The sequence below is a fragment of the Anopheles bellator genome, chromosome 2, assembly GCF_943735745.2.
Source record: "Anopheles bellator chromosome 2, idAnoBellAS_SP24_06.2, whole genome shotgun sequence".
NCBI classification, from domain to species: Eukaryota; Metazoa; Arthropoda; class Insecta; order Diptera; family Culicidae; genus Anopheles; species Anopheles bellator.
This window is the reverse complement of record NC_071286.1, coordinates 42924206-42996294: the sequence shown is the minus strand read 5'-3', so window position 1 is coordinate 42996294 and position 72089 is coordinate 42924206. Positions and strand designations below refer to the sequence as shown.

At 49.9% G+C, this 72089-nt stretch overlaps 2 protein-coding genes across 2 annotated transcripts; both read right to left on the bottom strand.

Annotated features, from left to right (window-relative positions):
- Nucleotides 1–49400: 49400 nt before the first annotated feature.
- LOC131212454 (BCL2/adenovirus E1B 19 kDa protein-interacting protein 3) lies at nt 49401–58879 on the bottom strand. Its single transcript, XM_058206322.1, has 5 exons — nt 57606–58879; nt 51099–51472; nt 50684–50754; nt 50432–50608; nt 49401–50346 (listed from the first exon to the last, which is right to left on the bottom strand). The coding sequence occupies exons 1-5, from the start codon at nt 57718–57720 to the stop codon at nt 50295–50297; spliced, it is 789 nt and encodes a 262-aa protein (XP_058062305.1). The 5' UTR covers nt 57721–58879; the 3' UTR covers nt 49401–50294.
- A 2295-nt stretch (nt 58880–61174) lies between these two features.
- LOC131208260 (ATP-binding cassette sub-family G member 5) lies at nt 61175–71584 on the bottom strand. The gene is made up of 8 exons (XM_058200916.1): nt 71354–71584; nt 70888–71187; nt 70521–70819; nt 70309–70452; nt 62269–62436; nt 61985–62196; nt 61575–61905; nt 61175–61512 (listed from the first exon to the last, which is right to left on the bottom strand). Exons 1-8 carry the CDS (start codon nt 71405–71407, stop codon nt 61212–61214), a joined length of 1809 nt encoding a protein of 602 aa, XP_058056899.1. The 5' UTR covers nt 71408–71584; the 3' UTR covers nt 61175–61211.
- Nucleotides 71585–72089: the final 505 nt, after the last annotated feature.

Here is a 72089-nt window from a genome sequence, read left to right as displayed (position 1 = left end):
GTCGTTCGCACACATTCATCCTACAATTTGATTACAGTTAAATTAGTCGAGTTCTGCTGGTAGCCGGGGCGCCACCACCGTTGCCGCCACCGTGCGAAACCGGAATCAAGGTCGACCGCCATTCGGGGCCGATTCCCGACCGTGGGTCCGTGGCCAGTCGAGGGCTCCGTGCTCCGTCAATCAATGCTCCACGCAAACGTCTTCCATGATTGCAGTTTTCCGGTCCTCCTCTTTTCGTTTCGCCCCTTTTTGCAACAATTTCCGGTGTTTGCCGTTCGGCGGACCAGCGTCCACGGTGCCCGGCGCGCGCTGATGGTGTGCTTAATTAAATTCATTTTAACAATACCTCCCCGGGAGGCAAACGAGCAAACGATGTTGACGAAAAAATGAAGCTCAAACCGGTCGGTGTATGTGAGGGAGAGAGACGGAGGAAATGGCCCACAATCAACCCGGAACCGGACGCAGAAAGGAGGGCAGACTCGAGTGGGAACCTTAAGCTTCAGACCAGGATCGGGACGCCAGGCCACGTTTCAAGAAATTAACCATTCGCGTAGCGGGTGCTTCCGAGAAGGAGCACCAGCTGCTGCACCACCACCGGTTCGCAAATGGCCGGCCGGCCCGAAACCTTAGCCCAGGCCAGGCGAGGTCAGTTCGATCGAAGGGTGGCCAGCCTTGACAGGGGAAGCACCAATCCCGGCGTGGCGTGTCAACGGCCACCACGGATGGACGGACACTTTCATATTCCGACTGGCAAAATAATTAGCCAATTTTCCGCCCGGCCGGGTTTCTTCCATTCAGCATAAAACTCGGACAATTTTAACAACAAAAGAAAAGTTTTCCGTTTCCATTGCGCTCCCCGTGGTGCCTGATCCGTCCGGTGTCAAGCGTGTTTCGCGGGGTCAAACCGCGTCCGACCGAGCCGATCCGCAACAATTTTGGCGCGTTTGGCGCGCCACCTTTTCCGGCCAGCCGCCAGCGTTGACTAGCGAAATTCCTCAACTTTTCCACCACAAAAATGGGCGGGCCGGTTGAAAAAATGTGCCAAACACTCACCACCACCACCACGGTTGACAGCGGGCGCCGGCTAGGACATGAAATTTAATTTCGGCTTAACGATCGGGCCGAGATAAATTTTCTGCGCTAATGGCGAAGAATGTTCATCACGGCCTTTCGGCGGCGGCAGCCACCATGTGCGTTCTCGCGCCAGCCCGACCGCCCACTTCATGGGCGGCCTAAACATGGCGCTTTGGAGGGTGGCGCAAAGTGGCGCCCGACACCGCGGCCACCATTCGGCATGCGAAATATGTTTGGCCACCCTTTATTTTGGTGTACTTTCGGGGGGAGGCGTACGATTATTTGCCCCGACAGTCGGTTTGCTCTCGGGCTGCGTCTATTGTGCTGTTTGCATTGTGGAAAATTAGCTGCGCAGCCGGGCGTGATATTAAAAATTCCAAATTCATCGATAAGCGCAGCGGCCGTCGATGAGCTTTGGGAGTGCATTTTTGAAGCACTCACGACAGGCATTGCGTTCGGCAAACCTTTTTGCAATCGTTCGGTCCCGAGCGGGATCGATTGGATCGATGTCCCCCGCTGCGTCACTTTTCGTTTTGTAGTTCGTGAGCTGTACAATTCTGGTAAATTCTGGACCGGACTGGTAAAAGGCTGAATGAACCTGAACACAGTTAGGGAATCTGAACAGTCAGCAGGAATTATAATAGCCGTAATGAAGCTATTGCCGATCAGCCCAATCAGTTCTTCAGTGGAAATTCTAATTGTGGAAGCTAATGCTAACTTTCGCACGAATCGAATCTTTTCCTAATCAGTACAGTACTCATCTACCTTCCTCTAGTCTAGACCCACTAAGTAATATTGCTAAAACTTCCATTACTCGTGATTGATAATTTCTCCTAAGGAAGATTGTATGTTTCTCCTCTGCTTAATATTGAGTTTAATATAAAATGTCACATAGGCCCTGTAACACGTTGACTGTACGCGTATGCAATAAATAAATAAATTTGTCTCTTTGCAGGTATTTGAGATCGGAATCTGTTTTGTGGTCTATTTTCTTCCAACAGAATGGAATCTGCTGCCCACGAAACAAACGGTAGTCAGACAATACATTGCTCAACGTTTACGGAAAATGTCATTCAACATTAAACAACATTCCATCAGCATTTCGCAGGCAAACTATCGTTCATTTGTGCTGAGTCAATAACGCCTTTGTGGTATTCTCACCAAGCGTTCCAAACGTTAGTTTAGTGACTTCCCAGTACCGAGGAGTTTGCTTAGCCCCCGGTTTTTCCTACGAATTCAAACTATCACACTCTCAATTATGAAATTATTTAACATTGCACACTAGCTTAACAGGTTACTAAAATCGATGAAACTACCTTTCCATACTTGAACAGCCAGATAGAATCTGTGAAGCAGGAATTTCCAGAACTCTACTGATCTCCACAACTCCTGTGAGACCAGCGGTCAGCAGCGGTATTTGCGTCACAAACTTCATAACAGTTTCCGGCGAGTGTGTGCAGTTTGTTTATCATTCCAAATCAAACAACCACAATCCGATTGAGGAATTCGATGCGGCTTTATGATTCATACGACTGATACGATTGATTAATTGTAATCCTTTGTTAATGAAAATTACAGCATGCATAGCCGGCATCATGAAAAGGTGACATTACTCTAAGCCAAACATGAACAACATCAAAGTGGATTACAGCGATCGACACTATCCAATGAGCGGAAATAGTGCACAAGCAAATTGCAAAGAACAGTAAAGTTTTTCTCCCACAGCTGTCAGATAATAATTAATATGAGGCAATAATTACGTCGATGTTGTGAGAAGTTTTTCTTTTCTAAAAAAATATTAGAACTGGCGCCCAACGAACCGATACGCCTTTAACCATTCGAATTATTTTACATCATTTTTTTAACCCCTATAGGAATTTAGTTTCTAAAAAATACAACGACAGGTTTTCAAAAAGGTTTTCCTGTATAATTTCTTTAATTTCACAAAATGCCAACACTTAATGCTCCTTAAAAATCAAATGCATCGCATGAGAAACTCTGCTGTACACGTGACATTAAGTTATGATGTAAATTATGTTACGAACACATAAAATACTACTATTTTTAGTGCTCAAATGTTACCAAACAGGGAAAAATTTGCCGTTTGGTTTAGCACATTTTAAACAAACATCCCTATATAGTGTAAGCATTTTTCACCTCAAATTTACGACAGTTTTCTTGTGCCAAATATAAAATAAAACATCTATACGCTAAGAAAATGTTTTAACCTTTCTTCATTTCAAGATTTTACAAAATGAAAGGCCCATTCCGCTATACTAAGGACACATACAGTACGAAAGGACATACTTTCGGAAATATTTGCACCGATCGACGTGCCATGTTTGGATTACCCCACTGAAGTGGCCATTTCTCTGTAGCCCTACTCTTCTCAGGTACTATATGTTCTGCGTGTCTCTTAAAGACAACAACGCACAACAACAACATACAACAACGTAGATCATTTCCACTCCATGTTACCCCTGCAGGTTGCACGCAGTAAAGCCGATTAACATTCACCAAATGCAATCCCATTACTTCGATTCCCATTTGAATTGCCAACTTAACGAATTTATCCGAAGCACTTATCGAAACAGCACTTCAGAATCCCGGCAACCCGCAGCTTTGGCCGGTGGCCATTTTAAACTCCACGTTCCCGGGTGATTGTTCATTCGGCGGACGGGCGGATGGGCAGACGGGCGGACGGGCCGCACCCCCCATATCGATGATTGTGAATCGATTTTTGATAAAAAATTAATTTAACGAAAGCCATAAAAATGGTGGGAGAAATACGCCATAACTCGAAACCCCAAACAGACGCCACATTTAAAAAGCACATCACGTATCGGCGAGCATGCGACCCCCAAAGAAGTGTGTTCCATCCCAGCCCCCGGATCGGATCCTTGTCGCCACCGCCGCGATGGCCACCATCTGGCGCCGGGGCGGGAACCCCAAGGACCGAGGGTGGCCCAACATGATTTGACCAACTCATCGACCCTCCGCACGGTCGATCGGGGGGCCACGACCACGACCACTTCAAACGACCAAATGGACCGACTTCGACGGCGCCGTCGGTGGCGTCGATGGCGGCGGCGGCGGCGGTGGCGATGGTGTGATGATAACGTTATTATAATGTCATTATTTCGCCGGACGCCGCCATCGAACCGGACCGGGAACCAATTGGTCCGCGCTCGGTGAACACTTTTCCGTGTCACGCCACCCAGTTCCTGATGCCCCTCTAACCCACAAACCCCGCCATCGGACGGGTGCCGCAAATTTACATAACGAATTGGTTCACTTCGGAACTTGTCAGCGGGCAGGACGGGTGATAGGGAGTCACTGCGCGCCTCACCACCCACCGGTTATACCACAAAATTGATTCCCAACGAGGTGCCGGGCGATTGGCTGCCGCCGATCGGTCCTTGATTCGCCGGAAAAAGAGTTGCGCTCGCCGTCAACGAGGAAATCACGGCCCGGCGAGTATCGCCACGGATTGCTGTTTTCGGTTTCTTCGGCCATTTCTTCATTCGGGCTTTTCCCAAGTTCTCCCTCGGTGGCCCAATAATTGCCCAATCACCCCGCTGCTTAGCGGTGCGATTGAAATGCTAATGAGCTGATTATGAAAATGCTTTAACCTGGGGTCCCCGGCAACACTAAACGGGAACCGCCGGCGTTTGGTTGGATGTTAAATTATCTTTCACCTGACGCAAAAGACCCGACGACATGTCCATGTCCTGGGAGTGGCCCGGCTAGCGTTACGTTGAATCGGGGCCTGAATCCACCGATCGATTGCCGCTTTAAAGTGGGAACGCAGCAAAAAAAAACGCAAACACAGCCCCACGGCGGCATGCATATTTAAACGGGCCCCCTTAATCCGACCGGTCCGCTACACCGGCCAGGGAATCATAAATCCTCTGGCTTCCAAATCCACCGTCCACCGCTCCATTTTCCGGACGATGGCGGGCGATGGCCCCGGCAGTCCGGGACCTGCTAATTCTCTGAATCAACCGACCACTTTTTCTTCGCCTTCCTGCTCTCTCTCTCGCTCTCTTGCTGCGGTCTCGCCGGCGCGTCGAACGGTGCCACCTAAAATACCCATAAACCACCCATCGTTTACAGCAAAGCCGGTGCCGCGCGAAGGGTTGCGCGTGGCTGTGGCCGGTCTCCGTTCCGCTATCGCTATTCGCAGGTGCAGGCCCGGCTCGTGTGGCCCGGGGTCGGGACACGGACCGCCAGGCCAGACCGGATTGGCCGTAGACCGGGGCTCCCGGTGACCGAAAGATCGGTTAGATTCCGTCCGCCGGCCCGAACTCGGGTCGGAACTCGGGGTCTACCAAGAAACCCACCCAGAGTCCCGTCCGTGTGTGTGTGTTTTTAGGATTTAGTGGCGGGTTGGGAAGGGGTTGGTGCGAAGGATGAGTACCGCACCGGATGCCTCCGGAACCGCTCGAGAACCGCAAATAGAAATAATTGTATTTTTCTTGTCCAACAAACTTTCGAACCGTGGCGGCGTTGGCTGCGGAAAAGAAGCGAACGGAAAAGCCCTTCTTGCGTTCCGGGCGGCTAGGCACACGGACACCACCCTCCCACCCACACGGTGCACATACGCGCACACATCGACACGGAAACCGGAAACCGTGTTTCTGTAAATACACGGTGGCGGTCGTGCAAAGCCTGGCCCGTACATCGTCGTATCGCGGGTTCCGATTCGATGGGTTGGTGGCCAAGCGGGGGAAGGAGCGGGGGAAGAAACAACAAACGCCGGACAGGAACTTCATTCCGTGCCAGCGCGAGCAGGAGTTCCCGGCCGGTCCCAGGAAGGATGTGTGAACGGATCGGGAGCGCTTTATCACATTGCCAATATTTGCTGACGGAATGAATGAAACCGACGAGCTCCGGCGATATTACGTTCGGTTCCCCACCCGGGACCAGGCGGAAGGCGGAAGGCGCTCGCTGAAAGGACCGGAAAGACGATGTGCTTGTAAGTCTCGGCCGCCGGGCCTCGAGCGTCGAGATTGGCCCGTTCCGTGGGGCCGTGCCGTGACGGCGCTTGACCACCACCGAACTCAGTCCGGTCCGATGGTCCGGTGCAAAAACCGGACACAACCATATTGGATCACGGCGGGCACCCGTTGGTCGTTGATCGATTTTTGTGAGGTTTAACGAGATTTTGAATGATTTTTCACTTCCGCCAAGGATTTAGCACCGTTAGATTGCGTCCCCGTTACACGTGTTTCAACCCACCATACGCCAAATATTGGAAGCGTGCACAACTCCTTCCGCCCGGCAATCGAAGGCTGAATGCGGCGGCTGGGTGGACGACAAAACGTGACAGCGGTTTCTGGTTTGCACCAACCAATTATCGGTCTGATGTTAACAGGCTCCGAGGTTTTTCCTGACCCACTTCGCTGAATGTTCATTGAACACATTTTGGACCTCAAAAGTGGATGATTTTCGTGGTAAATAGTCAAATAAAAATATCCTGCACCGACTGGATTTGCGACTGGTGTCGGATTTGATCATCAGTGACTGTTCTCGTGCAACACAAATTTCGCGTAAAAAGGATACTCCTGGTACTGATACTTGACAACGCACCAAAATCTGTGCACTTTCAGGAAACTGTCCCAGTTCGTTTACATTAAATAGCCTCAAGGAATCGTGGTTTTTAAAGTACGAATCCACCGAGTTGAGCTCCAAAAAGTTATGGGTGTATGAGTAGATCAAGAGATTTTGTGGGGTATAAATGACTTCAAGAGCATCGTGAGGACTTGGAAGATGATGAGTGGCCGGGGCGTCCATAAGACTGATATTTCACTGTAAGAATGTTGATTGAACAGTGCTGAACAACTCAAGACACAATTTGGAAAAAAAAATCGTAGTAATTTGAGGAAAAGAAAAGTGTGTGCTTGTTTTGATCCGCATGAATTGACAAACGACCAACAGGATGCTCGTGTAACACATTCGAAAGACTGTTGACTGTTTCCTATTCCCTGAGCTCAAATTGGCTTTGAGAGAATCATTTTATGACAACATCCAGCGATTTAAGCAACTGCAACACGGTCCTAAGTGTACTGCATACCGAAATCGAACATACCTTGCAAATAATGTTACTTACGTTATGTTACTAAATACCGAACTTATTAGCGTTGATTTTAACAAGAAACATTCTAGACAAATACACCAAATATACTTCCTTCCTTTCGAGCATCAGTTACTTAATATAGCGACCAGATAATAGCAAGTTGTTTTGTCTCTTAATATTAGTCAGTGTAGTGTCATTTTATTTCCATTTCTATTGTTTACATAACGCGTCAGATCTTCTGTTAACGTGATGTATGACTTAGGTGTGATCTTGGACGCAAACTTGAAGCTTATGAAGTGGCTTCCGCAATGCCTTTGTTGGAACGATCTCATTGAGGCCTTACAGAGCAAGTTCACTAAGGGTTTTAGTTTGACGCAAGTTTGAGACAACGACCTGGAACTAAAAATTGCTGGCCAGTTGTTCCACACCGAATACACTGACTCGCCATTGTCGTACGTATAAACATTGCTCGTCACTGATTTACTTTCATAAGTCCCTTCGCCAGTGGCGCAATGTGTTTACTTTTATGCTTTTGTTGTACTCGCATGTGTTTTCGTTTCATAAGCTGCGATTACTATTGTTCGATGTTAGTTAGTCCTGTAAGTGGTGAATCAGGATGAAATCGTTGATCCGAACTCCTTATATAAATATAAAATAAATAATTAATTAATAAATATATAAGTAAGTATAGACTGCTAAACTGGGAGGCATTCTCTACCGCACTAAAATAATAATAACTAATTATAATTTATGCACAATTTTATTCGATAAGATTTCATAAGGAAGATTCAGAAAAATATCTGACACCAAGTTCCATGCACATTAAATCCTGGAAAATGGTTCCGATCAACGCATAGTTCTTCGCATATCGAAACAACGATGTGGGATGTAAGCGAGTACGATCACTAAGAGTTTACTCTACGTGTTTGGCTTTGTCAAATTGGCCGAAAAATGTACGGAAACCCCATACTCACCAAACAATCTTAGCACCACATCTCGGAACAGCCAACAAACCGCTTTAAGAAAGGTACATGTCGCCGGCTTTAAGCGATACTCTACCACACACGTGCACCCGGAATGATCCTGCCAACACCACATCCAACGGCCGGTGGCTTCCCGCGTCGCTTCGACTGGCTTTTCCTTCGGCCGCACCGCACCGTAGAGCCATCAGCACCTGCGTTTGGGACAAACGCCACCTTCGTCCGGCCAGGGGATTCTCTTAAATGTCGACGATTTGCATACTTCAAACGAAACCCCAGCGACCGACCTCAACAGGTAGACGGCTTGGGTCCCATTCGAGCCGAGCGGTGGCGGTGCTGTCGGTTTCTTTCCTTCCTCCCACCAGCCCCGGTCCAGGATGTTTTTACCAAAAACCGCCAACGAACCCCTGGCGGCAATGTCGAAAAGTGATTTCCATCCCCGTGGCCCGTTGCAGTGACCACGCCGTCGCCACCACCGAGGGCTCAAAATGAACGGGCTTTTTTTTGCTTCTTCGTGAAATATCTGGCCGGTCTTTAACAGAATCCTGGCGCGAGCCTCCGAGAGTGATTGACGGTACCATCGCACATCGGCCTGGGAAGGGCGAAATCCTTTTTTAATTGCACCCTCATCACGCGGCCGGCCCGGTGACGTGGAGTGTTGTTTTATGATCGTCATATTTTCAGCGCTGTTTCCACCGGCGCCGGTCCACACCGACGAGAGACAGGCGACTATGACATGTTGTTCACTCGTCAGCCGGGCCCCGTTAGCCCGTCACCGCACACGGCAGTGATTTTAATTCATAATTTCTGTGGCAAGTGGTTGCATATTTTTCATGTTCCTACCTTGCGCTAATCTGTGGCGTCATGATGAAAATGGCCGCGTGGTTGGAACACACACATACATGAGCGCGCGCCCTCAAAACCGATCTACTATCGGGGTTTTAAAAAACAAAAAAATGTGGTTAAATGTGTGACCGGTTACACTATTGAAAGCGTATTCCATGTGCGTTCGTGAAAAAGGTAAATCATGCCAATTAACACCCCTTTTATTCCATTTTCCTCCTTCAATGTTTTGCGCGAATTCTGTGGTGAAATATTGTTTGTCCCCGTTTTTTGCTAATTCTTCTTTAACTTAATCAACGTTAGACAAGTGTCAAAATGAGCATATGACCGTTTGTTTGTAAACGTTACACAAACCGCGCTCTGATAACTGAAAATCCGTTGTGCTTTTGCATCAGTTGAACCAATCGTACAATAATTAGTCTCATCACAGCGTTGAAAGCACTCGTGCCTGAAGAAAACGCTTCGAACTATCGATAACGACTAAAATCGGTCTTTTTTCAAACAAATCAAATGTTTATTACAAAGAATTGAAAAATTCAATTTTATTCAAAGTATGTGCCATTGTTAGACATACATATCTCCCATCTCTCTGCTAAATCGTGGATTCCCAGACGAAAGAGTTCTTCATCTTTTGAAGCAAACCAATTAGTCTTCCGATTTTGACTTAAGCCGCACCTGGCGCCTCCATGTCTGACTAGTAGACTCGGCGTTCTGGTCGTTTTTCGATCAATGCATGGTTCAAATTGATCATTTGTTGTCAGTAGCGATCTGAAATAATGGTTTCAGCAGGTTCTATGAGCTTGTGATATACCACACCTTTCCGTCCCATCAGAAAGTCCTTTCTTTGGAGTCCTCTGACGTTCTTTGCTTGTTAAGTCAAACCACCAAACCACGATTCTGTAGTAGTTTTCTTCAAAAGGTAGCAGAAAAATAATAATCCCCAAAAACCGTCTTTTTCAGGCACAAAAGTTGATATGGTCTAACCCTTTCAAAGATAAGTTGCAAACTAAATTAATTTTTTTAACCTGAAATCATTTACTTGTTATCAAAACAAAGTAATGTTGCCAAAAACGCAAAACTAAATGACCTAAGTTGACTGCTAGAGCCATCTGTTTAAGATTCCGATTTTATAGTTTTAGACCCGATAACTTGATTCCGAGGTCCCCTAACTATGCCTGGAGAGAGTTCGAGGAGTCTTTAGAGAAAACTCTCAGCATTTTAACAAACACGCATATTATAAACGCATATAGGAACTAAACTTCGAAAAAAATTATGCTAAACCTTGAAACTTACTACATCCCGCATTCGGCAACTGGCCACCAAACACGACGATCCTTTTTGCAGTGGCCCAAATATTATCAAGCGTAGAAGTATGCGATTGTACGATTATTTGCAGTGTTACTTTTTTTGGTGGGGAAACACAAATTTGTTCGTTTCGTATTGCTTCAACAAGATCTTTCAACGCTTTTTTTATAGTGCACTCGCTTGCCACGTTGGCCGGGTCCCGGAGGTGGTTCAATCCCCAAAGCGAAATGTAAATTTCACTCGTTTAATGAATAGAAAAATATTTGTATTTACTATCTATCAGGCGTCCGTTTTTTCGTCCCCCCGCTTGCCCAACACAAAAACTGATAACCGCAGTAATACATAAAAATTCTTTCCAATCGCCCAAAAACCTCCGGTGGGACGCGTGTAGGTCGCACATGTAGAAAATCGGACCGCTTTTTTCGTCTTTCTCTCCGATTCGCCCACGTTTTCCACGCAACTGTATCCGACTGTTTGATTGCATTTGTATATCATGTCCGCCTAACTCTCGTCCGTGGCCAGTCGGAAACCGGCCAGCAAAAGTTTGGCCGAACGCGGGCACAATATTTTTCAAATTTTCATCCGGATTTGGATTAAAATGCCGCAAGTGGGCACGTGGGTGTGTTCGAGTGTGTATATGTGTGTAGTTGCTTGAGTGTCTGCGAAGCGGATCACCAGGATCGCTTCGAGCCGCCAGTCGGCTCGCCGCCTTTTTTTGTTTCTGGCCGCCCGTTTTTGTTCATTGACGTGTTTTCCATAAATAAGCACAGCATCCAATTTCGTCGGGTGGATCTTGCCTGGGACCTACGGGACCAATAGCGGGACTATCAGAACTACGGTCGGTAATTTCAGTGGAACATAACAAATCACATAACCGTTTGTGCGCTCGTCGGCGGCACAAAACACCCGCAAAAAACGCCGTGCGGAAGCATTTGGGAATCGATAGCGAGTTAAACACCGCCGGACGAGCAGTTCCCGTACCGGGTATCTCCTGGTCAGTCCGGCAGCCAGGATGTGCGGGACAGCAAAAGAAAGAGAGAGAAAGGGAGAGAAGGAGTACAGAGAGCAGCACTGTAGAGGGAACAGATTCGTATAACAATAACCGTAAACCGGAAGAAAACCGAACCGGAAGCACTCCAGAGAAGCCAGCATATTTGATTCGCTTTGAAAGATGCTTCTCTTAGCCCGGCCCGGAAGGCCGCTTGCGCCACTCGGCAGATACCCGCTTGCGCCTTTCACTTTATCGTTTGCCATTAACCCTATAAAAGACTCATTTTCCGAATCACCCATGTGCGCCACATTCCCGGGCCCGGCTTCTGCTTCGGGCCGATACGGCCTGACCTACTGTGGTCCGAATTTCGATACACACTGGCCCCCGGGGGGGGGAGGTCACTGTGCACCAGCCAGAAGGCTAGATAAAAATAGTGGAAGGAAAACACGAGAAATGTCCACAGACACGCTCCAAACAATGTTATCGTTGTCGCCGACGCTCACAAACTATCCGGAAGCGAACCTAAGTACTGGCTGCCCCACTCGGGCTGAAGGACCCCGAAGGTCCTTCGCCGGGTTCACCACCACCACAACGATGATGGCGTGCACTGCAGAAAGCTGGCACTGTTCTGTCACTAGTGGCCAAGCAGAAACAACCTCGGCCACCTCCGTCTGAACGCCAATGACCCGGCAACCCGGCCACCCCGGGACCGCAAGACTTGGCGGGACACGATAACGACTGCTCGAAATAAAAATCCCAACAGCCTGGTGTCCTGGTCATCCCGGCACGTACCTCGGGGCCTCGGCTTCGAGACAGTACGAGCGGTGCATTAATAATTTGCACCCGTCGAACGTTTTATTACATTTCAAATTATTTCTGATGCGACTTTTACAGTCACCACATTTACTCACGACGACCCGGCCCGGCCCGGCCCAGCCCGGCTGGCTGGCTGGGCACGATCTCTGCTTTTCGTCGCCGAACCCTCCCCTCGGAACCCTCCAGTTTCAGGTGGCCCCAGGTTAATGCATTTCAAGAGTCGTATTTGGCAGAGAACGACAAACTCATTTCGCTTAAGACTCACGTTTATGAACGGCACCGAAAACCGACGACCCCCCATAGCTTGTCTGTGCGAGCTCCTTAATACACCGGCTTCCGGGACCGGATGGAAATCAGCATCCCTTATTACGCTCTGCTCTCTCGGCTTTAAACTTTGACCGGCTGCCCGGCTCTAGAACGTCAGGCAACCCATTGGGCATTGGGTGAACAGGTCACAAATTGTTTTGAAATACCAGTCCAGGGACCAGGAATGTCAATAACGTCGCTGTAACTGCTATAAATTGATCAACACTTCAACCCGTGATTCGGGGGATCATCGGGTTTAAGTGGTAAACTTTTTATGGACTGGCCGCTGGCCACTTACCCGATGGCTTTCGTGACAGCTGGCCATCATCGAAATAAAGTCACCTTTTCCCCTCCACCTGTTGTTGGCCCGGCTTAAGACTCGGAAAGGTAGAAAAAAATACAGTGAAATCTCCAAATCCTATCTCACGGGCGCTCGGGGATGTTCAATAAAATGCCTTACCCCGGGCATCCTGTCTGTCCTTTTTTCCGGCAACACCTAGGACGGCGGAGCTGGCTCCATCGGAGGATTAAACCGTTCGTTTCCAATCCTCTTTGATGAGCAAACCTGGCAACATGATTGAAAAGGCCACGCTGTACATCGTTCCGCTTCCCGTGTCTGTATGTGTGTCTGTTTTTCTTCCTCTTTCTTCAGCGCCAGGGGATGCTCAACCGGATGGAAAACACCGGCGAACCGGCGTACCTTCGCTGTATGTGTGTATGGTTAGGTGGAAGTTCTCCCAAGATTGGGTACTCCGGGAAAGGCGCGGTGACGGGCCGGCGAAACGTAGGCCTCTGGCTCGCACTCCACCAGGCAGACCATCAAACAGATCCACATGTAGGTCGGTAGGGCCGTATTATGTTGCTCTTTTCCCCGGACGGACGCTGCACCGTGAACGATTTATTACATTAATAATGAAACAGAGAAAATCGATTAATGGTTTCGCCGACGGTGCGCTACTTTCGGTTCCCATGGGAGCCTGGCGTTCGGGGAGATTCGAAAAAAAAACCTCGCACATACACCCCGATAGCCGGAACCCGATGGAGACGCAACACATTATTAAAAGAATGTGAAAAATGGACCAACTTTCCGACACATTCAACAACGCCGATAGCTAGGCTCCCCGGGGTTTGTTCTTCGCGTTGCTCTCTCCTATTGACTGATGTTATCTGGCTGAGTGGCGTCGTTTTTCAGCGTTTAAACGGTCCGTTTGGGAACGGTCCAATCCGGATGCCGGAGCTCACCGGAACCGGAAAGACGCACTAGCGCACTGTTTATGGCTCATTAATGTGACCCCACTTTATCCACTGTCGGATGCCGTGTGTGTGCTGTGGACTTAACTTTTCCACTTTAAACTCACTGGAAACGCGATCCGCGGAACTCATGCGGCTGGCCCTAATTGATCTGTCACGGGATTGGAAATGTGCACACGTGACCGAACCGACCGACCGAAGTCAACCGAACCGCCCGACACTGAGTGATCGAGAGCGCGCGGGCGGGCCGTTCAAGTAATTGCGATGTAATTAATTCTACGTTTTCCCCGCGGGAAAATCAACCGACCCGCGGTCACCGCCCGGCTCGAGCCGGGAGCAACAGGGATTAACACATCTTTTGCATTATGTGATTGTCATAAATCATCCGAGTCGGCCCGAGGTTGGTGGTGAGATAAGTTTTCCACTGGCCTATTAAAGATGACCAATCCGGACGGCCGTTCGGGCCGTCGTGGAGCCCCCGGGGGGGCGCGTGCGAGATGAAAAGCATTAAAACGGACATGAGAAAGACACGGCCAACCAAAGCACGCGCCACCAAGGGCAATTGGGGGCATTATTCAACGGTTAAAAAATGCGAATGCTTGGGCTGAGGAAACCGGCCTTACAATATTTAAAGAAGTAAATACAAAATACAGAAGCCATAACTTTCTCCCCGGAGCCTTCGATCCATGGTGAGGTCAATCATTTCGACTGTGGAATATAGTAACGGATCCAACATTCGTCCCGTTGCCACATATTGCCCCAATAACTCCTTTCTAATTTGTCCAAAGAGCTCAAATTGGCCCCTTCTTCGAAATTAACTTTTAGACATGGATCTTCTGATATTAAATAGTAAATAGAAGGGCCAAATTAGTACGTAGTGGCCAACTCCATCTTGTGAAGTTGTGGTGTAATAATGATTCCTTCTGTGTGGGTTTTGGGTTCGGAAACTCCCATAATCTTCGTTCGTACATTTTCAGACAACGTGCCCGTGCATGTTGGCCCAGTGTTCCAAGTGCCAATCCCAAGGGATCGGCTCGATTCGGGAAAGAGAACAAACATCTTCATGTCGGGGGCCAGTGCGGTGACCACCGGGAACCCCATGTGGGAGCGCGCCGCAGTGCTCCGGCACTTCGTGAGACACCGAATCAGATTAGGAAAAAGGAAACAGGCCGGCCGCTCAGGGGTGGGGGAAGAAAAAATACGTTCGAACTTTGTAGACACGAACCTGGCACGGATTGCAGATGAGCGGCGCGTGAAGATGGATACGTTTCGTTTCGTGCCGTGCGTCCGGGAAGTCCGGCCGCGGCACGTGAGCTCCGTGGCAACAACCGGTCAAGTGGCGAGCGCGCGTTGCGGTCCTATGCAAGAAAACTCGTGCGAACAGAATTAGATTGAGATTTATTTCTCAGATTTATCCGACAAGGAGCGACGGCCAGAGGGAAAAAACTCCGCTGTGGCAATCGTTGCAACAAGCGCCGACGATGCTCACGATGCTCTCGCGATGGTGATGATGATGATGTTGGTGGCGGTGCGAGTACTGGCCAAAGTGGCGCACACGGTGCTCGAGTGGGAAAGAAATCAAGTTAAAATAAATATTAATCTAAATTTAAATTAAATTGCCTATTGCTGTAACTTTTCCCTTTGCGCCGCCTGTTTTACCCCTGCCTGCGTTGGGCAATAATGTGGGGACCACGTGTAGCCCCCGTGCGCAGCACCTCGCGTACACACCCTGCACGCCTGCCTGTGGCTGTGGTTAGCGCCCAACAAGTTTCAACTTTTCTTCTCCCGTGACTGACGTGAAGCTGAACGCCCGGCTGCGGAACGATGGAAAGAAATGGAAAAGTCGGAAAGTCTCGCCCGGTCGTTTCGCGCCCGTCGCAACCGAAATTTCTATTTGTTTGCGTTCCCCGACGCAGTGCGCGACTCATTCGAAGCCGTTAAACATATCCTGTTTATGCATAGTTTGCGCACTGTTTGTTGTGAGTTACGAGAGCGTGCTCCGTTCTGCACATTTTCTTAAGCAACCACACTCCTCGGAAAATGATACGACGACGGTGGCAGCACGTCGGGATTAGTCGGGACGGGCTCCAGCTGCGGACTCTTCCGTCACCATCTGGTTGCCGAGAGGCAATTACGACCCACAGATCACAGTCTACGTCGGATGTGAACGATGGTTGGCATACTGATGGTGCTGAATCTGTTGCGAGGAAGATCTATTTACCATTTTAGAACGCAAAGAAAAAATTTAAGTGATAATTGGAAATCGCAGCAAATGCAAAGGCTGGCCGCCTAAAAATTATAATTTTGATCCAGCTAACAGATCGTTTAGCCAGATAGGTGATCGGTTTGGTGGCCTCCTTCTAAATGGTTGACGGCATCAATCATCGAAGACGGTTCGTACTGCGCTGACTTCTTACAGAAGAATCAGGTCTGGCGTTTCGATCATGTTGGATGTATAATTGTTAAGCAAGTTCTAGGTACGATAAGCAAATACGGTTGATATGCAAGTTCCAAGATTCAGGAAAAGCGTACGGATTTTTTTAAACTTGTTTGTTAGATTATCAGATTCTCAGATCTCAGATTCTCATATTCTCAGATTCTCAGATTCTCAGATCTCAGATTCTCAAATCTCAGATTCTCAGATTTTTCTTGGATCCTCAAATTCACAGATCTCCGATTCTCAATCTCATATTCTCAGCTTCTCGGATTCTCAGCTTCTCAGATTCTCAGATGCTCACTGTCTTAAATTCTCAGATTCTTAGATTATCAGATTCTCAGATTCTCCGATTGTTCTCAGATTCTCACATTCTTTGATCGTCAGATTCTCAGATCTCAGACTCTCAGACTATTCTTAGATTATCAGATTCTCAGATTCTCAGATCTCAGATCTATTCAATACTAGCTGTTCCCGGCGCGCGTCGCCACGCCTCATTTCATCCTCATTTCTCGTTTATATGACGTTTCTAGGGACTTCCCGATGACGTATCCGATCAGCTTCCCTTTTCATTTCCCGTTATTCCTACTTTTCAGACGATCGTGCTTCTCGGTGACGTATTTGTTCAGTTTCCCTTTCCGCCTCCCGTTACTCTGTTCCAAATAATAGGGCTTCCCGGTGATGTATCCGATAGGCTTTCCTTTCCGCTTCCCGTTGCATACATGGCAAAACTCGCACCCGCTAAATTTGACTCAAATTGTTGGAACACTTTTCGAATTTTGATGAAATTGTACCAAATTTTCTATGGGGACCCCCTTTGTAAAGTGCAACCAACGAGATAATAACTTTATCTCGTTTACAGTTGTCGGCACCAAATCATCCTTATCATAAACATGATTGAAAATGAGTTTCCATTGGGCAGTTCCGAAATTATTATTAAATTATGAAAACAATAAAAATGTCACTAAAACAATAACCACTGCCGAACTGGCACACGTCGCCCAACCGGCAAATGAATGTTTCATGCTGTCCGTTAAGCCTCTAGGCGCCCAATAAATAAGAACTCGCTAATTACCACCCTTTTTGCAGCGACCGTGCACATATTACTGGCAAGTTGGCAACCGTCCGCAAAACCACACCTCGTCGGCAGAGCGATCCCGGTTCCTAATGCCTTAATTTGAGTCGAGCATCTCCGCCGGGCTCGACATTTGCCAAAAACTGTTTACCAACACGTGGAGTGGAAAGGGAAGTACCGGCGCGCCCACGAAGGTTACCTTCCCGGGACGGGTCGCCACCGCAGCGGGGCGCACGTGTTTTCACTCAAATCCACAATAAGACCCAACCACTACACGCTGCCGAGAGATAGGAAACACTTCTTGGCGTAGGTGAACCGTCTTGGCGGCGGCACCGGCTGCTGTGGATGATATAATACCAGTTATTACTCGCCAGCACGTAATTTACCAGAGTCAAACTTTTAATTGGTGGGCCGAGGGGCGGGCCCCTGAAACTAACTCCATCCTCTCCCTGCTCCTCCAGGGATGACCCGCGGAAACGAGGCTGAGGTTGGACCTTTTCCGCTAACACCGTGAATGTGATTTTCGCTTTCACCCGGAAAACTTTCGATTGGACCTCGACCGAACCTCTCGGAAAAGCAGCCCCATTCGGAGTCGGGAAAACCCGTCATAATTTTCCACCACCATTCCATTCCGTCAGCCCATCGCCAAGGACCTAATGTTCCGCCAGGCCTAATCCAACCGGCATCGGGCGACTTGGCAACCAAAGTTCCGACAACGAAGACAACTGATCAATTTTTACAGCCAAGCAAAAAAACCGGAAAACGGTTCCAAAAATATAAAAAACATCTGTCAAATGCCTTCGGATCCTCGTTAAAAATTAATGCATTCCTATCTTATTAAATGGATTTCCGCCACCGATGCTTCCCGTCGATAGTGACGATGTCGCGGGGGGCGTCTAAGCAGCAACCGGGGGTCCGTCGGCCCATCCCTGCTCATCAGTGGTGCCATTAAAATGTCGCCCAAGCCGCCCGGCGGAACGAAGGAGGAAACGATTGAGTGACAGTATTACGGAAAAGCTTCGGAGCCTTTTATTTTATTCCATTTCACTGCTCGGCACTGTCGGCGACGCCAAATCCTGTTGAAGTACACTTTCGCACGGGAAGCGGGAAAAGTGAGAAAAAGGCGAACCGAGAAATGCAAGAAAAACACTCCCGCGAAAGACGGGAAAACAATGCCCCGGAAGGCCGGGCCGGGGTAGTGGCCCGGAGCGTGCCAGTGGCGGTTGCTCATTGCGAAGAACCAACCGGGCTCTTCGGGCCCCGGGAAGAAAAATAGCCAGTGAGGCAGAAAAAGTTTTTCCGCTTTTCCTGTCGATAAACGATTATAATCAACTGTCCCCCGGAAAACGGATGGGCTCGGGTACGGGCACCCCCGGTGCAAGGATGTTTCTTTGGTCCGTGGGCCTGTTCACGAGTTAGGACGTTGGGCTGGCAACAAAAAAAAAGCATCCTTTAAAAGGGAAGCCCGGTGGAGACACCGAAAACAACAGCATGAATGTTCATCGGCTCTGGCAGCGAGAGAGAAGTTTGATTTTTATCAATTGGTTTTATTAGGGACCGTGTGTCTGGGCGGAGAAATAATCTTTTTCGTCGACGGTCTCCCCAGCATCCGAGGGTATCCTTTTTCGGCTCGCTCCGGTCCACCGCACTCGGCTTCGACACCCAGGCTTCGAGGACCACAATCTGTCTCTCCGGAACCTCGAAACGACAACGACGACGACAACGAGGACGACGAACAACAAAATGTCATTAAATGAAATGGGTTTATAGAGTGATTCTGAAAAACATCATCAACATCCATCTCGAGTTCATGGGTCGTTAGAGCGGAGTTATGGAAAATTATGTCAGCCGTGCAGCCACCAGACCCAAAGGCGTGGGCATCACGAAAAACAATCTTTCGCTAAAAAGAAGTGCTTCGATGAGGCATCAAAATTCATCAGCGATAAGTTGGGACGCCAAACCCCGGACCCGAAACTGGACTGGGCTGTTCAGAAAGTTGTAATGAATTTGTTCTCGGGCCCCGTTTTCTGCCACTCTTTTGGGCCGCGGTAATTAAATTTATTTTTTCAACAAACATTCAATTTTTCCACCGCTAGCCGTTCGGTTCGCTTTCGTTGTACTTCCTTATTTGCCGATGTTTGACGTACGCGAAGCAACAGTTAGCGGTGTAGAGTGCCTCGTATCGTTAGGCAATAACGTCAAACTTTAACTCAATTATTATTATCCTTTCACTTGATATTACCACAATTTGGGGTGTTGCCTGTACCTGCTAATCTTTATACCATGATGGTACAAAGATTGATTTCTCTTGGCAACTGAAACTTCAAAACCTCATCTTAGATCACTCGGCATGAACTATCGAATGATAATTCGATCTCCAAAGGGCTAACGCAGTCATCCATCGATTCTCAAAACTGTGTTGGTGGTAATTGTGAGATGATACTGTTTAGTTCCAACAACCCGCAAATGCCAAAGGACCATTCGTACCAAAAATCGTCATTCATTCATCGTCGAAAGGATGCCTGAAGCCAGTTAGACTGCTTTTCAATCGGTTTGTGTTCACAAGTTTTTATGATGGTCGTTCCATATCCATCATCGGTATCTATCATCTAACATCAATTGATCATTTCAATAACTTAACTTGTGACCATACCAACAAATGTTTCATGATACAGTTCTAGCATCGTTGTACCGTTTGATAGTCGCACTAACAGTTTTTCTCTTTTTGATTCACATTCTCCGAGTTAGTGCTGCTACGGATGGCTTTTCCTGCTATCGTTACACACTTGTGTGAACAACAATAGAACGTCCCGGCGAAATGTTATCAAAATGTTCCAAACAGTCAAAAGGCGATCTCATTCTAGTAAATTTTTGATTATTTCATTAATTGCGATATGAAAACTCGAGCAAGCATTAGTCCCAATCAGAAAATTCATCATGTGCAAAAAGGTGTCCTTAAAAAGGTAACGGCACTCGATTAAGCGTGACACAAAACCGCCCAACATGGCTCGCGAAAATTCAACCGCTCTCACCGACAGAAAATCCAAATTTTCCCGTTTCAATAGTAAACAAATTACTACAAGCTGTCAGGACAGAATTACTCGCCTCACCTCGCTATTGAAATAGAAAATTAAGGTCGGTTTGGGCGTTTTTTCGCTTTCTCCCTCTCTCTGCTCACCGCCATTGTTCCGGTGAGCCGTTATTTGAACAAACAATTTTACTGCTTCTGCGTTTGCCACCAACACAGTGCCACGAGTAAGAGGAGTCTCTTTGTTTGACTTCAAGTTGGTACCCAGACAAAATTCCAATCCCAAATCCAATCCAGAACCGCGCCAAGGAACCACACACCGCACTTATCAATGCTCCACACCACAGACCGGGGGTCGCGCGCGTCCTTTGAAGGATTCGCCGGCTGGCCTGGCCACCCCCGCTGGCCCCGGAAGAATAATCGCCCAAATCTAGAACCAATCAGCCGTCGGCTAGAAAACCGACGACAAGCTCATGATTGGTGGAAAGCAGCGAAGCATCCGTGCCATTCTTGGCCGAGAAATACATTTCATGCCTTGTTCATTTTATATCTGAATAAACATCGGACAGCTCAAACGCTTCCCCGGCAGCCCCGGCAGCATCGCTTCGACCCAAAAGCACCGAAAAGAATCCCTCCCTCGGACCTAATCTTCGAATACCGAAAAAAAAATGACGGACCATTTCGGTTCGGTCGAAGACCGCAGAACGATTTTCCTGAAATGATATCATCAATATATCGTCGTCCTCGTCGCCGCCGTCGTCAGGGCCCCGAACTTGCGGAGGAAAATAATCCCAGAACCATCCCGTCCCGGACAATGGCTCCGGGAAAATCTTCAATTTTAAATATTTATATGCAACCGATCGAGTCCGCCGGGTTCGGGAATGGGTCGGTTTATCTTCGCCCGGCCCGGCATGGCGGAACGGAACGGACCAAACAAAAACGAGAATGAGAAAGAACAACAATGAGACAGAACCGCACACAGACGGGTCCCCGCTTTTCCGATTTGTCAACACCGGGTCCGGACCGTAGGCTTAGAGGGCTCTGTCCCAATTCTTTACTCAATAACATCGAACACCAGGTTTTGGTACCGCTATTTTATCTCCCGACCGGAATCGGAGATCCGCAGGATATGTTTTATTGATTATGACAACAATAAACAAACAAAGGAACCTTTCGGCCGGACCACCACGCACCAGCTGAGCCCCTCCACACCCATGCTGGGTCGCTGAATCTTATTACGCGCCCTAGTGCCCTCTCCGATGCGTGTGTGTGGGGACTCGTTAAAACCCGCAGGGCATAAATTGTCCCACAAATGGTTCGTCGAATGAAAAGGGAAAAACCACAGGCGACCATCACCCGGGCTACGCAAGAGACAATCGATACTTGACATATTGCCAATGTCTCAGCTTACCTTCGGTCCACTCTCTCTGCCACGGTTGACCGAACCTGATCCGTGCGGCGGCCTAATCGTGACCGACCAAACGATACCAATCGTGCCCGGCCCGGCAGCGTCACCTGTAGGAATCCGACAGACGAGTCGACATTCTTGCTGGCTCGCCGAAATGCGGAAACCGGAACAAAACATCACACTCGGTCGGCCAGCCAGCTAAGACGATCCCTGGCATCGCTGCCATCCCCAACGCACTATAAGCGAAGGGATCCTTCGTCCCCTTTGGGCTGCTTCGCCACTAGCCGGTGTCCTGGTGCCCTCGGCTCGGCGCTTCCCGTCCGAATGTTTATAGGGATTTTGGGAACAAATCAAGCCTTTGAATGGGCGCCCTTCACGATGGGACCAGTCTACGGGTTTTCCATATTTTTTCCCATTACTTCCCTTTTCACGTTGCTGCAGCCTGCTTCCTTCTGGTCCAATCCCTTCGGTCACGGTCCTGTTGCTAGCCAGATTTGCCAGAGGTACTTTGCATAGGGGACAGATCCGTCGGCCATGGAAAAGGTTGTGCCCCGGTGCCCCGAAAGCCGATTTTCCATTGAGCCCGGCTCCCACGGCCAGGATGGCCAGGATGATGGAAATAATGATAACAGTTGTGTATTGATGCGATGAAGACATTTCCAGTTCGAGCATTTACTTGGGGCGGGTTCCATGCCTCTCGCATTCCGGGCTTTCGCAATCCGGTCGACCTGACCGAAACGCAAGACAAACAAACGGGACGGCAAAAATGGCCAAACGGCCAAAATAGACACACAAGCACACGCAGGCAGACAGGCACTCATTTCTTGATGTTTTTGACATTTCGCTTTTCTTTCTCCCCCAACACAGCCCGGAATGGGGTGACCCGGAGAATATCGATACGATCGTTTTCTTCGGAGGCTGGGCCCGAAACTCGAACAACCCGTTCCGTTTTCCGGTGGGTCGTCGAATCGGTCCCTCGTGGCCAACCGGCTGCTCGGCTGGATGGACGCTGAATGGATTGAGGGATTGTTATTTCAGAGAAGAGAGAGTCCACTGGTGGCCTCGGCAACCCCAGGGGTCGGGCAAGGACCCTGGCGGCTGGAGCAAAGGGCAGAAGGCCGCCCACGGCAGGTCATCGGAGGCAGACCTGAGCCAGGCGGCCAGACGTTAAGAAAAATAAATTGGCTTGCCTGGTGCGCCGCAGCCGAAAGCGGGCGCTGTGCTTTTCGATGGCCAAAAAGGGACTAAGGACTCTCAAAACATCAACCAAACAACACAGACACACACGCGCACGCAGTGAAGCTGACTATTTTCCGGGGGATTATTTACTTAAACTTTTGCCGCATCCTTTAGTTTATGGCGGCCGGATCACTTTAACAGCTTCTTAATCACTATCAGATGCAAATCGATTCGACGAAGGGATCGCTTTCGCTCCGGCTGGCCCCAACAAACCCTGCAATACACAGATCAATAAGTGTGGAAGACTCTGTTTCTTGTTTCCAATGCCCTTGATAGGGTCGCCCAAAGATACGAAAAACATTCATTCATTTCACGCCAACAGCTCCAAATGGTTCCGTACGGCTCTCTGGATCAGCAACACGAAGTCATCATGCAAAATTGAAGATAGCACATAATGAAATCAATCTTCATTTTTAATGCGCATTATCCTTAGGGCTTTGGGATCCACTTGTCGGCGGCTCGGAATGCATTTGGGGCTAATTCAACAATTCTACCAACACGGTCGATTAGTCCAAACACGCCGAATAACATGCTCGAGACGCCAGCTCTTCCGGTGGCTGGAATCGTTTCGGAAATCCCCAAACAATGGCACCAAGTAATGTCCATCGAAAGCCAACGCTCGCGGGGCCATAATGCCGACATAAGCCGAGGGCAAACAATAGTCACCTGCCCGATAGCCCGTTCCGGGATTCGAACCACTTGCTGTGCCTGTCGTATGCGAAATGAAAACTATAATCCCCGTCGCAACAAACCAGCAGCAAAAAGAAACACAAACAAGCAAACAAACAAACAACCAAACGCCCACCAATCACAATGCAACAATCATTGTGCGAAACGAGATCCGAACAATGGGGGAAAATAAAATAACAATAACGCACATCAATGGCGCTGGCGCCGGGTGAGCCTGTGTGCGTACGATAAACGTTCATCAGCGGCGCGGCCCACAGCGCGACAAACACAGGCCGCGGCCCGCGTTATGCTGCAAATTGCAAACGAGCCAAACGCATAAATAAACAAACGGCCCGAAAAAACCGGGGTTGCCGATGGGACGACGACGAGAAACGGTTGCCGGAACTGACTGGCAAATCAGCCCCGAAAACCACCGACGGCTTCGATTTTCCGAAAACACACAGCCAGCCAGCCAGCAACCCATCATCGCGCGGCCAAAACGAACTCCGTTGTGTCCGCCGGAGACGGCTGCATTTTTTAAACAAATTTAAATTGCGTTCCGCGCGGTTGACGGATCGGCAACCCATCGTTTCCGGCGGATCCTGGCCGGCCCGAAACAAGCCGGAAACAAGCCGCACGCCCTCTCTCTCTCTCTCTCTCTCTCTCTCCTGACGGGGCGCCACCGTGACAGGTGTTTCGGGGTAACACCGCTACCGCCAGAGGCCTAAGCCGGACGAAGGAAAACAATGGGCACACACAATCGGGCACAGTGCACCGATTCCGAGGTGGCACCCCACGCCAACGGAAATGGCCACCGCACGCGCCCGAGAGCGAAAGAGAGGGAAGAAATTCGATTCATCATCTGATTGTTCAATCAATTGCAATGACGGGTGCGCTGGGAGTTCCGCTGCTCCTAGGGTCCGAACGGCCCGACTGACTGACTGGCCCTGCAACTGACAGATTAATGGGTGTCCTTCAGCGAGGAGAACGGTCCGCCACGGTCGGCCACGGGTTACACCGCCCCGTGCCTAGCCCTGGTATGCAGGTGACGGCGACGGCCGTTTCGGTCCGCACAATGGCACGTTGGCAGTTTTGTTTAAACTTTGCGCGCACATAAATCGTGACGATTCGCAATTTATTCCATGAATTTTCAACGATTTCGACAACCGAAGTGTTACTCGGATGTGACAAACGCCGAGCTTTCTGCAAAATTAGTTCAGCATAAAAAATTCACCCAGTTCCGTTTCCGGTTTTGAAAGTCGATGAAAGTGAGTGAAAGTGAGTCGATGAAAGTGAGAAGCTGCGAGTGAAGCACCACGGTTCATTCTCATTTCCACGCAGCTTATCTGGAACATAGTGTTTTGATGTGGAAAAACAGGAATGGAAAATTGTTTTATTTGGTGGAAAAAGTTCTTCATCATAATTGAGCGTATTTTTTCGGATTTGTGTATTTTGAACGGTTTTCCTGCAACAGTCCGGCTGTCCCGTCAGCAACACTAATTATTAGGATGGCTAAAAAGAAATCGACGTTTCATGCGTGAATTTCAAAATTTTATTAAAGATGCTTTCAATTGTCCGATTCGTCAAATATGCACCGTTTTGTTGGAAAATTTGCTGTCTTTTTAAAGGTAGGTTCATAATGCCTCCCTTGTAGAATTCTTGGTCGTTTTTGGCAAAAACAACTCGAGAAATTCATTTTTTCAATCCTTTTTTGATCTCAATTTTTCATCATTCAGGAAATTTAGTAATGCGCGAAAATATACGGTGGCACTTTGTCCTTTTCCTCATCTCTTGGCCGTTCTCTTTGCGATCAACCTTTTCGTTGGTTTAGGGGTATCCTTTGTCGAGTCCCTTTCTCTTATCTCTTGCCCGTTTCTCTGGTTTAGGTGCAATCATATGTCGAGCCTCTTTTTGGTCCTTTCCGCTCTTTAACTCTATTGAATTTTTCCTGGGCAGTCAAAATTCATATCAGGTATTCTATGTTGTTTGTGGCCTAAATGCACTTGATGCATTTGTTGAGTGCTTCACGTTTTATCGGTTTTTCTGATAAGTTGGGCACTTTTTGGAAACTTCGATACCTCGTTTCGGCTATAAGGTTTTGCATGTCAACAATGTGTCTGTTGGTTTTTGACTTCGGAATGTTTAGGAGTCCGTTTGGATCAAATAGTGCTAGCGTGTTATCTTGGTATTGCTGGGTTGAATTCGTGGCTTGCGCGTTGCTTGGGATCTGCAGATGCATGAAAACATCGCAACCAAGCTCCCGAACTTTCTGGCAAGTCACTAAAGACGTGTGTGACATTTCGTTGTCCTGATGGAACAGAATTTTTCTTCCGTTGGCCGATTCTGGTCGTTTCGTTGTCCTGGTCCTGCCCTGGTGAAAAACGTCAATTTCTTTTTAACCAACCTAATATAATGCACTACATGAGCTACTGGAGATAGCATCCTTTGGCAATGGTTGATACGTTTTATAACGACATGAAAGGAGAATAGCAGATAAAATTGATAGACTCGACACACGAATCGAGAGTACCCAAATCCAGATTACTAATCATATTTCGTGAGAACCGGAACAGACTGAAATCGTGAGAACGTGAGAAAGGTCAGCCCAAGAAAATGGGCAACACCGGATCGCACACAGCATCGCGTGGCGTGGAACGTTTCGATTACCAGGTAGCCGGCGCGCACCAAACGATTAACATTAATAACCGTTTTCACTAAATCAATAAACGGGTCGATAATATAGGTGTCAATGTTAAATGCGCGCACTAAACGAATCCGGGCGTATCGGTGCCGTCGTCGCGTCGTTTCCAATAAATGGCATCTTATAAATGGTGCCTAATAAAATGGTAATTCAATTCATTTGAGCCGCTCGCGATCAATGCTCACGTCAACATTTTCAATTTAATTGCCGCTCGACGCGGGTGCATTTGAGTGGTCGCTCCATCATCAAATCCGTGCCAACGTGGCGGGGGGTGGCGTGGGTCCCGCCGGTAGAGCTCTCATCATAACCGTAAAGCCCCCCCCCCCCTTCTCAATTAAAGTGGTCGATAATTTACGACCATCAGCGAGAGCGACCATCAAAACGTCGTCGGCGCTGCCCGGACAGTAAATGAAACTCTTTCACCGGCTCCCTATCGCGGCGGCGGACGATCCTCCAGGGAGTAAGAAACCGAGAGAGAGGCAGAAAAAACGACAACACAAAACACGAAGCCCCGACGCACTGTCCACCGACGATGACAGTATCCCGTCGAGAGTCAATTAACAAAATTTAAAACATCATAAAATTGAAGCTTTATTAACCTTTTTGCTTTCACACGCGCGCACACAGCCGCACACAGAGTTAGCCAGCCCGGTGCCAGGGTTTTATTGCTGCCGCCCGCTGCCCCCCCCCCCCACCGGGCTCTGGGCTCACAAAAATCAAATAAAGCACCCAAAGGTTGCGTTTTATGCGGTACACCACCTACCTGGGGCAGCATAATTTCTACTTTCAACCCAACTCGTAGCGCAGCGCCCAGCCGATAAGGAGTCCTTCGGCGGCGCGAAACGACACCGCAGCGGCCCTTCGACCCTTCGCCGAAATTGTGGGTCCATTTCAACGGATTCCCCGGAGTTCGCTCGTAACACACGTTCGCGCGGAATTGGACTCGCGCGCGGTAGTAATTATCAAGGGCTCCGGATCGAGCGCTGGCCGCCCAGCAGCGAGCAGCGACTTGGTAATCATCTTTCGGATTAGCTCCGAGAACCGACAGTATCCGAGCGATTTTGATTCGTTTCTCCTTTTCTTTTTGCCGTTCCGTTCTTCCGTCCGGGATTCGCTCACGTTTCGATTAAGGGGGCGGATGGCGGCGCTCCTTCCGTTCCGCGTGTCGGGCCGTTTGTGGTCGCGCCAGTTTGTTTGGCCGAATCTCGCCGATCATTTCGCTTTCGTTTGCGTCCTCCGGGTTGCTGGGGCGCTTCCAATTTAGCTTTTAATTTCTCGTCTACAAATTTGACGCCCGCCGACCGCCCGACCGCCTGTCAGAGTCTGGGTGGGGTCGCGTCAAACAAGAGGCGGATGATTAAGTCGTGGCACCGGTAATGGGATTGGGCTGGCCGGCCGGCAGCATCAGCAGCATTCCGGCGCGTCGCATAGCTCCGGTCACGTTTCTAACGATGATTAGAGCCGACAGGTTTCTCCAAGATTTCTGTCCCGACTTCTCAGCCGATCCGCACGTGGCCACGGGGCCGCGATAATTCGTTAGCGAAGAGATTATCGCCCCGGCTTCTGCACCAAATCTGACAAATGCGCTCCGAAACAGGCCAACCATCCGTCCGTCAAAACGCCGCGCGGGGCCGCAAGGTCTGGCGTGGCATCAACCTCATCAGCACCGCCAGGACTGTCCGCAAAGTGGCGCGGGACACATTCACTGCACCGCAACCGTGGCGGCCTCGCACTCCGGTTAGCTCACCGGAGCATAAAAGTTCGTCGCGCAGTAAAACAACGGGCCAGCCACACGACCCCCGACCACCCGCCCTTCACCACCCCACAGGTGAAGGTGCAAAACATAAAATGGCCGCAACGTCACCGTCGAAAGCACTCCACTATCAAAGAGCTTGTTGCAGTTGGGACGGGCGCGAACCCAGCGATGCTTGATGATTATCATAAAGATGTTAATGACTACGGTGAAATGGATGGCTCGATTCAGTGTGTGAGAGGGCAGGCGGGTTGAAGCCATCCAGGTCGCCGCCACCGTTTTTGGCCAATCTTTAGCAACAACATCACCGAAACGAAACCCGCTCTCCCGCTGGGCCACACGGTCCACGGGTCCATAAACTCCTGAATGGGCCATTTTAAGTTTCGGAACAGCCCGGGCTCACCGCTTCACTGCTCGCCGCCTCACATTAGTTAGTTTTCGAAACGCTTTTTCAAGCACCATTTCCCAGGCCCAGTCCCCCGAAACACCCGACCAGGCTCCACAGGCTGGTTACAAGCTACGGCCACTTCACAAAATGGGACACCGGGTTTCAAATTATCATTTGGCGGGACCAGGAGCCCAGAAGTGATAGGCAAAAATTTAATAGAAAAAGTTTACCACTAAAAGCCGCGCATCGCAAAACTGGAACTGCACACAAAAAATCGAACGGGACGCGACCCCAACGTAGAGCCGTTTTTCCAACGAGTTGCCACTCAATTCACACACGGTTCATTATCACTTAAGTGCGAACAGCACTTGGCGGGAGCTTCTGCCCCATTCTGGGGCGCTGTGGTCCCACCACCCCGCCAGCCGGGGCCCTGTTTGACGTGCGCGTCAGACGGTCCTGTTGCGAAACCGGGGCACACTTGACACGCGCAGTTAATTGCGTGGGCCACATATACGCGGGGGAGGTTCGTACATTGAGCGCCTGTCAAAGGTTAACCTGTGTTTTACCATGTTAAGGAGATGCGCCTGTTGAAGGCGGTTTTTTTCTCCTATTTGTCGGAAATCGAATTTTCGGTACTCGCGTGTCGATGGCGTGACGTTTAAAAAGCAATTAGAAGTAGAAGTTGATTCGAAATTTTAGTTGTCAGAATGCCACACAATTAGTACAGGGGGTTATCAGGAGGTACAGCGAGATAATTCCGTACTTTCCTGAAAATTGCCAAAGGATCTTCGATTTAACGTCGACGTACGAACATGACACACACTCCTCACGAGGAGTTTGAGGAATTTCTCATATAAAATATTGAAATCAGGCCACTGACTAATTGCAGTGTGCCACTCACTTGGCCAACTTTAAGACGCATTGAGGCCAAGGCTAGCCAGTCATCAGTTTGCTTACGACTGCTTCCGCGGGCCAGGATTCAAACGGAGTTTCTGGAAAAAATTTCCAAAGCCGGGACTCAGTTGTAGCAAAATCAAAACTGTTTGAATGCCGTTTGAACGTGAGGTTGTTGTCGTCATTCTAGTTTCTACACCATACAAATTACTATAGTTCGTACGATTTCGATGAATGTTTTGCGCAGCACAGGACAATTAGAATGATCCAACCAGCACCGTAGTCGCCGGTTCAAACATTCACACGATCGACGACGTCACCCCAAGGGAGTCAGCATGAATCGTTTCAAAAACGAATTTAAAATAAAACATGTGAAAAATTTAGTTTTTTATAGAATTAATTTTATCATAAAGTTTGTACTTTGCCCATTTCGAGTAATACCTTGGCCATAAATTGGGGAATGTTATTTTTTAAATGTTCCAAAGGCAAAGTCTTGCCATAACAATATCTTTTACGTAGCCCCACAAGATAAAGTCCAATGGTGTCAAATCGCATGAATGTTTATGTTTAAAAACACCGACTTTGTGAGTGAGTTCTTAATTAATCTATCTTAATTCTATCTGCAAGCGACAGCACCTTGCATCTGGATTCCAACAAAAACATGTGCTACAGAAAGATTGAAAGCTAAACAAAGAATTTTTTATTGTGTTTTACAAAGGCCCAAATGCAGTGTATTTTGCACAAAAGTTCTACAATGTCCAATCATATCTCCTTTCCAATTGCATTAAATGCATTCATATTGAACACAATTACGATCCGAAATGGCAAAATATATTAAAACGTACAACATGGAAGGTATAAAATTACTGATGCAAACGATGGCAGCCAGTGCAGGATTTCCATCTTCAAAAGAGTTGGAAGTGTAATTTGGACCATTTTGTTTCGCTCACAATGTGCAAAGTTATGTGGGAATTTGGGAAAACAAAATCAACACTTCAAAGCGGCTGCAAAGCATTTCAGTATTAGGGGTTAAAAGAACATATTCACCACGCGCTTGCTCTCAACGTGTCACACAAGACGGCTGAGGGTGGAATGCATGATAAAAGAACCGACAGGCCCATTAGGCAGGTATGTTAATCCGCATAGACGCAAGAATAAAAAAGATGTTAAATGGTATTTCAATAATTTACGCTGAACATCAACACGCCTCGAAGGCCGCACTTTAACAACTCGTTCGAAATTCACCGCAAAGGGGTCGCGCGGGCCGTTGACGCCACCCAAAATTCAGCGAATTTTCGAGTTTAATTAAACCCGATCCTTGAAGGCGCCGCTGTCGCCACTCGATGGCAGAGGGACAAAAAATGCTAATGCACTCTCACATCCGGTATCCGGCATCCCGGTTCACCGGCGTGCATGCATCCTCGCCCGCCGGAAACGGCCAGCCAGCCAGCCAGCCAGCCAGCCCCGTGTGTTAAGCGGACTAAACGGATACGACATAATTGATCGAGTTCGTGTTTTCTTTTTTCCGGCGCTTTTGCTTTAATTTCCACTCCACGGGCCCACTCTATTGCGTTTGTGTTGGTGCGCGGTGCACTGAAAAGCGCACACTTGGCCTTATCGAACCGAAGGAAGTAGATTTGGAGCGTGCAGCTGAGCAACTGGGACGGCCATTTTCCGTCCCGGCTTTCCGTCGCCGTAATCGATGTCTGTTATGATTCTTCTCCCGAGCACACCGAACGGAAGCACACGGAAGCACGTACCACGGGCTGGCTCCTTCGTACCATGCCGTGTGACGGCCAAACGGCCCCGGACCCCGGAAAGCGACAGTTCGAGAATTACTCGCCTGCCGTAGCGATGTATCCGGGAGAAAAAAACCCCAATAAAAAGCCATACTTCGAGCAGGCAGGCTGCCTGGCGGGCATCTCACCAGACAGATGGCTACAACCTGCGCATCAAGTTGTGAAGAAAAACTTGTGGTTCGAACACACACCCACACGTAAAAAAGAGCTATCGGTGGGTAGAGCTTCCTTTAAGCAACCACACTCAGGCAGACCGGCTGGCTTCAAACGGTGCCAAGAATATGAAGAAATTAGGAAACATAATAAATTTAATTAAACTATACAACGCTCTCGTAGCGTGGCCCGCGGATGACATCGGAACGGGCTGGTCCTGGAGGGGGCCGGGCCATCTGCAGGGCCCACGGTCTCCCAGTGCTGATTATCACTCGTCCTTTCGCGCCCAACTCCCCTATCTATCCGGAGCGGAGATCTGAAATCTCTGTTGCTTCGAGAAAATTTTCGGTCTCCTTCGGCATCCTGCGGCATTTCCCGGGCCATCCCGGGAACACCGGCCGACTTAATTGAATACGGATGAAAGGAGCAACTTTTCCATTGCAACCCAACATCGGCGTCGTCTGGCAGCGCCTTCCTCTTCCAGGGACCGGTCTTCAATAAATAAACTATATGCAGCGGCAATCCTTCAGGCGGCCAGGCTGCCGGCTTCCCCCCCACCCGGCGGGTCCAGCAGCAAGGTGACTATGGACTTTTCCTATCATCATTTTTGAGAGGCTTTATTATAAGTTCCGGCGCACCGGCGGATCTCAGCTGCGGAAGAGAAATCGAATGGCCGCCAAACGGCCCACTTCCGGGGTGTTTGGAACCGATAGGAACTAAGATGGTGGAAACTTTTGCCGACGGGAAACGCGAGGAAGGCGCTGATACGTGCCGACGGTAGCAGCAACGATTATTGTGAAGTTTTTGTTTTTTGTTTCTGTGTACTCTGTTTTCGTGCCTCCTCTTTTCTCTTAGTGCCACCGGGAGCACACAGGGCGGAATTTCCTGTTTTGAGATTCGGCGTTCGGCGAGAACGGAAAAGGAGACCGCGTGGCGGTGTGATATAATAAACGGTTGGTTGGCCAACAGTGGGAAAACTCTGTGACAAAAAACTAGTCGCGAAGCAGAAGCTTAGGTTGATCCGTAATCCGACTCCAGCCGATACGCCGATAGGCTTAGTTCACTTCTGGGCAGTTCTTTTCGGTTTAGGGGTTTGCGAGCGTGACGGTGCAACACAGTAACTTTAATCCCGGTAAAGGATTGTAGCACAACGGAGCAAGGCTTGAGCCGCTCAAGTGAGTTCGCCGACAGATTTGACTCCTGGCGCGTGTGTCTCCAATTAACGGGGAAGTTAAAGAACAGCGTTGGCAACAAAAACATCCTAAAAATACGTGTAACCGAACCATCTCGACAGCTTACCCCGTCATGTGCTCTGACAGACTAGTTTAAGTTCAGTCAGTTATGTGACTTTAATAAAATGTTACCTGTCTTTTCAAGTGTAATAACTTAAGCCTTGCGATTCGTTGAAAATATGTCAATAAATAAATACATATAAAAATAAACAGAACTCGTTATATAATATTTTAAAAGCAATCGATTTGTTTCAAACTGTTGAGAAATTAATTTAAAAAATAGTTTTAATTATTATACGTACCATGCCCTAATGTGGACCTAAATGGAAAAATACCCTAAACAATAAAATGAACGATACACGCGAGACACATTTCTGAATCTTCTTGTAGTTTCATTATTTTTGCACTGCTGTTTCGCTTTCACCAACACTATTGCCTCTCAACGGTTGTCATAATTCAATCTCGATGTTATCGGCTTGGCTGAAGGACGGCTACTTAACGCAAATCATTAGTTTCGATCGAATCAAGGTATGGAAAGCATGGATTGTGTACAAAAGCAATGAAACTCTTTCATCGGTTTCTCAAATAAAATATTAACAGTTGTGGACATTAATCCATTTCTGTAATTGCCAGCGTAACTCAGTCCAATCTAGGCCACGGCGTACAAAACACTGAATCAGGGTGTGTTGGTCCTAACGAAAGTACGGTTTGAAGTCAATCCCCTAACTAAATCCGATTGAAGTCGGATCCTCTAACAAAGTCCGATTGAAGTCCGATCCACTGCTAAAGAATCCCTGGTTGTTGTTCACCTGAGGACTGGCCATTTGGAACCCCTGTATTTGTTGGGCCGAACGTGAAATTGCCAATATTCGAGTTCCCATGTCTTTCAATACACCGGCCAACTAATCTTAAAGAAGTGTAGAAATGGAAAGTATGTTATCAAACATGTTTTCGGGAGTAAATGTACAGTTCCGGTGACTCCAGCCAGTGCTAAATGAAACGTGGCCATCGAACCAGTGTGGCTGGAAACCGAAGGACGGCCGACCTTTTCCAGACCACCGTCGGTCTGGGTGCAATTATTTATGCAACATATTCATTCAAGCATAATTATGCTCCAGTCCGCGCTCCAGCCGGGCGAACGAACTCATCGCAGCCGGAAGGGCAAAAAAGTGTCAATCTCAATCACCCACAATTGTTGGTGATTTACACACACACACCCATCGGCCACCGGCTGGCACACATGCCTCGCGTTCGCTGTGGTTCCTTCTGCTACCTCGGCGCCCGGCCCGGCCTAACCCAACAGTCACCCAGCGTCTGATCGCCCGAGGGCCACCCACCCTAGTGTGGGTGTCGGGTGTGGCACGTGTGCCGGCGGTGTGCGGTGGCCCAAAGCAAACCATTAACACTTGTGTTGCAGCACAGTGTCATTATGAGATTTATGATGCGGTTGCATCAGCCCCCAGCACGTGGGTTTCGGGATGCATGCGCAATGGCTGCCACTGGCGCCGCAGGGCCCGAAGCCCAAAGGATCCGTTGGGTGAGAATAAACTAACTTCCGGAAAAGCCATTCTTATAGTCTCCCTCGGCCAACCCCATTAACTTCCGGAAGGAGCTCAAACCTAGGCCAACGGAGTTCCCGTTGGCCGGTCGCTTGTTGGCTTTTCGGGGCTTCTTTTCCGATCCGACGCTAATTGGGGCCAGTGGAAGCCATCCCAAAAGCGATGCGATTACGTGCCCCGTGCACGATAAATTCACTCACGACGCCATTGCGTCGGCCATTAATCGAGGAGGCGGGTGCCGACCGGCTGTTGCAGCGCCGGGCCAACATCATTATTGCGTCATTTGCTATTTATTATCGTTGCAACGATGGGCCGACAAGATTTGGTTGGCGTCCAGATTTCCCCGGCGTCGGCTCCGGATTTGCGGACGGGCCTCGAAAAAGTTTCAAGTATCCGCACAACGCTCACGCTCAGGACTCGCTCGGGACCGCCGCTGCCAGCATCGATTTTTACCCTTGACCGGAAGATTCCGGGAAGGTCAACGCAGAACCTCATTACCACCAGCTGTCGTGGTCGACCATTTATGACGCCCTTTATTTTATGGTTAGCTCTGCTGGTACCGCGGCAGCCAGCCAAATCGTGCCAAGGGGTCTCCGGGCTTCTCAGGATCCCGCCTGCCCGGCACGGGTGAAAGCGATGATCCCGGCTTTATGTCGTGGCCCGCAGCACGCGCCCGCAAACTGCAAAGCAGCAGCAGCAGTTTATTTGTCACGATACCGGAAACGAATCTGTGTCGTCCCGCGGCCCCAGGATCGTCCCCGGCCCCGGCCCCGACCGCCACCGGGGTGATCAATAATATAAAAACGACGTGATTTATGTTCGTCATATTTTTCTTGATGTCTCTTTTCGGCAGCGCGCGCCGGCCCAGATTTACTGTCACAATCGGTCAACGATAATGGTGGGACAGTGTCAGTACAAGCGCTCGCCGATTTGATGGCTTTGGGGCTGGTCCCGGTGCCGAAGGGCTCGGGCACCGAACGGCACCCATTCGAAAGCAGGTCACGTGGAATCCATTCGGTGTCATCTTGCGATAAGGATATGTGATTTATACCCTGCGCTCGCTCAACGCCACAACACCCGGCCCACCGGCAAGTGTCAACCGGACACGCACCACAGTGACACGTTGGGGCGCTCCCCAGTGGGCTTCTTGTTCGCGCCGACAAAGGGAGTGCCCAACCAAAAGTGGGCGAAAGGGCGATCCCTTACCTTTTGCGAAATCGAGTTATGATTGAAAGAGATCCATTTTAAAAAGAGCGCACCATATTCTAACAATATCCTTGGTGATTGATAAAATTGATAGACTTCCCCGGGAGTCCCGGCCCTTCCAAACATGCTCGATCAATTTATCCTTCGATTGTGGCATTTGAATTCCAACACTGGGGCGGTGAATCAGAAGTCAGTCCCGTATCACATATTATGTCGTTTACAACAATCAGCACCGTATGTTCTTTTGTTGAAAACCAGGACTTGTAGCAAACCTTTCGATACCTTAATTTAATACCTTGAAACGTAAATTATATTTAGACGCATGCTAAGCTAATTAAATTCAGAAGCATCAATCATTTGACAGCAAGGAAAATAACTTCACTCCTTCCTTATTGGGGGTCATCCCATTGGCATCAATGAAATGGTAATATCAACGCACCAGTACTCTGCATCGAAGACTGATTTGTCACTGTCACACCAATGTCGGTTCAACATCAGACTCCGTGTCAGATCGATCATCCCGACACCGAACGGAGTCGGACTTGTCCAGCTCAGACTTTAGAAGCACATTAAAGACGAAGAATTGGATGATGATTGTTTCGGAAAAGTTGCTCAACTTCTTCGAACCGTTTGCAGCGGGTCCGTGTCTGATGTATTAGATACCCAGCAGTGCATTCAGTGCACTAATCTCAATCCGAATGTGCACCGGACGTATGAGACACGAGGTGTTGTAAGACATACAATGGACTGCGTCTCCTTGTACTAATGAAATGCTACACATTCTGCAACGGGTGAGCGTACTGTAACGCTAGACCCACAGCACAGGTCTACTGTAAAACGATTACCTTAAACGTTGCACCCGGAAAGACCTGGGAGGATTGGGTGGACCCATTCCCACCGGACATCGGGCGTCCGGATTTGGTTTCGGTTTATATTTGCATTTGTTGCAAAACACCCGGCCGTAACGCACCGTTCGGTCGACCAGCATATTGTAAAGTGAAATGGTACACGGACAGTCTCTATCGAGAGACCGCACTCAGCTTTCCAGCATTGCAGAGGAGCTTCCGGGTTCGGGTAAATTGATATTATTTACGCAAATGAATCCAGGGAGTTTGGCTGTAAACTCGAGTGCACCGAAGGAATGCTCACGTCGGTGATGGCAAAAGATCCTCCAGCATCCAGCACCGGAACCAATCAAACTATCTGGAAGGACTCTCGTCGTCTGAAGGGAATAGTTATAAATTACATAACATCAACCGTCGTAGCCCTGTCATCAACTATCGACTCCTGCCGACACTGAGCCCTCCTCAAATGTACCGTACGTCTGAATAGTCGGAAAGTATCGCAACTTCATCCGTGGTTGACATAATTTCGCCGTGAAACGCGAACCCTTCGCAACCGTAACCGGCGTGGGGTAAAAATAGAGACCCGCAATCTGGACCACGTCGGGCCACAGGTACACGCTCCGCTCCGAAAACGCTAATTTACTTCGGCTCCATTGCCTCCGGCCATTTGACTTCCAAGATTGACGATCACCTGCCGGGTGGCTCGTAAATCTTCGCCCAACGGCCCATGACTGGCGCGAGCGCGCGCGGCGTAAGACAGTAGATGAGATGAATCGGCCAACTTCACTTCGGGGCCGGCCGGCATGTTGATGAGCCTCACCCGGCGGCAGCCTCCGGTGTGGAGGGAAAATAAATTGAAAAATAAGTAATTATTTGTTTTTAATTTTCTTGATTTTAATTATCTCCCCTCACTCGGGGGCGCCCCACACACTCACTGTCAAGGGGTCCGTTTCCGGTTGACGGCGGGACGACTTGTTGCCGCACGAAGGGACTCACGCTGGTGGTATAGATATTTCAAAATTATTACGCACGAAAATCTGCCACACGAAACCCGAAATTACCGGTCCACAATCGACGAAGCCTCGGAAAAAAATACCCAGGAAGGACACAAAACCACAGCATCCAAACCACCGGAGGTGTTGTGGAATCGCACAATTCATTACTTTTAATGTAGCCAACCCGCAGCACCGAATGCTTCCATTTGGCCGCAGAAGGGTACATTAACATATCGACAAACAAGCGGAACGGTGGCAAGTTCGAGCACGAGTGTACGTAGTACGACTGTGAACTGGACTCTGGAATGCCGACGGCCAGCAGCAGGAGCAGCGAGTTAAGCGCCCAACTTTAGCCCCGGCTAATGTGAGCTCAGCGGTCTCGACCGCAAAAGTGGCGCTAGTGCTTGTGTTCCTGGCTGATCCTGGCGTCTCTTTTAGCGATAGCCGGGAAGTGTAGCAACGATACGTAAACCACTCGAGATAATTATCCTGTTTTCGGGAAATTTACAAAAACAAACGGGATTCTCGGCTTGTTGAGCTCATTGAAACATGGCGCAATACATCGTTAAGCTCTGGCATCGTTAAGCCGTGGAGCCGAACTGTATTGTTTCTTGGAACTGTTGTCGCTGTTTCCTCGTGTAAAATGGGACTTGGCATATCTATATCAAACGCGACCAATTAGTGGAGGACCAAATTCTAGGCCATAAAACAGCAGTCGATTAACAGTACTTTATAGCAACCGATAATGCTATTCCAAAAACTAGTTCATCGAGATCCGCTTAAAGAGCTTACAAAATGGTATAATTAGTAAACTTCACAAACACTTCAATTGACCAATGTTCATAGATAGCACTAAACGACTTTGTTTTCGATGGCATGGCACAACGTTTGATTTATCATTTTAATTTATGCTCATTCTGGAACACTCTGCCGAATGTGAGTCGAATGAATTAATTTACCCCCAGATGACTGATGAAAATAACATAATGTAAACAAAACTTTTCTGCTAAACTTACTATAATGATACGCTAAAGTTTCTCCACGTTGCCAGTCGTTTGGAAATCCTCTCGCAAAAGTAAAATTGACGAAAATCCCGCGCCTCATTTGCAAGTCCATTGAATCACTAAGTGTCTCGCTGTGCTGGTTCCGAAGCTGGTTGACATAACGATGCTGTTGGGCGAAAAAAGGCATCCCATGAAGTCCCACCACCCAGAGGGGAACGTGCATTAACTGCTTGCAGTTGCAAAGCATCCCATCAACGTAAATCGTGTGCCCGTCGCAGTCAGATTCGGCAAACGTGGGGTCTTTTTCTGCAAATTTCACTTCTTAACGTATGCTTATCACATGCAAGACAAATATGTTGAAGCGAAGGCCATGGCGATGGCAAATCCCATCCCCATTTCGGGCCACAGTCCATGGTGGCGCCCTCGTGATAAATCGACTCCGAAGCCCCCGTCAGCGTGGAACGGCAGCGTGACCCTTGACTCCCGGAGCCCGACTCGCACCGGCCAGGAACAACAGAGGCATTCGAAAAATGTATGTGATGAAGTAAGTACAAAAGCTTCTAACTGAATTTATGCAGCAAACCTATGCAGCCATGAATCTTGCGTTTTCGCTGCCCTTCTTGCGCGCGCCGGGTTATCGCTCGTCTATTCCCCGTTCGCTGACCGGCCCGGAGCTCCCAGGATTCCGGTTTTTGGATTTCTTCCAGCCCATGATGGCGTTTCGCATCAGTCCTGCGGAATCCTTTTTTTTGTGCTGACCCGACGACCCGGACCGGCGCAAGCACGGTGCATTAAATCTTGTTTTTAATTCCAGCGTCGCAGTACCTTCAGGGGCGGGCCGGGCCGGACTGGGCCGCGAGACTGCCGCTCAATCTGCTGGACGCCATTATGCGGTATTTTGAGAGCCGGCGAAAGCCGGCGATGCGATGTCACTGGATTGTTTCTGACGGTTGGTGTCCTTCAGTTTGGCTGTTTGCATTTTAAAGAGCCCGCAACTCGCCCGATCAGATTTACATTTTGACTTTTGGCCGAAGCCCGGCGAAGCGAGGCCAGCGACGGTTTCGCGTTCCGCTGCGGTGAAGTGGTGCCATTAGCGAGCCCGAAAAGGCTCACTCGTCTGTCAGGTGCCGGTCGCTAGCACCCGTCGGACCAGACAGTGGTGAGCAGTTTTCAATCAACCACTTGACGCCCTGGGCGACGCGGTGGCTTTTCGTTTTTTTTGTAACTACGCAAACGTAAAAGAAGTCCTAAGGCGCACTAACGCACCGTGATAAAATATGCCCTATTGGGTGGATCCAATTGAATCCTGTTGCCGAAGGGCAGAGACGGCCTAAAAATAACCCGAAATTGGCATAATTAATACCTTCGTTTCCAGAATTAATTACCAACCGAGGCCCGGCATCCCGTTCTGCAACCTTACGCCCCGACGCACGCAGAACTTCCTGAAGCCTTCGTTCGCGTGCGTGTGAAACTCGCGAGCTCAAATTTTGGTTGGAAAGCTGCTTAACGCCGGACGAACGTCTTCCCACGGCGACGTATGGTTTCTGTGCAGCTCATTAAACTTTTGGTGAATTCATTATAACTTTGCCTACACTCTTACCTATCTATTCGGTATCTCTATTATCGAGTAACGAGTCCTTTTTTCTCCCAGACGCAACCCTTAGAACTCTACCGCTGGTGAGTTTTTTTTTCTGTTTCACGATCTCGAAACATAATTTATCCACCTTTATGGCAGCAGGTTCTTGGTTCGCTAAGGTGCACAGCTAATGTTAATAGTTTTCAGGGCAAGGCAATTTCCTTTTGCCGGCATTGACATCAAATATTGGAACAAAAACTTTCGTCAATTTTTAATTCACCAGACTGTGTGGAAGATCAAACGATGAGAGCGAGGAACCACATTTGTGGTTGGTCGGAATCTGTCGGTCGATGATTCTCATGAGGATGGGTCAGGATAGTTTTCCGTTTGCAAAAATAGTGGGAAAAGAATTATTGCCATTTCATTTGGGCCAACCTAGATGTTGATGCGCTACGGAAAGAAAAGGTCGTCAATTCTGGTCCATTTTCACGTTGTTAAAATGTTGTTGTTGTTTTTTTTTAATTATTTGGTGATTTATGAATGACAACTTACAGGACTAACTTAGAATTAATAGCACGGCTAATCAAAGCTGACGAAACGAAACGATTTAGGAACTGATAAACGACTGAAATAGTGACTACGAATGAATGAAATTAAATACATTGGGACACTGACTAAGTGACTTAGCACTGTAACCAAGAAGATACGAGAATATGTATTTGGAACTTGTCTGTGATAGGGACGGAGTCAGGGACGTGGACCGTTAGGTACAAATATTTTTATTTCTACGTTGGCAACACAATCACCAACATCTGTATCAAATTATAAATCAATATACTAATTATTGTTGGCGATAAGGGTCCTTTTGCAATCAGTTAAAAGTGAATTCTTCCATTTTGATAATGTCTGAAACTATTCAACAACGAATTTGCCGTTCAATTTCTGTGTGTGGAGTGAAATTTCTTGTGCCTAAACGTTGACAACGTTGAAGAAGGCCTTCGGTGAGCAACTTCTATTTGAGGCGACGAGAGTTTTTAAGTGGTACAAAATATTCAAAGAGGGTCAAGAAAGCGTTGAAAATTAGACACGGCCCCGCTGCACGTCAATAAAATCAAAGAATTGATGCTCCAAAATCATCGATTGACAGTCAAAGATCTTACTGACCTTGTTGGAACATCGAAAGCATGAACGGAATCGATTTTGGGCCGCAGAAAAGCTAAATGTTGGTTGGTGCCAAACCGTGGCACAAACTCGATCCATATCGTTCCACAACCATCGTATTCTCCTGACTTAAGACTATGTGACTTCTGGCTATTCGCTAAGTTCACGATTCTGCTCCGCGGACACGGTTTTGAAACTATAAAAGAGACAGAAACCGAAACGAAGAACGCATTGAAGGCTATACCGGAAGAAGACTTTGTGGCATGTTTTAAAAACTGAAAAACCGTTGGTACAAGTTCTTTGCATCCGGAAGGCAAGCAAAAATATTTTGAGTGGTATGAAATGAATTAAGAAGACCTTTTTAAGTATGTTAAGCAAAATGTGTCAGCAACGTAGATCTCCTGTCTCGCTGCACCGATTAATCGGTTTCTATGAGTTTCTATGTTCTATATCGGTTTCTATGAACTGACGCCTTTCAGTTCAAACTCTGACAATACATCAACTTGGGTATAAGACTTTTAGTCTGTTCTGTGCGTTCTAATAGTAATAAATGACAAATAAATAAATAGTCCCACCGAGTAAGCACGGGATCTTAAATACGAATACGTCCTGAGCCGACCATGCTCCGATGCTCAAGTGACCTTAAACCAAGCTGAAGGCAGCGCCCGTTACATTGAGTTAATCGATCAGCATGTCAATAATGTGAACTTCGTTTAATAGTAATCCAGACGGAGCTCATTACACGCGCTCCAGACACTCTACGCCCTACGCCCGTATGATGGACGGCAACCAGAGCCGACCCCAACGCTGACCGTCCTAATGACGGTCCATTACTATAAATACTCCCTTGTCACACTTCAAGAAAGTTGCTCCAAACAAACACGGATGGGCGGATGTTTTTCCCAGGGGGTTAGTGAAATTATTGACAAACTAATGCTGCTGTCCGAAAGTACAATCCCACCCGGCAACCGCGAGCCGCCGATCCGCCGATCGGCGAAGGTGCGAGCAGCCGCAACCGGTCCCGGGGAAAAACGCTCCGGTTTTCCTTCGGCTCGCTACACATCCTTTCTTCCCATCAACATGATAAATGAGTTTTAGAAAGTTTCCGTAAGCACAATCGACATGCGCCATCCGCGGAACTCCGGATCCGGTACCGTGAGGGGGCCCTGGCCCTGCCGGCGGAACGGCTTCATCAGCACCCGGGCAATAAATAAATTTGTAGCCGATTTCTTGCCTGCTTCCCACCAACCGCCGCATTCCAGGGCCAAAGTATTGATTATTTATGTGATGGCGAACAAATTTATTGGGATGTGTTTCATTTCTTCGCGCCCAGCCACTGACACATCGCTCGGGTTTTCTGTTTTCTTTTTTTTTGTTGTTGCGACCCACCATTTGGTATCCTTGCGCGCAGCGAACCACAATAAATCCGGCCCACCCGCCACCGGACGACCCGCACCAAAACAATCATCGGAAAAATGGTCCATAAATTGTGGCCAACAAACGTGCGGTGTGGCTCGTGCTTAGCTGCAGCCCCGAGGAGTCACTGGTGATCGGCTAACCGAAAACAAATCCTTGCCCCATCCTTGCCCCAAACTACCGACTCTTTGCCGGGGGGTCAACGAAGCTAGCCTTAAAAATACACACTTTACACTAAGCCTGTCCAGCTTCGTCCCGACGACACACGAAGTCCGTTACTTGCATTTGCCATTAAGAATGCATTCGGACCACTTTCTCGATGTCTATCAGGCTCCGTGGACCAGCACCGGGTCTATCTGTTGCTACGGGTGCAATTGTGCAACGCCCAATCGATCTGCTGGCGAGACCACAGCCCACACACGTGTCTCTATGCGGACAAAACCAATCATGCCATCTACATATAACCTATTTGTTCGTGCGTCGCCCGAGGCCCCGAGGCGCAGCGAGCAATCAAAGCAAAAGCAGCAGCAGCAAAACGTAGGAAATCCTTTTTCATTAAATATCTGAGAGCGTCACGGCCGGTGGGACCGTCCCTGCAGCCGGCTGGTTTGCAGCCTGCGGACAGCGCACAGGACAGTGATTGATTACGATGCACTTCCGCTGCGTCCGGAGTCGCACTCCGGTGCCGGGTGCACTCTGCTCTTCTATCGGGCCATCACTAGGCGACTCACACGCAGCGGGCGATTCTATTACTTCGCCGATAATTTATGGAAATGGTTCGGAGATCAAAAGGACTCGCTCAACTCTGGGCTGCTCAAATACCGCGACGTTCCGAGGTTCCGATTAAAATTTCCAAAAGAAAACCTCGACAACCATTCACGATGGGAACGTGGGAAAACATTTAAGCGGGAGAATTTAAGGTCAACACACGACCGCCCAACGATGGGGGCTCTTGACCGCGGTTTCGGAACCACCTGCCTGTCAAGAACCACTAACGAGCGCTAACCGGGAGCAGCGCACCGCGTCCACTTCAGTAGTTCAGGTGACGTCCAGGATGGTGTTTACTTGTCGATTTTCAATCGGATTATCCCACCGCACGGTAGATTATTTATTCGATCAATTCGTTAAAATGTTCGGCTCTTCAATAAATCATCGGCATGGTCTAAAAATCGGACGGACACTCCGCAGGTTGTTGTTTCTAGACCGCTGGGCCCCGCGCAGTTCAAATGTGGCACCCCGGCACCCGGGCCGTTTGTTGACAGATGTGCTCTCGTAAACGTAACAACAATGTTTACTTAAGAGCTTGTCCAGAATCTACAGCACGGCGCCGTCCTTACGGTCGTCATCGTCGTCGGTGCCACCGTCATTAATGTCGGCATCATCGTCGCTGTCGTTTGCTGTCGTCGTCGTCGGTCCGTGCCGGCCGTGGCCACAGCCAGTGCCAACATTGGACTCATCAATGCCACCATTCCGTCCATTTATTGGTTCATGAGCCAAACCGGGACGGGCGTCGGGCCGGGCCGTGGTTGCTACTGAGTGGTTTACTTACCTTTCAGATCCCGGTGTTCTGCCTTCCGTCTGGACCGCTCTCAACTCCATCGCCCCAGTTTATCAGTGCGCCCTCCTAGACTCCTGGGGCAGGGACTGGCAGGCGGCGCTTAAGTCCTTGCCACTCAGCCGCAATCTCCAGGCTTGTGCACTTTGTGCGCCGCCGCCACCGGTCCTTGGAGCCCCGACGGTAATCTTACCGCTATCGACACTTGCGGTTCCGGTTCGATGGCAACAACACCGGTCCTTCGGCCCGGCCCGGCCCGACGCTCCGTTTATTTGTATCGTTTTCAATTCTTCGGACCGAGGCCAGGGCACACACACGGTCGGTCGGTCGGCACATGGCTTCCCATCTCTGGACAACCTCTGGCCGCCGTTCGGGTGGATGAGCGCCCCGAGAGGTCCACTTCCGGTGGCGTTATGATATTTCGATCGGACCGCATTCGCACGAAACACATGTCCCAGCTCGCCCGGAACGATGAAGATACGACCAGGGATGACGACGACGACGGACCCATAATCCGGTGACGTATGGGAATAAAATGCAAACAGATGAAAACTACATCCGAAGATTAGGTTTGCCCGGGTAGGGTGCCGGGTGGGTTCGCTGAAATGATCCACCAGCTCCAGGGCAGAAGCGCACCCTGGAGTGCCGACCGGAACTGCAGCAGCCGCCGTAAATAAATTTGAGGAAATCATTAAGTAATGGAGCGTTTTCGGTATGAAAATTGATATCGCACACCGAGGGAGGACCGGTGCCGTGGGAAATCGAACCATGACCGCAGGACCGACCATCCGGGCGATCCGGAATCGTGTGATAATCCTGGGACATTCGGCTCAAGTGGAGGGAAAATTTCTGGTGTCCTATGGAGCTCTGGTTGGACTCCGGACGGCGCCGCGGTTAGCCGCAATTTTACTGACCATCGTCCAGGGGTGATTAATGTGCTTGCTTTACAACTTCGTACCGGGTGCTTGATCCGATGGCAGCAGGTGTTCCGGCCGGGTGTATTGCAACTTAAGCTTCCAGAAGGGGCTATACTTTGCGACTCAGGCTTAGTCGTACTGATTAGATGGCTTGTGAGAGCTATTAATTTATTACACAACTTCCGTGAAGAAAGTGTTACAGTCAGTTCCGAGGAGGCAATTACTTACCGAATCTTACGTCCTTTATATCAGAGCAAATCAAAGTCATACCACGAGTCGGCAAAAAAACGTGAAATCTCACGCACCAGTTAGTCCAAGGACCCTAGCCACTAAGGTGGAACATTCCAGACCACATGAAACCACTCGGTTAGAAGAGGGAGTTGGACCTAAAACATGCATGTTCTCTAGGGCGCTCACCGCGGACCAAAATGCGTCCAGCCTCAACCTCGTCCATGCCAGAGCGCCACTCATTCGAGCCGTCAATTTAATTTGACATCTTGCGCGTACCATCACAGCTACTTCCGAAACGCGTCTCATGCAGAATCTTGGTTGCGGTCGCGGCCAACCACCGGTGGGCAGGTGAATCTTCACATCAAATGGCGCGTGAAATCATTCCCACTGCCACCGCGGGCTTCCGTGGCATCTGCACGCCCGTTCGGCTTCGTTAGCGTCTGATGTGGTCTGCGCTGGAACGTCTGTCGCCGGAGTCCCCGGTGGACCGCCCCACAAGGCGCGACGGTGCAACAAAGTTTCGGCGAACAGGAAAGCGACACCCGACCCGGGGCTCCTTCCGACCGAACTCCGCACCGTATGCATATTTCACGGGTACCCGGAACCATCGTCGCCATTATTATAATTTCATTTGCCTGCATTATTCAGATTTCATCACTCGGGATTGTCAACCGAGCGGGCCCAGACTGTGGCCAGGCTTCCGATACAGTTACAGCACCACCGTTGGCCTCCGGCATACTGGCCAATAGCAATCCCGGACGTGGTTTGTTTTGTCCAACCACACAACTCTCCAGCGATCCCAGCAGAGGTATGATGTTCTCGTGGCCATCTTTCTTTCGAATTGGTTTTTAATAAAGCACATTCCAGAAGTGGTCCCGAATCCCGTATTGCTTACTTGTAGGGCCACACTGTCTTTCACCGCAATCGCACCTGGAATACACGTCAGACGTTCGGCCGACGCCAACGGAGGAAGGAATGGTAACATTCTCCAATTTACAGCAGCGAACCCAGCTGTGCCGCTGGGCGGGTTCACTGTCCAACACTTGTCCGGAGCTGTCTTTCAAGTCCTGACGTTTGAGCAGCAGCACCACCGAAGTCAGTAGTCGAAGAAGGCACTTCGCCAACCCCGGGCAGGAAACAGCCGGAACGGCACAAGACAAACACGGGCGAACTTTTATTCATATTCAGCCAACTTGAGTTCCGCGAGCGGATGATGATTTCCATTCCTTGGATGGTCTTGCGAGGGAGCCACCAGACACGGCGATGGCCCCCACGACGTTGTTGGTAAGCCAACGTATGGTACCGAACCCGGGCGCTGCAGGGCCAAGTACGTACGAATCTGCTATTCATCAGTAAAACTTTGGCCAGCAAACAAAGTATCGCTCACGGATTGCCAGTTGGTACGACAGCGAGACCAGGCCAGCAAAAACCGCAGCCGAATTCCACCTGTTATTCACCTGTTCCCGGGGGTTGAGACCGGGGCTTCGGGGTTGAATTCTCGGCTCAGGCGTTGCCCCTCTGCAGTGTACAATTACGATTCCAATTAAAAGTTTCGGAATCGGAAATAGACAAATATTTGCGCCAGCGAGCGCAAGCGACCGGTGCCACACCGAACGCAAAATTAATAATATTTACACGGAATCATCAAGCATCCGCTTGGTCCGCTTGGTCCCCCAGCGATGATGAATGTCACCGTGACTTTCCTAACTTCACCCAGGCGGGTTGAACTTTCTCGCCGTCTCGGGATCAGCATTCCATCTCATTAACTTTCATTGCACTTCCCCTCCACGGTGCAGCCGAAGTGTCGGCATAACTGCCAGTGTCCGGTTTCGGCAACGACTCGGCCCCATTTACACCGTGCCCGTAAATAACTCAGGAGTAATAATTTTCCCACCGACGATGCAACGATTGTCCCGAAGTCCGAGATCAGGACTCTCTCCGCGCCAGGCCATAGCTTTAATTAGCCATAAGAAACCCCGAGCTCGGCGACGGTCGGACAGCACACGACCATCATTGGCTATTAGAGGCGGAAGGGCGCGATAAGGCACAGGCTGGGCTGGGAAGGTTACTGGCCGGGGTCTCTGGCATTAAGCGAAGTTTGTTCGGTGCTTCCGTAATGTAAATTTACTTACTTCCACTGGCTGATTTCTTATCGATAGAGAGGGCGTTATCGTTCATTAGGGGAGATTTATAGCGCCCGGAACGTTAAATCAACGGCCCCAACGAACGAACAGCGCTGCAAACACATCACCGTCGCCGTCGCCGGCAGCTCGGCCCCCGCTTAGGGTCACTTACAAGATTTGCTGCCAGTCGGCAACCGGCTACGGATTCGCCCCCGGGATGGAGGCGCCCACAGCACTGAGCACGGTAGCACTGACTCCCGGATTTAATATCCATCGAATGTTTGATTAATTTGCGGTGCCTAATGAAGAGCCCTGCCGAAGGACAGCGCACGCCTTGCCGACCGTTCGCCGATGCATCCGAAGCTACTCGTACGGCCTTGGCACTGCAGAAGCCGTACGAAACGGAGCCTAGCGGATTGAGTCGGTTGCATCGTCGGTGCGATCCACGTTGGCCACGGCAGTTGGATGATTTATGTGTATCGATTGATTTCTGCAACACACTTCGGATGTGGAGCGTACTCCATTATTGATGATTTACATGTCAATAAGCGTAATCAAGGCTGATTAGAACCGTTGTCGCCACCTAGTTGTGCGAAGGGTGTCGAAGCTGCCACCGAGAGGCTGTGGCCTGCGGTAGTCAGCACGAGGAGCATCTTTAAATACCACTCCTATGCGTAGCGTTTCCAGGTCGGCAGACGGACTGGCCACCGTTCTCGAAGGAGATCTAAAATAAAACATCAAACTAAGTTTGCCAACTTACGGCTGCGTAAGAGAATCACACCGAACCTTGGAACCGAACTGGCAGGTTGGGGTGCAAATTTAAAAATAACCTCAAACAACGTTTCAGCAACCCAAGAAATTCGATTGTCCCTTATAATTAGCTTTGGAAGCAGTCCCGAAGAAAGTCCGAACGGTTCGACCGCACAGGGTGCCTGTTCCGTCCCCGATGGTGGTGACCCGCAACGAAACCTGGAAGCACGGTTTCACTGCACCGGCAAAACCCGCAGCTCCTTGGAGCCCGGGGTTTCATCACGGACGAACGAACTCAAACCACACCGGCGGCACACCCGCCGAAAGCTACCTTCCCCGGACGTTGCGAACGGATCGCACGCAGATGTTTCTATCGATCTTCAATTGCGAAAAGGCAAAGTCCCCGAGCGCAACTCGACAGCGTGGTTCCGTTCCTTTTTGAAAATTTCATTACGTTGCAGTAAAACAGAGGCGAATGCCCGGGACCCAAACGAGATATATTCGATTATCGTTGATAATATATTTTGCCTGGCCACCCAGCAATGGGTAGCAAGTGGTGAAGAAAGGGGAGGGCCACCCTTCGCCGTCGGTTTGCCCTTTCGCACCCATCTCACCCGGATTCAATTATTTGAAGCCGCCACCGGTCTTCTCCCCAGTGCAACGGCACTCATCTTCGGCAGCGGAACGTGGAAAGCAGCTTACGGTTGCCAAGAAGCGAACCGCACGTCGGTGGCTGTATCGAATGTCCTGGGAAATCATTGATCATCAACCCGAACGCAAGCGGTTTCTGTTTCGGTAGCTAATTTCGGCAACTGACGAACGAAAGGATCTGAGTTTTGGGGCCAACGAAGATCTCAGCCATACTGTGCTCCCAAGCAATTCCAACAAAGTTGTTTGAAAAATAATCAGTAGCTGAACGTACTTGTCCTCTGCCTCGGCTCTCGAAACATATTTACAGAACTCCCCACCGATGGATTTCGATATTCACCTGACAGAGTCACGGAGACTTACCTTTATGCCATGACACATTGTTTCGAATAATAGCTGTAAGTCTTTGGGTTTCTTTTTGACTTTTTTACTTTATTATGCGTGTGTATAATGCTTAAGGAGTAATACAAAGTAATGGTCTTGGAATTCAAATACCAATTAGAATAAACTATCATTTCCATTTCTCCTCCGTCGCCACTCTTTTCGCGAATGGCTGCCAGTTTCCGACTGAAATGGCCTTTCGATCTTTTCACGAACGAGACAAACACCCTTTCACGACTTCAATCGTTTATGCAATGCCAGCGATAAGCAGAATGGAACTAATTAATGCAACAGCGCTTGGATAAAAGAAGATAATGTGCAGCGTTAAGATAAACATATTAAAAGTGTAATTACGAATAGATTTGCTTTTAAACAGCCATTTTGTTTGATAAATAAAAAAACATTCGCAGAAATATGCTGTTGGATTTCGAATTGCCGTTACCACATCACATGAAACATTTCACGTATGAAATGTTTCGTGTGTTCACCGTGCTGTTGGTTGTGGTCGCGGCTAACCAAGATATGTAGACCGCTGGTGGGTGGTGCAACTTTCGAATTTGATTTGACCGTTAAAATCAACAAGATAAAGCACAAACTAGAAAAATAACAATAACGTATCACTACATCAAACAAAACTTTCATTGCGCATTAATAATCTCGTCGTGAAACGTTGCTCATTCAGAATACATCGTCTCCCTACATCTGGACTTGCAGTTCTTGATTTGTTGTGTTTTTTTTTGGATTCCTTCAGACATAATGAAAAACTGTCTGTTTATGTGTTTATAGAAAAATGGAATAAACTTGCTTCGTTTTTCCTCTACTTTTCTCCCTGATCGTTTCCATCTTCCCATCGTCGCATCTCCGATAGGAAAGAAATCACACGAAATCTAATCTCTGTTCCCTTCGTTTGCACAAAAATTGTCCGTCCCTGTCCATCCGTACACACCACCGCTTCTCTCACTCGGCATTCGAGTGACGATTGATTCCTGCACAGTCTCTCTTAGCTAATGAAAACCTTATCGACAGCTGGGAAAACTCAAAAAGAGTGGAAAATAAGCAACTAACTTCCAATTGGACCGTTATTAGTGTGTGCTACAATGGGAACCTCCCGACAATCTTCCGAATATGTTTGCGCTTCTATAGATTTCTCTGCTGTTTTCCAATCTGCTTGGATATGATCACACTTTTTTGCCAAAATGAATCTACTGCAAACAATCTACCGTGTGCTCGGAAAGTGTCACTAACTCAACCATAATTCCTAACTTTCAATTACGTTACGCCGTTTCGCTAAAAACAATCTTTTAAATGTACGTTTTTTCTTTGCACGCTACAAGATAAATGCCCTACGGCAAATTGCCGACAATCGCAGCGTCAGAAACTCTAAAACGCGCTTTTAGAGCAGATGAACGATGCCGTAAAGTGAATCGAGAAGGGCCGTGTGTATGCCGTGGAGTCCTGGGGATCAAGATTAGACAGCGGTACCGCTCGCGGACCACGCAAGTGTCGTCTTTATTCAATCGAGATGCGGGTCAGAATCAATCCTCGTTTCTGCAGCCAGGCGCTGTTGGAAGAACAACCAAGAAATGCAAAGCTACTGTTAGCAAACACGACACATCTGCAATCGGAACTGGAGGAAAGGAACTTACCCAATACCTGCTCCCAGCAGGAGCGATAGTATGTTCGTTACTACGATCGAGTACAGAAACTCCCGCGAAAACAGGGAATTTTTCCCTACCCGGACCTGCCTTATCGAGTAACCGGCGTGGCTGGTTTTGGTGCATTCTTCTTGGCCTGGCTTTTTGGGATGTTCAAATTTCCAGTCTCTAAAAGTAGCAGAGTATAGAAGATCCGATGAGCAATGCATTTCTTGCAACGGAACTGACGCATCAGGCACTTACTTAGGTGGCTGCTGGTCTGGTCTACTGCTCCAATCCCACACCCAGTCTGTATCCTTCACAATGTCACCATCCTGCGAACGAAATCATGGTTAAGAATTAGGCGAAGGTAACACTAATACATCAAACCGAATTCAAAACAACAATCCGCATTCACTTATCGCGGTTCGGCAAATCACTAGGCGCCACTGTGGACATAAAGTTGCCAAACTTGATCACGCAGCAAGTTTGGACCGGATGCGGATCCCTTCCTTTCGCTCGTTGGAACAGAAAAAAAAAACTAAACTGCGAACCCCCTCCGGGCATCTCGTTACATCATGAGAGCTTATAGTGTTTCCTTCATCCGTGCGACATTTAACCGGAAAGTATCGTTTACACGCTTTCAAAGGCCTGGCCCGTTGGGGGCCACGCGGCTCACCTTGTTGACATAGTTGATGTAAACATTTTTGAGATCTTCCTCGGTGGCGGCCAGCTCATTGTTCGGGCTGTTCGGCGGCGACTTGGGGCTACCGCGGGGTGAGTTTTTGCGCGAACTCGTCAGCGACGCGACTCGGCTCGATTCCTTCGACTCTCGCTGAGCCTCCCGCAGCAGTCTTATGTACTCCTCCACCGAGGCGAACGGTAGTGGTGGCGTCGTCCGGTCCGGGCTCTTGGCGCACAGCTCCGGAGGGGTGCGGTTCGCGATGCTGCCTCCCACGGTGCTCGCGACGAGAGGATTACTCTGGTTGGCGGCGGCGGCGGCCGTCGGACCGGCCCCTTGGCTCGTGCTCGACGATAGCTCGATCCACGATTCTGCACAGGAACCATAACGAAACGGGAAAAGAAAGAGAGAGAAACATAAAATAACATAAAAGCAATACCAGAACAGGGGATGCGATGATCAGGTTGTGGAACGCAACGCGATCGCGATCGTTGCAACTTCGGCGAAGCATGTCCGTCAGAGTGTTGCTGCAGATGACCTTGACAACGGCAACGCTTCGTCCAAACGCAGTGTTCGTGCGTGCCTGCGTGTGTGTTGTTTTACGTTTCCTCTGGTTTCGTTAAAATATTCTTTTCCTTTTCGAACAACAAACCCCCGTTCAAGGTCCGCGGCGCACATTTGCTATGCGTGCTTTTGTCTCTCTTTAGTCGGATCACTGCCCACCGGAAAGGGGGTCTATATGGGTTTTGCGCTCCCAGGGTGACCACCGCGTGCTTGCCGCAGAACTGAATTAATATTTATAACCAACCAACCCAAGCAGCGACGAGCCAACAGTTTAAGCAACGGACCTGCTGCCACCACCAGTGTTGTTGCAGAATGTTGATTAGCTTTCGGCCCATTTTTCTCTACCCTCCGGACACACAGGAAGTGCAGGTTAGGATGATGCCTCTGCGTTCAATGGAACCACGCGCCGTCGACGGGACACGAGCATATGCTTATGACGAAAAATTGGGACCTGCTACGGCTTCACCTTCGTAGGGCTTGATTTGTGCAGTAGAAACGGAAAGTGGGCCGTCAACATTTCTTTCTGTTTTTTGTTCAACCATTGGGTTATGCTTTACCCGTGCCACAGCAATGCTGGGCTGACCGTTACCCGGTTGTAGCGATGAGGAACGTTCAACAACGGACCCGTGTAATCGGCAACGGTTCGGGGTCGAATGGGTATAATAAACAAAACGGATGTAGTAAACAAACAGAGACAGGCATTCATTCCACACATGGCCCAGGGCGTCTGTTGAACTAATGCCTAATGAAACTGAAACAGTGAACGCTTTGCGATTGTTTACTCGGCCGGAAATGACGCGATTGTATCGAACCACGAATGTGTAAATGCACACACGACATGGCGACATTGCTGACTTTATTTTTTTGCCAAATTTCGTTTTGTGTCCAATATTTAATACTGCAAATCCAGTGTGTGTTGAACACACAGCAACGCGACAGCCACACGTGTTGGAACAATCAACTGAGAACCGGATTTTTTTTAATCTGTATTGGTAACTACTTTAAAATAGAGGGTCCCTTTTACGGATTCAAATCCCCTAAAGGAAATAGAGACGAAGAATTGCTTCACCCAACCGGCCAAAGAGACTCCTCCAGGAGCATTACTGTCAATCACTTTGGTTTCTTTGTTAAGAAACAACCAGGGTTCAAACAACGCATGAAAAATAAATTACAGCGAAAGTGAGCGACGAACGTGTTCCAAAAAGACGTCACAGAGAGCGCGGTCTTATTTTCGTATTCGATCCCATTCCCAAAGGTGAAACGGCCGGTGGTCACAGGAAGAGAGTGTGGCTTCGGGTTGTGGTTATATGGAGTATGCGTCCACGAGGCGTCCACGAATGACGTCAATGCACCTGCACTGGCCGGGGCCGGGTCACCTAGCGCAGGGGATAAGCAGCTGCAGCAGCTGGCGTGGAATCGACTGCCTCGGCCAGACTCTGACGGCTAAAGAGGCTGCGAGAGCCAACGTCGCGAATGCACTCACAATGCCATTTCCTTGTCTTGTGGCTGGCGAGCGAGGGTCATGGGAGATGGTTGGTCCCATTTTCGAAGGCCATTATGGGAAGGAGACTGCGCATAGGATGTTACACCCGTGCGATGCTTTGTTTTGCTGTACGTAGTGTTCCACAGGAAGAAACCATCTCGATTAGATTATTAGATAAAGAAAGCATCGTCCCTGTCTGTTACTAGAGGTTAATACTATACGCTCACAAAAGACCAAAGGCCAAAGAAAGAAACGAACGAAGTGGCCCCTTTCTTACTCATCCTTTTCTTTCATCAACAAAGAAATTGGTCCACCCATTCGTGGCGGGCATCCTGCCAACACACCGCAATCTTCGCCATAACGGTGCGCTAAGACAGTTGCATAATTGGCACACGCCACACACCAGATCACGGTTCCTGTTGGCGTAGGTCAAGAATTGCTACTCAGAAGGACACTTCCGAGCTACCCTATAAACAGCTACACGAGTGTCAAAGCCCATTCCGATTGGTTTGTAAGTAGCGAAGTAACTCAGTTCGAACACGTTCGATTGCAACCCGTCTAGACTCGGCGGAGGAGGTCGATAAACCACAGGGCAGTAAGCAAGTTCAAGGCAATCTAACGACCCGCGAGAGAGGACTTTGGAATGTCGCCGGCGGAATGAGTAGTAACACCCGGAATATTAACTACCGCCCGAGAGTGAAGGCGCAATCACGTGGCCGATGCGTGGCGCGCTACCAGATTCGCTCACTTCGTGCTGTTCACGCCAAATGTCAGAAGCGTTTATTACGGCGCAGCGTAATTGAATCATCGCACTCGTCGCTAAGCACGCAACGTGACACGCGCGGCTGGGGTGGCTGGAACGAACGGAACTACTCGGCGGCAGTGTTGACAAGGCGTAAACCACATGTACCAATCACTTCACCGATCTCGGGTGGGCGAGTGATATCACCTAGAGGCCACAAGAGAAACGATCACGTATACCGACGGGAAGTCATCTGTTAGAAGCTTGCACAAGCAGACACAACAACACGCCGGCGATAACGGGTGTACCGTTTTAAAATCAGCGTCACCCCTTCGTCGGAAGCAGATGTCATTGGGGCAGTGCATCCCTGGCGCGGCTAATGGCGCATCAATCCGGCTTGTTTATGAAGCAAATTAACGGAGCACTTCCGCACGCACGCACGCACGCCAGTCGAATGGTCAATTAATTAGCGCGCCCAACAGACACCTACGACGTGCGATGCGCGTTGCGGTTATTGGTTTGAGCGTCAATATTTCAAATCACATCCCAATGATGAACCTCCTTAATGCAGCGTAGTGTCCCCGAAAGTAATGGAGGCGAAGAACCGGGAGAACCGGAACCGGGAAATGGTGTTCCATAAATCACGGACAGTCATCACTGACACCACCCATCCCGTTAATGGAAGCTTAATTATGTTAATTGACGCACCTAAAGGGTGGGACTGTGATTAGCGCAAATAGCTTGTGTTCGATCAATTTCAATTTTCCCTTTTTTTCGGGAGCCAATTGATTTTCAGTGCGAACGCGACCAGACCGCGAAACCAGACCCCACTCCAACTGAACTGTAACGGAGACGGCACAATGTTTATCCACCTCTACAAGGGTTTGTTTACATTCCAATGGGCCGCACCATTATGTTGGCGCCCGCAGAAAACGATCCGCTTGCGCGCGCAGTCGATGATGTAGCAAACCGAAACCAGCGCAGTGGCGGCTTTGGAAAAGGGGGTCTCTCTCGTTAGGCCAATGCTGTACCCCGCCAAACCACCATTTTTTGTGTTCCACTTTTGGCCCCACAAACAAACAGACAAAGAAGAAGCCAATCGCATACATGTTGTGTGTAGGCTGCTTGGCTAGCGTCTTTGGCGACTCTATTAGTGTGTGCGTCTCAACTCGCAGCTGGTGGTTGCTCAAGCCCCTCTAACCGAAATCCGAATAAGGAGGCCCCCGCACAAAGTTCGTTGTACACAACGCGCGCAATGGTAGCACCACCGCAAACAATTTATCAGCCAGTTTTTGGGTCAATTAGCGTGTCCGTGTGTCTAACGTGCGCGCTCACTCCGCTGATAACAAAAGTGCGCAGAGAGCAGTTGACCACGGAGGGATGAAAATAGACTATGCGCGAAAAATCGCGAAGATGATTTCACGCCAATCAACGCCGGAGGGACACACATACCCTGTGAGACGGTTGGTTCTTGTTATTATGTCTAGGGAGTAAAACCTTCCACAAATAAGCCCTGGAGCAATCGAGAGTCGCGCAGAGTCAACGCACAGCGCGAACAATCACGCTGGCGGCACTGATAGCAGCCAATCGAGCTAGGGAGAGAGAGAGAGATGTTGCATTTTAATCTGCATGCCACGGCCCGTCACGTTGGATTACGCCACTCACATTAATTGTTTGGCCAGATTTTAATCGTCCAAGTTGAGGCGGCGCGCATCACCGTCCACACGTCTGGAAACTTCTTGATCAACTCGCGGGAAGGAGTAGGTAGGTGTTATGTGGTGGCCAGGGTCCGCTGACGCAAACAGCAACAAGCGTTACAAGTGGTTTGTCACTCTATTGACGCTTGGTCATCCGGCCGCACGATCCGTGCGAAAATATTGTCCAACCGGCTGGCTGCGCGGAATGCGCGGATTGCAAAATATTTATCCAACGATTGTTTCGAAAGACTGTGCGCTCCGAGTTCTAGGACAGCTGGCCCTGACGAACCACAACCGTAACGAATCTCACGGAAGGACCCTGCACACGCCACCAACCGGCTCACCTCCGCCCTTGCTGATAATGATGATGACTTTCAGTTGCTGACCCACATTCGGGTTCGGGCTCCAAAGGGTTACCGGATACCCGGCCGACGGTCAGCTATCGATCACGGTGTGGTACATAGGCCAGGGTCGCCATGCGATCCCTCGGGAATCACTCATCCACAGAGCGCTAGGAAGTGCGATTCGCGAGTCGTCATCTCTCATGCTGTCGCTGGGGGTGAGGATCGTTGTTTACGACAGATCGCGCTGCAACTGCGTCTTAAAAGCCGCTGTTTACCGTGGTGTTCCGTCGTGAGTTTTGCGCTTCATTTGCCACTCTCTGTAAGGGAAGCGATCCTAATTTCATTCTGACCGCCCGGTTTTTTTCGGCCTAAGGTGCACTTTCCGTATGCTCCCCGTTCAATGAACAGAACCGCATCTTCCGCAACGCATCATATTCCGCGTTCAACACAATCTGGCCAGCGCGCCGCACCTGCTTCCGGCAGCTCAGAGGATTAAAATAAAATAGCGCAACTCATCGTCGCTATTTTGGCAACACCACCCCGCACAGCATTTATAGCGCAGGAAGGCCCCAGACAATAATGCATCGCCGCCACTGCTGCAGCGGCGTCGTCATCGTCCCACGTCGTCTGTTTGTAAACAAACACCCGGCGATAAAAAAGGGTATCATTTGTTCACGCGGATGTGGTCTGCATCGTGGAATGGGTTGGAGCCGAACCTTCTCACGCCCTTCCAGTCAGGGCCAATGTTCAAAGCGCACTACTTCGTCGTAACGCAGTCCTGGGCACCTGACGTTTGACGTGAATTACGGGAACGGCGCGTCATCGACGGCCGGCTGCCTAATCATCCGCGTGCATCACACTCCACTCCTTATCAAAAACCTTAGCACTGACCTGATCGAGAACCGGCCACTATCACTATGGCTTTGGCCAAGAAGTGCGCTGATCCCGTTTCCCTCTCCCCTCGCACAGCCGGTCGGTCCCCGGGTCCTTCGAAGGGGCCATTTGCCCCGAGAGCGTCATTTTCGACCATCTGCTTATCAACGTGATGTTGACCACAAGGGCCTCGCGGAAGGAATTAGTTAGCCCGTGTGTGGATGTGTGTGGTTCTTGTGCTAACTTTAGGCATTCCGCGTTATCAGTGTAGTGTGTTGTCGCGAGAAGTGAGAGTTTTTTTTCGAGCCAGTAGCAGATGTTGCCAAAGCCAAAGGGATAGTTTTAATCCACGCAACTAGTTTCGGCTCGTGTGCCCGGGAGACCTAAAAATAATTATTCGAAATCTCTCTATCGTAACGGTGACAAAAAATAACGAAAATCACACCAACCCCTTAATGATGGTTTTGACAAACGCAAAAAAACTTATTTCTTAACTCTTTTGTCCTCATTAAAACGCAAGTCCCAATGCATGTAATTCCTTAACCTTGCGCGAAAATACGGTAGGTTCGGCGAGCTAAAAAGACGGGCCAAACCGATTCGCAACGTGCGAGGAGAGCATCGATTCGGAAAGGAATGTGGAATGTGTAGCCGCCGAGAACGCAAACCTACGACGCAATAATGGGCCGCGCGACGCACGAACACACACCACGCCGGACGAACGGTGTGCGTGGGAACCATTACTCATTCGCCCATTCCGGTGAGCAGTCTCCGTCTGCCGGAAATGCCCGCCGTGACACTTACCGCCCAGCTCCTCCGTGCCCATCTTCATCAGTTGCATTGGGGTGGACGCCATTGCCTTGCTGGCCGCGAGCGCCGGCCCTTTCTTGTCGCCCGACAAATTAATCGTGCGGAACATAATGCTGCTGTTGCCGCCGTTCACGTTGCACACTCGATTCACGGGGTGGCCTCGGAATGTTGGAAGCAAAATTTCCCTTTTCGTCTGTCGCCACGCAACCACACGGAGTTGGGTTGCGGAGAACGCGAACCACTTCAACCGCGAAGCAGCAGCAGTGTTTTGTAAACAAAGAACGCCCAACCAACGTCGGCTCGCGACTCCTCACTCACTCACGCTCACGCTCCTTCTCTCACTGTCACTTCTCACCCGAAGTGCTCTCACCGGAGCGAACCGGAATGGGATGAACAATAAAAACCTCGTCGAACGGTTTAATAAATAAAGCAGGCGCGCACACTACCGAAACCGACCAGAATATCGCGCGCACACACAGAGCAGCTATCGAATGATATTTATGTTTTCAATCTAATGCGTTGTTTTTTTTTGTTTAATGCATCCACAATACTAGTTCCCTTTCCTGGTGCGGGCTGTGTGGGCTCGGTCACGTACACCTTTCGTTGGTCCGAAACGGCGCCCAAAGCGGCGGGCAACAAACAGGTTCTTGTCGCGCGCTCTCGTTCGCTCACTCGCGGTCACTCCACGCTATCGATCTCGTTCAAACGCGTGCGCGCTCCAGCCGCGGTCACTTTCGCAAAAAGCCACTGCTCGCGTCGCGAACTGCGCTGCAACCAGCGGACGCACCACTGCCACTACTACCACTACACGGCCCCGGACCGGAGACAAAAGAGCGGCACGCACACCCTGGCAGCGACGCACCTTTGCAACGGACCACGGGCTTTGTTTACAACGTAATGGCGCTGGCTTTTCCTTCGCACCACTCGTCGACTGGAAAATCCGAACTCGCGACCCGCTACGTGTCAATAATGTGTGCGCGCACCCAACTGCGTCACTGCGTGCAAAAGGAGCTGTAAAAGGAGACACGCTGGCACGAAGATTTTCCAGTGACGTATCAACAATGTAAACAGCTGCTACGCGGCCTGCTGCGCACTTTACGCACTTTAGCACTCGAATCTCGCACGATGGCGAACATGAATGAGAATATTTCAAATGGGACCGTTCTGTGTTCGTTAATTTGAGCAACGGAAGTTCTTGGCACTGGCGGTGGTAGATCTGGCTGGCCAACGACGACGAAGAGCTACTGCGACCTATCCTCTACGCTGTGCGGCGTTGTTTTGATTTCGTTTTCAGCATCGGACCATCGCGACCAGCGTAACTGGGAGGCCACACGAAGCGTAAAAACTAGCGTTAAATTAATTGGTAATGCCAAACTGTTTACGCCTCGGCCAAAACATATACTGTGGGGCTACATCAAGCGTAACGTAATGATTTTGACATTAACGATTAATGCCAAACTGCTGAGGCGCTGTCAAAACGTTTACGGCTCGCGCGAGGCGTAAACCCGAGCGTAATTATTTTTTTCATACGCTTTGCTTACAAACAGAGAATAATTTATGTTTTTATTTGCTGGTATAGCAACAAAATCGGAAAAAACAGATAAAAAAAATTCAGAAATCAATTAATTTCTCTTCTATTTCTATTTTATTGGACCAAAAACACGAACGTAAACACGTTTCACGTTTCGTTTTTATATTTTTGCTGCCACACGAAGCGTAAACGTTTTGACATTACAAATTACCGTATTTTTCCGTGTATAACGCGCACCCGTGTATAACGCGCACCCATATTTTACGAGAACAAAATTGGAAAACAAATTTTTTACTTTACATTTTTCAGATATGTGATATCCAACAAATATCAAATGATAATAATGTATTACTCTAAATACTCTATGAATATTCTAAAGTAGACTAAAGATAAAATGCGTATACATTGCAAAAGACATACTAGTATTTTATATTTCGGAATAATCTTCAAACTCAGATTCACTGCTGTCTGACAAATTGATATTCTCCAATTGCTGTTCAATGTACTCCTCATTGTCACTCTCTGAAGAGTCCTCATAAATTGCGACATCTTCAGATCCATGCTGATGCCACATTTTTTAAATGATTTCACAACAACTTCTGTTTTAACTCCCTGCCATGACTTAAAAACGATATTGTATGGATAATTATATTCCTAACAAGTGTTTCATTTTATAATTTATTCAATAATACTATAGAATATGTACCTAAAAGGGCACATTTGTATGCTTGGAGGAGACAAAATGTTTACTACCCTTGTATAACGCGCACCCAGATTTTAGAGCTAAAAAAATTGGGAAAAAAGTGCGCGTTATACACGGAAAAATACGGTAATTTTACGCTAGTTTTCTCGCTTCGTGTAGCCCCCTAGTAAAGGTTATCGTTTGAGTGTGTTGGTGACCGCGATTCGTCTAGGCCTACGTGCACAGTGGGGAATTTGTCTTTGGTAGTTTTTTTTTTTTTGCACGAATTTTGATTAATTTCAATACTTTTTGTGTAATACACGAGATCAAGTATAATAATTGTAGTGTAAAACAAGATGGCTCATTACGCGGGACTCAAGACAGAACAATAAAACACGTGGGCAGCAAGCACAGAAGACAGAAGACAGAAGACAGAAGACAGAAGACAGAAGTTCAGAATACATCTGATTCGGATCACATCCAACGATGGAATCACGCTTTTATTCTACTTCCGTTGACAAGTGTGACATTTGACAGCAGGGTTCGGTCTGAGGGTACGTGAACACAGGTTTGACAGCAGGGTTCGATCTTAAGCTACGTAACCGCTGTGCCGCGTTACAGGTGGTCTACAGTAGTTTATTTATTTTAAGGCATTTTCACGCCTTAGCTATGCAATCTGCATGACACCGAAATATGTTAATGCATAATCGTCTGCAAATATCGAATTTCTGATTAAAGAAACGAATTCCTCATGAGTGCTAGAAATTCGGATGGGTCATAGAAAACTTATCTCTTTTGGGCAAATATAATCAAAACCATCAGTTTTTTAAGTTTTTTATAACCACATTTTACCCATAGTGACGAGACCGTTTTGTTCGTGTCGCGTATGTGAAGAATCGAAAACGTACCCCATCAGCTAGCAGCAGTCGTTCATGCGACAAGGATTCTAAAAATTATTTAGTAACTTTACTAGCAAACGATTAATGCATTAATACTGGCTTCCGCAATGTATTTAAAATGTTTATTTTCCGTTTTGAATCATTCAAAACGACTACTTCTGGGAAATATTCAGATCAGATCCTAAAACGTCTTCATAACAATGATGCGATCCCTTAAGTTCCATGAAAAGTGCCGTTAAAACAATAAAATTCAATACCGCCTTGCGACAACAATTTAACAACTTGACGCTTGATGATCTCCGGCTCCCAATCTCCGGGCGTTTGTTCTTATTTAAGATGTCTGCAAACCTAAGAAAGAACCCACAAAAAAGCCACCGTTAGTGGAATAGGTCGTTTATTCGCAGTAAATTAGCTTGCTATAATAAAATAATACTTTAAGTTGATTAAATACAATTCTGTGGGCCTTCGGTACCTTCTATTACGACACGTTAATCGCGAAACTTTCTGCGTACGAAGCGTGGCATCGGAAGCAGATACAGGATCATGTTGAACGCACAGAGACCCAAGGCAAAGGCGATACTGGCGGCAATATCGGTCGTTTCCTGTGGATTCGCACGCCCAATTCTATCCAGTAGGAAATCGGCCGGCGAAGGACATACGATCCCGTTCGCTGGGGTGCAGTTCATTTTCCGTCCCAGAAACGAGGCCGTGTGGAGCAAGGAACTGGCGTACTTCGTGTGAACTCCCTTGGCGTTATCCTGCAGCCATCCGGCAAGCCCTTTGGTGGATCTGTGAAGCAAGATTACAGGATTAAGCGTCTAGCGAGATTGTTGAGCATTCGAGTCGCCTACCGCAACGTGCCACTGGCCAGCGAAAGACAAACGATCAAAATGTAGGAAACGGCGATGGCCGCGTTCAGCTGTGACTTCATCACCAACAGGAACATGACGCACAGCTGCTCGGCCAACATAAAACTGGTCCAGATGGCGATGAGCAGATACATAAAGGTCATACCGTCCGGTGTGGCTGGATCGAGCACGAGTGGGTACAGGGCACAGGCGGCCGCTGCTGACGATACGAACGAAAACGGAATCGCAACCACGTTGTACGCAATCAACATTGTCGCGCCGGTGTACAGGCCTTCCGCGTACTCCTGGCTGAACCGTTTCCTCCACGGAGGAACTAAAAGGAAGGGAGGAACAATCCAAGGGAAGGTTGTTACATGAGAAGAAACCTTTATGGCCGTTTACCGCCTCCTTACACAATGTTATCGTTGCCCAAATGCCGACACCGTAGCTCAGTGCAAGGACGTTCATTATGAGGCCACTCTTGCTGAAGAATCCGTGCGAATCGTCCCCGATTTGGCCATAGAACAGCCACAGCAATCCCATCGCTGCCGGCAGAGCCAACAGGCGCAGGAACAGAGCTTTCATTCCGGCGTAGCCACAGGAGAAGGTAGCAGCTAGAAGGCGCCTATTGGGAGAAAACATCGTTTAACATCGCCGGGCCACAGGGATCCTCAGCCGTCAGTCAGTGGTTACTTACAGGTACAAAATGCCCCACACCTTCAACTCGCCGGGCTTGCCGTAGGCTAGAGGAATTTTTCCACTTCCGATCGGGTTGATGGGCGCTTCCGGTATTGGTGTTTCGCGGGCGAACCGTTCAACCAAGGCCTCGATTTGCTGGCTCGACTCGAGAAATCGGTCCCGGGATCTGGGATGATACGAGGCGCAACATTAAAACCACTCCTAAAATACTAACCAACACTATCGAGGAGTGATTCGGATCGGAGTGCTACAAGAGAAAGCTCGAGACACGGTGGGTGTAAAAAATAATAAATATAAAGTTTATTTTGCACACCAATTGCGCCGTCCGCTTGCCGGTCCGACGGCTCACGGACTGTTCTGATGCAAATACATCACCATGTCGATCTCCTTTTCGCTCAACATGAGCCGCCGCTTATGCAGATCGCGTCCGGTTTGACCGAACAGCAGCTTCATTTCATCACAGGCCGCAGGAATGTTTAGTATGCGCCGGCAGAGGCGCTTAAGCAGTGGGAATGCCGTCTCCGAGCGCCAGTACGACATAATGTCGACGGCGCACTCGAGCTTCACGTCTACGTACTGCTTGATCTCGTCGTCCACCACGTCATCGCACTCGAGCTTCAGCGACGAGTCCATAAACTCGTAGAACTTGAGCTCGGACTGCACCATCGAGCTGCGCTTCTTCGTGCTGCCATTCGCGTACTGGCTCTTGACCCTCTCGATACCCTCCTGGTCGGTTTGCAGCAGCGCCTTCACCGCAGCGATCGTTTCCTCCCGTTCGGCGTCCGACAGAAAGCGTAACCCTTTGAACTTCGGGTCGAGAAACACCGCGACCCGGTGGTAGTCGTGCAGCTGGAACACTTCGCCCAGCTGCTGCAGGATCGACTTCTTCACCATGCGCACCTCTTCCTCGTCGTCGTCCTCATCGTCGTCCTCGTCCCCGCCGGCGGCGTCCTCGCTCGACAGCCGGAAGCACTGTTCGAGCTTTTTCTTCCACAACACCACCTCGCTGATGGTGACACTGGTGTCCGATACCAGACTCCGGATCGGCTCCCGGAACGGGTCCATGAACCGATCGATTGCCTCATACTCGGCCGGCAGGTTCTCGCCGTCCTCCGGCGTGGGGAAGAAGTAACGCTCGAAGTAGCGCGCACTGTCGTACCCGAACGACTCCAGGATCGTCTTCATGATGCCGCAGAGCGTCGTCACTACGCACGGTATCGACTCGTACTGGGCCGACCGGTACGCCGCTCCGCCATCCTCCATCCCGCCGACGACCAGCTTGATCGGCTCGGAGAAGGTGCGCGCCAAACTGTCCTCGATGATGCGCTGCAGGTGCTCGACGTACGCGTGCTCCTGGCCCGTCACGTCCAGCGTTTTCACGTTGATCTGCCGGAAGTAGTAGTCGGACGCGACCGTGTACGCATTGATCGTTACGTAGTTGCGACGATCGACCCGGTTCCGGAGCACGCTGCAGCTAAAAGTGAGATCGCAGTCGGCGAGTACCTTGTTCAGTTGGCCCTTGGCCTCGAGATACATCGCCGGCAGGACGGTGTCGAGCAGGAGGTCCTTCGAGCCGAGGATGTTCTCCTGCTGGCCGTAGTACACGCCAATGTTGACCAGCATCTGGGCGAGCGTGCGGAAGCTGGGCTGATCGAACAGATCCGCGCTGACAATGTCCTTGTAGAGCACGCACGCCTGCTGCCGGATCAGATCGTCCTTGACGTTCTGCGGCAGGATCGAGGCGACCGGTGGGAACTTTGTGACCTGTGCCGTGGCCGTCGCCTGCACACCGGCAATGGCTGCAGCCGACTTCGCCGAGCCCTTTCCGCCGCCGTTCGAGGCGCTCCAGTTGGAGGTGGCCTTCGGTTCCAGCTTTACTTCCACACCGGACGGCAGCTTGATTTTGCACCGATGGCGCAGCAAGCTGCCCGTGCCGGTGCTGGCCTTGTGCAGCACCAGCCAGCCACACTCCAGACAGCGGACGTAGTTCTGCTTAATGCCCCGGTAGAACATCGGCATGTAGCGCTGCCAGGTGGTGTTGTTGTTGTGGTGCTTCCGGTACTCCAGTTCCGGGTCCTTCTCGGTGATCATCTTCTCCAGCTGGTCCTTCGTTAGCAGGTGGGGATTGTGCATGCTGAGCGCACCGGCCTTCAGCAGCTGGTCCGGAATCTGGTAGGTGACCTTGCCCATCTGCACGTGCACTACTTTGGCCGGGTACCCGGTTGCTCCTCCTCCGCCGCAATCGGAAGTGATCTTGCGAAACGTGTCGTCCACCTTACCGGCCCTGATCTGGACCTCCGGCTCGGGTGGGGGCGCTTCGTCATTGGGAATGTCTTCCAGGGCCTGCGCTAAGGCGTGTCCCTCGTCCAGCGATAGTTCCGTGTCAGCCTGGCAGGCGGGGGAAACGGTTGTTAGAAACGGCAGGGTTTTTGGGCCGTGACGTTCGTGAGTTGAAACAAAATGGTGCCGAAAGGACGGAACGGATGTAGGGAGAACGCACGGTCGCAGTTATTCCACCGAACCCCGAACCCAAGTTCTGCGAGTCCCAAGCATTCCCGAAGCGAACGGGGTAAACCAACTGTTGTCATCGGACACACATGGTGGCGGAGTCGCGAAACAGGCAAGTGGTTCTCGCGCGTCAACAAGTGGTTGGCAGCGCCGCGGTGGTCCCAACTCACACAGGAAGCCATTTTGAAGCCGACAGGAGAACCGAAGCCCGCGGCAGAGAATGTCCCCAGCGAAAGCGAAAGAGAGAGCGAGATAGAGAGAGTGTGGACGAGAGCGATAGGGAAGGTGCGATGGAGGAGCGAGCGACCACCGATGATGACGCCGCGTGAAACACGAAGAACACACACGCAGGCGAACGCCGCACGAACGTTGTGTTTTTGCCCAGCGTCAGCAAACTCCCTGCTCGGGTCCTGGGTTTGTCTGTGAAAAGTGTCCAACAAGCGAGAGGGTGGGTGGGCGCGGCAGAAGTAACATGAATCGCTGGTGTACGCCGGAGCACCGAAGACGAAGACGACGAAGAATTCCCGGGAACCTGGGCTCGGTATCGTGACGGAAAGTGGGGTGGAAAAGAATCGTGGAAAACGCGTTCTGGAAGCGAACGGCGTAGAGGTAAAGGGAGGGGGGACCCTCGGGGCCAAGGTGAAGCGCATCGGCGAAAGGTGCACCAAGCACAGGCCACGGGACGAACCAGAACCGGGAAGGAAGGTTAGAACAAAACGCAATAAAAAAAAGGCAAGCCGCCAGCAGGCACGGGAACAATAAAACGAAGAAAACACACTTTCACGACATCACGTCACGCAAACAACGACGACGAAGCGCGCTCCGGGAAGGGAAGGTGCCGCGGGAAGATCAACACTCCTGATGGGGACCGGCCGCGGACGGGGAATTCAGCAAAACAAAACCTCACAACACAACAAACCCGGCGAGCGAGCGAGAGAGAGACAGATCCCCACACAGCGCGACGAACCAGGAGCGAAAGAGACGGACAACTCCAACAGAGAGTGAGAGAAAGAGCGCTACGAATGGAAGTGAGAAGAAAAGAGCAAGGGCTACAAACTGGTGAACTGACCACTCTCTCTCTTTCTCGAACGGACGCGATTCGCGATTCTCCGGAGGCTTTGGGTGCACTATATTAACCCTTCAGTGGGTCTCGAACGGAATCTGTGCCCTTTCCGGGGCTCAGATAAACATTATTTTGGCTCAACCAGCGTGTCTTTCACAGACCTGATGCACCGCAAAGTAGTGCACCGCTAGTAGTGACGTGAGCTTCCAACTGTCAAACGATTGTCAGCAGTGAGCAGCTTCACCGCAAAACATAAACAAACCATCATCACGATACACGATCCGGGAGACGATTCTGGACTTCCGAACCCGAGCGAAACTAGATTCAAGGTCATACTCCAGGTAACTATTATTTTCAGGATGTGTTGACTAACCGTTCCTGTTTCCCATCGAAGGGTTTACGCCCGGACGGAACGCTGATGCCCCGGCCCTGTGTGAGCGTAATTTAACGCGATTTTTACGATTCTCTCTCGTACTGTCCCGGCTGCCCGGCTGCTGCTGGGGCTTCCCGTGGCCGGCCAGAACCCCGCAAGTGTCCGGCGGCGTCCACTCACACAACCGAGCCGCGTCGGCGTCGACGAAGCGTGAGCTTCATCTCGACACAAAAGACGTGACAACAGACGCACCGTTCGACGACGGGACGAACGCCCGAGTCCGAGCTGGTTTCCCTGTACCCTTTGGAACCGCAGGACTTTGGAGTGTTAGGGGGCTACATTCCGTTCCGTTCCGTTCCGTTTCGTGGCAGCCATTTTGTGTCACGAAGCGTCATCGAGACACGCGGAAACGCACGGCCCCTTACCTGTATGTCGGGTTCCGGCAGCTCTTCCTTGATGTTAGCCAACCCAACCGGCAGGTACACCACCTGCCCGGCCGCCACCGCTGCCGCTGCCGCCGGTAGCGAGACCGTGGACGACGCGCAGGTGGTCAGAGACGAGGCGGAGGACGATGAGGGTGCCGAGACGGGCGAAGTGCTCGCACTGGAGCTACCGGTCGAGCTGGCGGTGGTGCTGCCGCTGGTGCCACTGTCGTTCCCATTCTCGTGTCCCGTGGCGTTGTCGTGATCCGTGGTGTCCAGCAGCGGAAGGCACACACCGGCACCGTTTGCCGCCAGCGGTGGCGGCGAGGACGACGCTGGCGGTGCTTGTTGATCACGGCGCATTCTCGGAGAGGTCAACGAGGCTATCCTTTCAAACGGGGACCCCCCACCAGGGGACCAACACAATGAAACGAACGGTGCTCGTTGTTGCGTTGTTGCGTTGTTGCGTTGTTGTTGTTGAATGCTGTGGGCACGGTGCGGCACGCACCGCCGCGTTCGCAAACACCGCACTGAATGTTTGTTGTTTGTGTTCTTGTTTGCCCTCGCCGTGACACGCGTGTCACACGCGCGCGTTGTCTCCACGCCCAACAGTCCCTATCTACCCCTAGTGGTTCGCTTCCGCACGGCTGGCGCGCGATTGTTTCTGTTTCGCGCGCGCACACACGCAGGCTCTCGGCTCGCCGTGTGTGCGTGACGACGACGTTTCGGTCCGGGACACTCCGCCACCCGATTGTCACGGAGCACCTCACTCGGTGCGATGAAGTTGGCAGCAAACGCCTCACGACGGCGCGCGAAGAAGAAGAATCCGGCGCACGAGCGCGCGCGACGAGGGAAGATTGTGCCCCCTCGTCCGTGTCCGTGTGTCGCGCTCTACGTGCTTCACGGTCGCCGACGGCCGTAGAACGGTTGCTGCTGCGGCTGCTGGCTTTGTGGTTGGCGGCGGTGTCGCTGGATTCGTGACGTGTGTGCGTAAGGTGACGCCATAATGATGGGGTCGCCGTGCCAACCTGTCTCCGGTCGCTTCGCCAAAATGGTTCCGCGCTGTGTCACGGCGCACACGCACGCCTTTATCGATTCACGACGGTGCTGCTGGTCACTGGTCACACAAACACACCCGTGCGTCAATCGCCAAAGGGCCCGTGCGCGCACCGTGTTCCGTGCGTTTTCGCTCGACCGCACCGCACGCGAAGCCGGCAACGTTCAATCTTCCTTGCTGCGTCTCTTTCACGCACGTTCCGTTTCCGCAAACGGCGATAACACGCCGCACGCTCGCTCTCGCTCGAACACTGTTAACTCAAACAACTCTCGTAGGATTCCGCCGAACGACTAAACTCGGCCGCTTCTCGCACGCCTGCCAGGGGCCAGGCCAGTGAGTGCTCGCTCGCTCACTCTCGCTCTCCCTCTCTCTCACTCGCGGCGCACGGCAAAGGCTCTTGCTGATGGTGCGGAGCACGCACGTTCTCACTCGCGCTCACGCGCCTTCGTTCTCGCTCGAGTCACGGGGCGAGGGGCAGCACCAGGACACGACTCACGCGGGGGGACCCCACGGGTCACGTTTTGCCGTCACTTCCTCCCGACCGAAGGGTTTCGATTCGTTGCCGTTTCTCCTTCGCCGTCGCCCGTGTCCCGGAGCCGTTTACCTGTGCGCCAGTGTGTGTGCGGGACCAAATGGCCGAGCCGAGACAAGTGAAAAGCACAACCCAACCAACTCCCAACTGTGGCCCGTTCCAGCATCCCGTCCCGAGCCGAGTCTTTTCGGTGGTGGACAGGAAGTGGGAAGCGCTCCGGAACCTGGGCCCAGGGACCTGCGGGGCGGCTCTTTGTCTTTCGCCATCGCTTCAGGTCCTTCAGGGCAGTCGTAAAATGCTGAGCTTCGTCGGAACGTTGTTTGAATTGCCGTTAAAAAACCGTCAGTTTGAAATGGACGTTCGAAAAAGAGCCACAAAAAAGACAAAAGTGTCCGCGAAACGAGTTCTGGCACCATTAGCTGGTAGCGAATAATAAGCGATTCTCACAGCTTTAAATTCGTAACGATACATTATGGAGCTCGCCTCTTGGCACCCTTCCAGCGTTTGTGACGCGCTTCCGTTCCGTTCTGTGGCTTCCGTGACGGGCCCGAGAGGCGATTTTGCGTGATTACAGCCGTCTTGCTTCGCGTTTTCCTTTTCGCTCGGCTTCGCTTTTTGGGATGAAGAAAACTAGTTTCTTGACCGATCCGATCGTCGCTCACCGTCCGCCCTGTGGTATGTGTTGTGTTCCTGTGCTCGCCCGCTTCCTTCCTCGTGTGTGCACGCCACTCGCCCAGAGCCTGGCCGCTGGCTGGTATTGGTGTGCCTCACGTTAGTGCAAACGCACGCAACGCTCCAGAACGTTCAACTTCTGCGCTGCCCCGCTGCGCCTTCTTTGCACGCACCCGCCCGGTCCCGGGGTCCGGTTATGCTGTCGGTCCCACGCTCCTCTCGCACGCGGAGCCTTCCCGTGCGCCACCAACACACTGGCAGCTGGCCAGAGCGAGCTGCCGCCGCGGTGACCGTTCGCGGTGAGACGTGATTCACCCGGAATCATTCACCCGTGAGGCGCAACCTGCTCGTGTCGCCCACATTCACGCTTTTGCACGGCACGCGCAATGCGGTCAACTGTGAAAAGGGTCGGCCATTTTTGTTGCTCGCTCCGACAGTTTTACATTCCAATTCACGCGATTCACGAACAAATGGTTCACAATGACGCACAGGAAGCGACACACACAGGCGCACGGGTGAACGGGGCCGACTGGGGCACCGAGGTTTGCGTGCTCGGTGCCCCCCCGGTTTCAGTTCGAAAATACCACGAATTTGACTACCGGACGGCACGACAAGCCACCGTGAGAGTGTGTTTATTTGGCTCGTCAGCAATTTTCTCTTCAAGTCACGTTGCGTTTGTTGCGGGTTGGGCGTGCGGAGTCTTTCGGCGGTCTGTCCGGCCTTTTATTAAAATAACTGGATCACCTTTTAAATTGCCTTTTCTTTCGAATCTTAAAGGGATTTCAAAGGTAACGCATTTGTTCGCGAAGCACTGGTGACAGAGAGTTTGACAGAGATCTTAATGTGACTGATTATAACAAAATATTATTGCGAAAAACTATTACAATCAGTGAGATTGGATTCGATCGTACTGTGGGGAGCATCTTGTTCAAAGCAAGTATTCAATAATGAAGGCCACATTGTGTGAAGCCTCTAATATTATTTAAACTAAGACGATCAATTATTGTTTAGATTGGATGTTGAAAACTACTTGTGATTTGCACACAACAAATTATAACAATTTTATAACAATGACGCCAATGGCCCGTTGAAAGTTCGCTTGCTTGCAAACTTATTAGATCTAAAGTGTGAGGAATTAGTGCAATTACGCGATGCGTATACAATTCATTCTAATGAAATTGAGAGCAATACTATTTTCGATTAAAGCAAATCTCACTGAAGAACAGGAAACGATTGTATCTCGTCCGTAGATCAACCGTCTCGTTGCTCCGAGTAATCGGTTTCTAAGCGAAAGACGTCAATTCGAACCCTGACAGAGCATTAACTTGAATGTTTAAATTGGTTCTCAAAACGGCTTTGCCGGTTGTAATAATAATAAATAAATAAATAAATAGGAAACGATTCCACGTACCTGCGATCGACGGTCGACAAGCAGAGATAGTACATGAGTGGGTTCTCCAGCTGCGGGCACGGGAATCCGATACCGTGGAAGTATTCCAGCATTGCTCTGGTACCTCCCGAATACACTGCTCCACCCAGGCACAGGAACAGAGCCCTGAAAACGATAGTTGAACCAATCTTAGATCCGGCAGTGCTTGAAAATCAGAGTGTCCAAGATCGTACCTGTCCAGAAACGGGAACACATCCGATCGTGGTTTTTCCAGCGACAGCAGAATGCCACAGCCCGTCTTCTTGGCCGAGTTCGACAGGATGCTGATCAAGAGGTACGCACTGAGCGGATCGAGACCTTGGGTCGGCTCGTCCAGCAGCAGCATCACCGGGTCACGCACCAGCTGTATGCCGATGGAAAGTCTACGCCTTTCGCTAATGTTCAGATTTTCCACCTTCTTGTGCGAAACCTGCGACAACGCCAGGTCGGCCAGCACTTGCCGGACCTTCGAGCTTTTCAGGTAGCCGCCCAGCTGCAAGAAGAAGATCGAAATAAGTATGGAACTGATTCTACAAGGCAATGGTGTCGAAGGCTCCTTACGATCGTCGGGGTGTAGTGCAGCGTCTGTGAAACGGTCAGCCCGGGGATGAAGTCACAGGAATGCGTGACGTAGCCACAGCGCTGCTGGAACAACGACTTTGTGAGGGGCGCTCCGTTCAGAAGCACCTGCCCCCGCGAGGAGCCATCGGAGCGCCGAGCGATGACGTCCAGCAGGGCCCGTTTGCCGCTACCCTTGGACCCAAGGATGGCCATCACTTCTCCGCTGTGCACGGTTAGATGCACTCCCTTGAGGACCAGCGCCGATTGGCCACCGCCATTGAAGCAACCACCGGTGTCCACCTATACCGCGCGCCCCGCGACCAAAAGAGCACGCAAAGCGAAAACAAAACAAACGACATCAACGATAGCACAGGACAGGAACCTTGAGTTCCGCTGGAGATATCGAGTCCCGGGGCACGTTCGCAGCGCGCAACGAGTTCGGGAATATGCTGCCCACGATACAAACCTCCGTGGTGTGGTAGATGTTGTGTGCCTCGAGCACGTAGTCGCTGCCGATCATGTTGCTCCGAGCTAGCAGCGATCACAAGCGACGAACCCGAGCGACGAAAGCGCAGTCCAAACGCACACACAGCAGCACGCGAGTTCCCGTGAGTGGTGTCCGAATCAAATCGGATTCAGCACGACACAGACGATTCGTTGATCGCACTACGGGATGGCGTAGCGAACGTAGCAACAACCTCCAGTGTTGACGTTGCGATCGTGACTGCGTTCAGCGGAGTTGCGCGAACACGATCCAAGCGAGTTCGTGCCGTTCGTGGGGGTTGGTTTTGACCACACGCACATATTCACAGGAACGGGCACGATCAAATCCCCTGGTATTGGTGGGTCGATGCAGCGAACATAAAATCGAGAAGTAACAGCGACGATCGCTATGTTTCTTATGTTGAAAGAGGAAAAATTTATGATCAAAAAAAGTTATTCAATCATTGAAAAGTCATTGTCGATGTTCTGTAATTTACAACCAATTGAACACTGTCTCCTTTTTGGCAAATAAATCAATATTTTTAATAATTACGGTTTCAATTAAAAGAGTAACGTTAGAAGCTTCGAATGATTGTGTGCTGTAATTTGTCGACATGTTATCGAATCACTTTTCCATCTTTGTCCTTTTCAGAGTTGTGCAATGTTTGACCACACGGCGCCTGTTGAGTGAGTTGGACCCGGCCATCGGACAATGTTTA

Excerpts from the sequence above, each read along its gene's own strand:
- LOC131212454 (XM_058206322.1), bottom strand. The coding sequence starts at position 57,720 with ATGTTCCGCACGATTAATTTGTCGGGCGACAAGAAAGGGCCGGCGCTC. Across the intron at positions 50,755-51,098 it reads ACATCAACTATGTCAACAAG|GATGGTGACATTGTGAAGGA; the intron begins GTGAGCCGCGTG and ends TTTCGTTCGCAG. Across the intron at positions 50,347-50,431 it reads CTGCTGGGAGCAGGTATTGG|CGCCTGGCTGCAGAAACGAG; the intron begins GTAAGTTCCTTT and ends TTCTTCCAACAG.
- LOC131208260 (XM_058200916.1), bottom strand. The coding sequence starts at position 71,407 with ATGATCGGCAGCGACTACGTGCTCGAGGCACACAACATCTACCACACC. Across the intron at positions 70,820-70,887 it reads TGCACTACACCCCGACGATC|CTGGGCGGCTACCTGAAAAG; the intron begins GTAAGGAGCCTT and ends TTCTTCTTGCAG. Across the intron at positions 61,513-61,574 it reads CTGGCCAGTGGCACGTTGCG|ATCCACCAAAGGGCTTGCCG; the intron begins GTAGGCGACTCG and ends CTTGCTTCACAG.